At 34.9% G+C, this 72,089-nt stretch overlaps 1 protein-coding gene and 3 long non-coding RNA genes across 6 annotated transcripts; 2 read left to right on the top strand and 2 right to left on the bottom strand.

Annotated features, from left to right (window-relative positions):
• Positions 1 to 22,632: 22,632 nt before the first annotated feature.
• LOC133818779 (eIF-2-alpha kinase GCN2) lies at positions 22,633 to 66,266 on the bottom strand. 3 transcript variants are annotated; one of them, XM_062251826.1, is made up of 29 exons: positions 65,751 to 66,251; positions 65,383 to 65,451; positions 65,238 to 65,297; positions 65,060 to 65,165; positions 64,567 to 64,671; positions 63,276 to 63,674; positions 62,168 to 62,296; positions 61,991 to 62,077; positions 61,796 to 61,882; positions 61,594 to 61,705; positions 60,341 to 60,458; positions 51,728 to 51,782; positions 51,247 to 51,422; positions 50,973 to 51,157; positions 49,425 to 49,573; positions 49,033 to 49,282; positions 38,799 to 39,081; positions 38,596 to 38,689; positions 32,279 to 32,359; positions 32,143 to 32,199; positions 31,575 to 31,706; positions 31,414 to 31,497; positions 29,846 to 29,954; positions 26,281 to 26,417; positions 25,339 to 25,446; positions 24,640 to 24,731; positions 24,422 to 24,524; positions 24,225 to 24,347; positions 22,633 to 23,261 (listed from the first exon to the last, which is right to left on the bottom strand). In XM_062251826.1, exons 1-29 carry the CDS (start codon positions 65,903 to 65,905, stop codon positions 23,151 to 23,153), a joined length of 3,756 nt encoding a protein of 1,251 aa, XP_062107810.1. In that variant the 5' UTR covers positions 65,906 to 66,251; the 3' UTR covers positions 22,633 to 23,150. The 3 variants fall into 3 exon arrangements, 2 of the variants coding, with proteins under 2 accessions (XP_062107810.1, XP_062107811.1); XM_062251827.1 differs by having other exon boundaries at positions 65,562 to 66,249; XR_009886105.1 differs by lacking the exons at positions 22,633 to 23,261; positions 24,225 to 24,347; positions 24,422 to 24,524; positions 26,281 to 26,417 and having other exon boundaries at positions 65,751 to 66,266.
• On the top strand, positions 32,752 to 34,393 carry LOC133818780 (uncharacterized). Its single transcript, XR_009886106.1, has 2 exons — positions 32,752 to 33,887; positions 34,124 to 34,393. It is a non-coding gene; the product is annotated as an uncharacterized LOC133818780 (long non-coding RNA).
• On the top strand, positions 41,575 to 42,014 carry LOC133818781 (uncharacterized). The gene is made up of 2 exons (XR_009886107.1): positions 41,575 to 41,706; positions 41,970 to 42,014. It is a non-coding gene; the product is annotated as an uncharacterized LOC133818781 (long non-coding RNA).
• LOC133818782 (uncharacterized) lies at positions 50,110 to 50,965 on the bottom strand. The gene is made up of 2 exons (XR_009886108.1): positions 50,750 to 50,965; positions 50,110 to 50,562 (listed from the first exon to the last, which is right to left on the bottom strand). It is a non-coding gene; the product is annotated as an uncharacterized LOC133818782 (long non-coding RNA).
• Positions 66,267 to 72,089: the final 5,823 nt, after the last annotated feature.

Below are 72,089 nucleotides of genomic sequence, written 5' to 3'. Positions count from 1 at the left end.
ACATCCACTCTACAACAAGTTGGAATATCAGTTGCTGCAAAAACATTAAATGTTACCTCTTCGTTTTGCACTCGCAACTTCAACTCCCATTTTTGTACATCAATTAGTGCCCTCCCTGTGGCTAAGAATGGTCTTCCCAAAATTATGGGAATGTTTGCATCTTCCTCCATTTCTAGAATAATAAAATCAACAGGGAAGATAAATTTACCAACCTTAATTAAGACATCCTCAATTACTCCACGTGTTGCTTAACAGAGCGTTCTGCCATTTGTAAGGACACAGTAGTGGGGCGAGCATCTCCCAATTTCAGCTTTCAAAAAATAGATAAGGCCATTAAATTTACACAAGGCCCTAAATCACATAAGGCCTTGGTCATAACAGTATCTCCCATTGAGCAAGGAATCGCGAAACTACCCGGATCTTTAAGCTTGGGAGGTAGTTTCTTCTGCAAAATAGCACTGCACTCCTCAGTAAGCGATATTGTCTCATAATCCTCCAACTTATTTTTCTTTGATAATATTTCCCTCATAAACTTCACATAACTTGGCATTTGTTCAAGTACCTCGGCAAAAGGTATGTTAATGTGAAGTTTTCGAAAAATGTCTAGAAACTTTGAAAACTGCTTGTCAAGTGTCTTCTTTTGAAGTCGCTGAGGATATGGAATCTTGATGTGGTGCTCATAACTCACTGGTGACTGCTTCTTCTCAAGGTCTTCAATAATCTCTTCTGCAACCTTACCCTCATTCTCAACATCAACTTTTGCTTCAGGTATAGACTTCTTGACTAACTCTTCTAACTTCTTCCCATTCCTCAAAGAGATTGCATTGCACTGCTCTTTAGGATTCACCTCTGTATTACTTGGAAAATTTCCTCGAGGCCTACTTTGTAACATATTTTCCAACTGACCAACTTGCATCTCAAGATTCCTGATGGATGAGAGAGTTTCTGTCATAAATTGAGATTGAGAGTTGGTCAGAGTCAACAGTGCAGCTTGTAACTCATTTGTCTTATCTTGAGCAACAGGTAGTACCGGTGGTTGTAACGATGCCTGAGGTGGAGTTTGAAGCATAGGCTACTGAATTTGTTGAGGACCCTAATTATTTCTCCATGAAAAATTAGGCTAATTTCTCCACCCTTGATTGAATGGGTTGGAGAATGGATTATTAACTTGCCTATTGAAATTTCCCATCATATTCACCTGGGAATGGATTTGTTCATCTCAACTATCATGCACTGCTCAAATGGGTGAGGACCACCACAATTATGACATACCATTTGGATTTGCATGACTTGAGTGGCCATAGAATTTTGTTGCGATTGCTTTGTCAATGATGCAACATGAGCAGTGAGAGCGGTAATAGCATCCAGCTCATGCACACCAGCTACCTTCTTAGTTCTATCCCATCAACTAGGCGACTGATAGTTATTCAAGGCCATTTCATCAAGCAATTCATAAGCCTCATTAGCACTCTTGCTCATGAAAGCACCACCTACTGTAGCGTCAATAATGGTGCGAGTCCTCCCACACAAATCGTTGTGAAAATTATGGACTAGCATCCATTTTTCAATCCCATCATGAGGACACTTCCTCAAAAGATCCTTAAACCTCTCACATGCATCATAAAGAGACTCTCCATCAAATTGAGAGAATTATTAATTTCCCCTCTTAACTTTGCAGCCTTGGATGGAGCAAAAAATTTAGCAAGAAATTTCAGAGCTAACGCCTCCCATGTAGTGATTGAATTGGCTTGAAGAGAGTTCAACCAACTTTTAGCTCTATCCCACTGTGAGAACTGGAACAATCTTAGTCTAATAGCATCGTCAGTGACCCCATTATATTTAAAAGCTCCACACAGCTCCAAGAAATTGGCTATGTGTGTATTGGGATCCTCAGTAGGGGGTCCACCAAACTGGACAGTAGACTAGACCATTTGCAGAATCGTCGGCTTAATTTCAAAACTATTGGCTTCTACTGTCGACGGTTGGATGCATGATTGTACTCCAGTAATAGCGGGGAGTACATAGTCTCTGAGTGTGCGAACTGCTGCCTCAGCAGCGTCCCCATTCAACACATTGCTCTGATGTTGGGCTGTCTCTGCTAATAGTTTCTGCTTTCTGTTATGTCTGCAAGTCCTCTCAAATTCAGTATTAATGGGCAAAAGATTGTCAGTCCCTTGACGTCACATATACCAATTGGCACCTGAAATTAAGATTCTCAAACACAATAGTTAGAAACAATTTACACAAAAAAACAAATTAAATTAAAATAAAAATTAATTGTATTGATATTAATAAAAATCAATCCTCGGCAACGGCGCCAAAAACTTGTTGCGGATTTTATAGTTATGCAAGTATACGTAATCGTAATTTGTAATAAATCTCGATAAGAACGAGTATCGTCCCGTGAAGACTGATTTATCAATTACCAAATAATTAATTTATAGTTTCTATTTGGCTAATGAAAACTGGATTTGTGAAATTTGAAAACAAGAAAACAGAAATAAATGAAGATTGCAGAAATCAAATAATAACAAGAACACAAGGATTAAATTCAATATGAAACAATTAGTAATCCTAATCTTCTCTACTAACCACTCTATTATTCTTTAATGCAATTACTACTGAAACTCTTCTTACTAAAATGATAGGCATGCAAAAGTGTTAACTATTCGAGTCAAGAAATAGAAAACCCGACCTAATGTGAATTCCCTATATTTCTATGGTCAATTCAAACCAGAGGAAGCAATGAATACAGCCTTAAATCACATAAACCAATTTGATACTCTCGTTCTAAAATGAAATCTATGTCTATTCAATTTTAGCATATTTAAATCTCACTTTTCAGATTTTGATTCAAATTCATAAATCGTATGTAAAAGGTGCGCAGTCAATCACGTACACAATAAACACAAACTGAATAAATTTCAGATGAAGAAGAAATAGATAAATGCATTATCATAATAGAGTTTCAAGAGAGTCAATTAGAAAACCTAAACAGAAATTTAGTTCATAAACATTACTAAATCAAAAATAAACATAGAATTTAACATAGTCTAAATCAAAAGATAAATAAAAAGAACTCTAGGTTTTTGTTTCTTCTCTAGCCTCCTTCTTACTTAATCTGATCTCCTCCATCTTTTCTAAAAATGTCATTAAGGAAGTTTTATAGTCCCTAATTGATCCTGCATGAAAGGACAAAATTTCCCCTAAAAATTCCCCTAAATTCTGTTTCCATACGGACTCTAGTGCTAGGGTGCCACGAGATAGCACCTAGGCTATAGATAAATCGCAAAACATACTCTCTAGAAAGCAGATAGCGCTGGGGCGCTGAAATGTAGGGCCTAGGAGCTACAACCTACATTAATTTCTGCTCTCTTCTGCTCGATATCCCAGGGCGCTATATATTAGCGCTGGGGCACTAATTGTGCAGAATAAAACTGAAATTCGTTTCGAACAGCTTGCAGCGTCAGCTCATCATATTTTAATCATAAATCTCTCGATATAAATCCGAATCAAATGATTCAAAAATATATGGAAAGCTAAGAGAAATATCTACAATTTCTATTTCTATAAGTATTTCTATAAAGTGAAGAAATCACAGTTAAAATGTGGCTTAAAGTTTCAGACTTTCGTTATAGAGCATAAACTACGCGTGTTGAGTATCTTCAATTTTGTATTTTCCACACATAATGTCTTGGAACCTCACAATCAACACTAAATCCATCTTATTCATCATTTTTAACATGTTTCTTCTCATTTCACTCCATATTATGTACTTGACCATTAAAACCTAAAACAAGAGGAAACAAACATAAATCTGCACAAAACAATCCTAAATAACTATAAAAACATAACATAAAATAATATTTGAAACAAACCTAAAATGAACCTAACAGTTATTTTCAATAGTCTTCTCCAAATTATTTGATATGGATTTAGATCTTTTTCTTATAGATTGTACTACATTTTAAAGTCTAAAAGAAATATGATTATATTAAGATAAAAGAATCATATAAACACATATTATTGCAAGTAAATTACTTGTCTCACATGATGTAAGTATTCCAGTAGGATCTAGAGGGATCACTACTAGTATCTCCACCATGAGATTGAACAACAACAGCCATAACTTCATAATTTATAAAAATTATTAAATTAAAAAGACACGAAATATAAAGAAATGTATTTTATTCACATAATAAGAAAAGGTCAAAATACAATTAAAAATCTATGCAAGAATACAAAAACTAATTTGAATTTACAACATCATCAATACTTTCTACATCATTTTTAACAATATTATCATCATAATTGATACTTTCTATTGTTGAGATTGGTTAAATATAATGGTTAAGATGTTTACATGTTGAGGTGCAAAAAACTTAACGGTTTTCACTTAAGTTGAAGTGAAAACGTGAGATTGTGTAGTAGGCATCTAAAAGTGACTTTTATGGATCTAAAGTGATACATTGAGGTATATAAGGATCCCCAAAAATTTGGTAGCATTTGGAGAAATTTTAGGACCATTGGAAGTGTTAAAATTCAAAGAGGGTGGTGATGTGTCGCCTCCTAAGAGGCGTTGCATCGCCATATGCGAAGGGGCTCAAAAGCCCCACTCCAAATGACGAGTTAATTATCTTTATCCTATTGGTTAGACTTAATGACGGTGCCTACACTATAAAAGGGTTCTCATAGAGTTTTGGAAGACTTTTTCACTCTCTCCAATCTCTCTCTAATCACTCTCTCTCTCTCTCTCTCTCTCTCTCTCTCTCTCTCTCTCTCTCTAGCTCTCAAAGTCCAAAGTTTTCTCCAAGAAACTCATCAAGCATTGCTTGACTTGCATGAGTTTTAAGGCTTATTCAATCTTAAATCTCATTCTACTTGGTTAAAGGTTCAACCAATTAGGGAAGGCTTGGAATAGAGATTTTGGATAACAATATTCTTATTGTGTATAAGTCTTAGAAGTTCCTCAAATTTGAAGATTCAAGTTGCTCTAAATAAAATGTTGTATCTATCTAACCCTAACTTTGTTTTGTGTTACTCTATTGTGTTTTCATTGTTAGTATTGATGATTAAATGTCTCTAAGTTAATCTTATCATCATTTAATCACATAGTTACTTATTTTTAAGATTGTCATTCATACCATGAATATGTTTCTTTGATTATCAAGATTTGCATTCATACTTTGAACAAGGTTCCTGATTAGCATCTAGGGTTTCTACTATTGAATTATTCCCATCATTAATTGTTGATTTAGAAAGTGTAAAGCCATATATTCCCAACACCTACATCATCATCAATACTTTTGACATCATCTACATCATCCTCCTCGTCTTCATCCTCATCATCATTAATGAAATTGTCATCACATGTGACAATATCAGTAGACCAGAAGATAATATCTGCAATGATACTAGGCACACCATGTATTTGGAATCTGGGAACTTACAAATCACCTAAGTTTACAGTGAACACAAAATTTGAGGAGTTACTTCATGTATATCATAAATCTCGTTAACATCATCAACACTTGGAAGATCCCAAATTTTGCGATGATTGATATTTTCGACAACTATCCAATTTGATAATTTTGAAGGATCTTCTAAGTGAAAGACTTGCTTTGCTTGAGTAGCAAGAATAAATAGACTATATGTATACCGTTCTAGACTGATGTTGATACTAGTGATATTATTTTCATTGATAATTCACTTCTTACTCGTATCGGTGTTGAACCATTTATATCTAACACAATACAATTAAGTAACCACTTAAATAACACAACTTTATAATCTCTTTTAGCTAACCATAAAATGTAAAGCCATCATTTCAAAGTACTAAAACTCTATTGTTTTGAGTGGTACATTGACTATCACGACTGTGTACCAAAAATTCACACTATTGATGGTGTAAGCAGTGTAAGAATATGCATTAAAATTAGACCCATGTGCTAAAGTAAATAATTCTTCAATACACTCTGGAAACCCTATTTGGAGCAGATGACACATCTATAAACAAAATATTGTGAGAATTTTATAAGTTATGGTTTCTTTTTTAAAAAAAATTGCATTTACCTTCATATAAAACCATGAAAGGAAGTGTTTTTCAAGATTTCTTCTTTGTATTTCATCAAGACAATGACTGTATATTTAGAACTTATTAGACAACAATTATATCAAAGATATTTTACTTACTCCATCTATACTTGCATTTCAAAGAATTGATGGGTTAAGGGATATGAATTTCTTTTTGGTAGTTGGTTAACATTGTGGTTAAAACAAACAATTGTTTATTTTTCGAAATGATTCAATTCATTTCCTAGTAATTCTTAACACAATGCAAGTGAAAATGAGCTAAAATATAGGTAAATGTGGGATCAAAGAGCACCACAATTGAAGAAGGCTTGCCTAGGCCCTCTTTTGGCCACAAATTTTTTCTCTGGGTGCTATTTCAACAGTGTTGCAATGCTAGTTCAAGTGCAAAAGGGTTTCTGGGTGTAAAGACATAATAGTGTTATGAAGTTGTTGGTTTTGGATGTGGCTCAATGTTGGACGCCACAACACGTGAAAATGTAATTACTTTATTGATACAAAAGTAATTACACCAAGACTTGATTACAATTCTTAACCACACACACTAAACACTCTAGCTTACACTCTTAGGAACACTTTTAGATGCACTTTGTGTACTCACTCTTTGACACCCTTCCAAGGGACCTAAGGTCCCTATTTATACTACTCAACTTTAATATGCTAGAGAACTCTAGAAACTACTTGATAGTGGGCTTGGCCCAAAGACTAGAAAAATCTAGCAAATCACCTTTCTTCTAAACACTACAAACTTCTAGAATGTTCTATGACTTTTATGAAACTAAATTATATAATTCTAGATAATTCTATAGTATTAGTAATGATAGAAATTTCTAGAACAGTCTAGAAGCTTAGAAGTGGTGGTGACTTTTCAATACTCCCCCTCAACACCGACTCTTCATATTGAGATGTTCTCTGAGCTTTTGAAATCTTGTTGTGTTGAGTCCTTTAGTAAATAAGTCTGCTATCTAGTCTTCACTCTTTATTTGGTGCATCTCTAACTCTTCTCGTAGAACTTTCTCTCTGAGAAAATGATAATGCACCTCCACATGTTTTGTTCGAGCATGAAACACAGGATTTTCTACTAGACGAATAGCAGACTGATTATCACAATGAAGTAGCACTGCATAGTCTATAAATTGATGTAGATCCTTCATTAGTTGCATCAACCATGTACTTTCCTGAGCTGCCATTGCTGCTGCTCTATATTCTGCTTCAGTGGTTGACAAGGACACCGTTGGTTGCCTTTTGCTACACCAAGATACGACTCCAGATCCAAGCATGAATACATATCCAGTTGTTGAGCGACGAGTATCATGATCTCCAGCATAATCAGCATCGCAATATCCAACTATCTTAATCTCGTCACCTTTCTTATATAAGAGGTCGTAGTTAATGGTATCTTTGACATACCTTAGTATTCGTCGCACTGCTTCCAAATGAGGCTTCTTCGGCTGTTGCATATATCGACTTACTACTCCAACTGCATATGAAATATCTGGTCTAGTTAACGTAAGGTAGATTACCTACAAGTTGCCGATACATTGCTCCATCTTGCAAGTCCTTCCCTTCATGAGCACATAACTTGGCATTAGCTTCCATAGGAGTTGAGATGGGCTTGCATTCGAGCATTCCAAACTTTTGCAACAATTCTTTAACATACATTTACTGACAGAGAAATAAACCTTCCTCAATTCGGTCGACTTCTAATCCAAGAAAGTGTTTCAATTCTCCAAGCTCCTTCATTTGAAAGCGAACTGACAAGTTCTCTTTTGTTTGACGAATCTCTACTTCATCATCACCAGAAATGATGAGATCATCGACATATACTAGGACAACTGCGATCTTTGCATCCCTTACTTTGATGAATAAGCTTGAATCTGCATGTGCCATGGTATAACCGCTCTTTACTAAGAACTCAGCAATCTTGCCATACCATGCTCGTGGAGCTTGCTTCAATCCATAGAGTGCCTTTTTCAGTTTGCAGACATAGTCCGGATGAGCTCTATCTTCGAATCCTTTTGGTTGGACCATGTATATTTCTCAATCTAATTCTCCATGTAGAAAGGCGTTCTTTACATCCATCTACCATAGCCTCCAGTCTTTACTAGCTGCAAGTGCTAGTAGAACCCGTACTGTTGTAATCTTAGCGACTGGGCTAAATGTCTCGTCATAATCTAGCCCATATTTATGAGAGAATCCTCAAGCTACTAACCGAGCCTTGTATCTTTCAATTGAACCGTCAGGACGAGTTTTTACCTTATAGACCCATTTGCACAAAATGGGTTTTTCTTCCTTCGGCTTTGGCACCAGCTCCCAAGTCTGATTCTTCTCTAAAGCAGTTATCTCTTCTTTCATTGCTTCAAGCCACTTGGAGTTCTGGTATGCTTCTTCATATGACTCCGGCTCTCTGAACTTCTCTTCTTCAGCTACAGCAGCATTGGCGTATTTGGGATTTGGCTTCCGCGCTCTTGTTGATCTCTGAAGTTCTGGTTGGCCATTATTTGCATCATCTTCTGTTCTTTGATGCACTCCTGTTTGCCATGGACTCTGTGTTGTGTCTTTGTTGTCTTCTTCTCTTTGTTCTTCTTCATCTATTTCTGGAGTTGAAGGTAACTCAACAATTTGCTCTCCCATCTTCTTCTGCAAATTGTCTTCTATTTCCTTAGAATCTGGTAACTCTTCCTTTTGCAGTGACCACTATGAAGAAGCTTCATCGAACACCACATTTCTCGACGTATAGCATTTTCCTGTTGTTGGGTCACAACATTTCCACCCTTTTCTTTGGCTGTCGTATCCAATGAAGATACACCGTATTGCCTTCTTATCAAATTTGCTACGTAGATGACTTGGCACAAACACGTAGCACACACAGCCAAACACTCGAAAGTGACTTACTGTAGGTTTATAGCCCCACAGTTTCTCAAAGGGTGAGACGAACCCTAACTTTGCTTGAGGAAGTCTATTGATCACATGAGCTGCTGTTTTCATACCTTCTGCCCAAAATCTCCCTGGAACATTCTTTGAATGTATCATGCTTCGACATGTCTCTGCAAGATGGCGATTCTTCCTCTCTGCTACTCCATTATGTTGTGGCGTATTTGCACATGTGAATTGATGGCGTATGTGGCGTTCTCGAAGATACTCAGAAAATTCATCTGAGGTATATTCGCCACCGTTGTCTGTTCGGAGGCATTGGATTTTCTTGCCGACTTCTCCTTCCACTATTTCTTTGAATTCTTTAAATTTTGAAAAAGTTTCAGATTTTTCTTTCATATAGAAAATCCACACATACCTTGAGAAGTCATCAATGAATGTAACCATGTACCGCATGCCGCTGATTGATGATTGTTTGACTCGCCCGAATACATCAGAATGAACTAGCTCCAATGGTGCTTTGGCTTTGAATTTTGAATCTTCATACGGTAATTGATGTGCCTTACCGTATTGGCAGCCGGCACATATTGTCTCTGTTCTGACCTCGAGTTGAGGAAGATCCTTCAGCATAGAATTCTTCATCATTACCTTGAGTTTGTGATAGCTGACATGTCCTAGCCTTGCATGCCATAAATTTTTTGTTTCGTTCTTTTGAGTCTTGTCTACATAAGCCGATTCTGTTGACATTACATAGACAGACTCTAAACGTTGTCCTCTCATCATCGGTTTTCCAGAGATTTCAAGATCTTGGTAGATCTTGACATCTTGAGGACCGAATACGACATGGTGGCCCGACGCCGTAAGTTGTGCTAATGACAATAAATTTTTCTTCATCCCAGGTACATGGTAGACATCTTGGAGTGAAACTTCTTTTGAGCTGAATCTCGGCGTGATTGTTGTTTTACCGATGTGAGCAATCGGTAATCTTGAGTTGTTGGCTGTTACCACTACACGACCACCTTATATACTGTTATGTTCTGCAACTTCTCTTCGTCTCTTGTCATATGATTTGAACAGCCAAAGTTGACTATCCAATCATTATTGTAGTCGATCTTTCCTGGAACAGTAGCTGCTAGAGCTAATTCTTCTTCCTCCACAGCGAAAGATGCTTCTGCGTCCCATTCTTCATCGCTTGTCTTTTCTGCATTTGACGTGGTTGCATTACCTTCTGCAGTTTTCTTCTTGAACCAGCAACTTTTAGCCATGTGGCCATACTTTCCACAGTTGTAGCATTTTCCATCAAATTTATTGTTATTCTTTGACTGGTCACGCCAGTTGTCTTTCTTTTGAGCTCCCCCTGTTTGGGAGCTTCCATGATGACTATCCTTGTCATCATTTTTCTTAAAAATTTTGCTAGCATTTGGTCGAGATCGACCTTTCTTATCACCACTAAAGAGTGCTTCTTCGTCACTCTTTAATGAGATTCCAGATGTTTGCTTAGCTAACGCTTCTTGGTCAGCTAGCAAGTTTTCCAATTCAACAAGAGAAGATTGGGTTGGCCAACCTTGTATTGCAGCAATAAAAGTTCTAAATTCTGGCCTTAATCCATGAATAATAATTCTTCTAATTCTAGCATCTGACATGCCAGCAGCAGAGTCTAATGCAGAGATTTCCCGACAAAGAGATTTTACCTTGGTGAAGTATTGGTTGATCGTCATGTCGCGCTGCCTGATTGAGAGAAGCTCATTCTCCAAAAGTTGCAATCTCGTATCATTCTTCTTGGTGAACAGTGATGCGAAAGTATCCCACACTTCCTTCGGTGTCTTCACCGGCCTGATGTGCTCCAACATTTCATCTTCAACTGTGATCTGAATTGCAAGCATGGCTTTGCCCGCTTTAATCTTCCATTTCTTCAAAGCGGTTGCATTCTCCGGTTGTGTGACTTCATTGCCACCAACGATCTCCCACAAGTCTTGGCCTTGGAGATATGCCTCCATGTGCATCGACCACGTGTTGTAATTTTGGTTGTTAAGTTTCTTAATTCCGTCGACCACTTGAAGGTCACCCATCGTGCAAACTCTGTAGTACTAGACCACACACGATCACTCTAAGAAACTCAACAAAGGACTCTTTCGGTACGACCCCGATCCGGCTCTGATACCACTTGTTGGACGCCACAACACGTGAAAACGTAATTACTTTATTGATACAAAAGTAATTACACCAAGACTTGATTACAATTCTTGACCACACACACTAAACACTCTAGCTTACACTCTTTGGAACACTTTTAGATGCACTTTGTGTACTCACTCTTTGACACCCTTCCAAGGGACCTAAGGTCCCTATTTATACTACTCAACTTTAATATGCTAGAGAACTTTAGAAACTACTTGATAGTGGGCTTGGCCCAAAGACTAGAAAAATCTAGCAAATCACATTTCTTCTAAACACTACAAACTTCTAGAATGTTCTATGTCTTTTATGAAACTTAATTATATAATTCTAGATAATTCTATAGTATTAGTAATGATAGAAATTTCTAGAACAGTTTAGAAGCTTAGAGGTGGTGGTGACTTTTCACTCAATTGATAACTTGTGGAAAACATTGCATTTTTTATGTTGGTTTTAATTATTGAATCCATATTTATTCAATTCAAGTCGTGTATCCAAGTTTCCTTCTTTCTAGTCTAATTTTCTTGATTCTTGATGTTGATTTTATTTAATCTTTGTTTTAGTTATAATAGTGTAAACTTCATTAGGTATAAGAAGGATTTTAAAATCCTAGACATTATTGTTTACAATTGATGATGACTATTATTTTCAACTTCCTTTAATTCCAATTGATTATGTTCTTATAATATAATTGTCATAATTATTTTTTTTATTTTTTTTGGATAGTCACTAAATATAATTTAACAATGATTTGCAACCATTTTCGGGTTCTTATTCCAAAAAAATTTGAATTCTAATTAGTCATGTTAATTTGTGACTATCGATTATAGTAAGTTTTTTTTTAATGAATTGCAATAAAAAAAAACATAATCTAGATTGAATGTGTCAGTTTTAATGAAGTTTTTTAATACGTTTTTGCTAAGTTGACACTATTAAGTTATTTAGCATGAAGAGTGTAAATAAGAATGCATGCCTACCAATTCCATTTCAGGTTCTCTCTTTCTTTCTCTCATAAAAATCATATGATTATTTATTTGATTCTACGTTTTATTAGTTTGGGTGCTTACCCCTGGTTGTTATAAAATCTTTTATACTTATTACATGTTGATCATCTTAATTAAATATATATAACTATATAGGGATTCGTTCTTTAGTTTATATATTCTCTTGAATATGATGATGATATGATTGTTGTTTTTTAACAGTTTTTAATAGTTACTACTGTTTGGCCTTTTTCTTGATATGATGACAAACAAGGTTTTGTTTACTATAAATTTATCAAAAAACAATATCTATATTCCCTTTAAGCAATTTGTTAATTTCTGGTTTGAGGCAAAGATGGTAGTGCTTTCATTCCATGGAAAAAGGAAAGTGGTGGGGAAATTAATGCTTGTAAAATTCATCATTGTGAACAAGTGGCAAGATTCTTAGTTTTGATCAGTGATATAAAAATAAAAGTAAAAGTAGAATGCGTAACAAGAATAAGCAAAACTTGTTGCAGAGAAAGTTTTGGAACAAACAATTACAACATTTAAAGTGTATTGAGGGCACCCTCCCTCTTTTTCCTCATCATCCAATTTGTTCAACTCCCAGTGTTAGTATTTTGTTTTGTTAAATTTTGTTGTATGGAGTGGATGAAAATTGAGCAAACTTTAAAGGATTCAAACTACAATAAACAAAATAAGTATATTTTTTTTCATCTCATTGAATTATAGAGATGTAATTTTCCAATTTAGTTTATTTAGTGTATGATTTTTTATTTGATGATAATTTTTATTGTTGCGTTGTTTTGTTAGAAATTTATAATCATGGTTGATGATTAATGATGCTATATTTTTTGGAAAAGTTTTTTAGTTATCTTCTTCAAGTTTTTTATTTAATTTATTAAAATTTTATTCCAATCCATATTTGATTCAGTTTTTTTTGTTTTATTTTATTTATTTATTTTTGGAAGGAATATCTATTTCAGTTTTTTAGATAACTGATAATTTGGTTTTAAAAAACTGCTAACTATTTTTAATTTAATATATTATACTTTTACTAATTATTATATTATATTTTTTAGAATGGGAATATATTATATTATATTTTAACTAATTATTTTTTAAAAACTCGTTATTTATTAAACTTTTTGTTTTCAATATACATTATTTTTTTCCTCAAAATACATATGCTTAATAATATTTTATTTTTTTATTTTGTAAGTTGTCTCTAAACAAATTTAATGATAGTGGATCTATCTATTTTTAACATTTAACTTCTTATATGATGCCTTTGTCTTTCCTTTGATGATTTTTAAGTTTGATGTCCAATTTTCCAAGAATGTCCATAAACTATGTTTTTCATAGTTGCGTGCACATATTTTGGATGGATAGAAAACTTATTTAGTTTGAGGAAATTTCTTTTTCCTCGTTGATGTATTGTACATTATATATTTTTTTTCAATAAATTGTTTATTGTTAAAAAAAAATGCCTTTAATGACAGATTAGTGCAACAAAGCGTATTGTCTAGTCAGTAAATTATTAGGAAATTGAAGATAACATATTTCATTAGTAATGTTTGAGTAATTAGCGGCAAAACCCCATATCTTTACTTTCTTATACACTTAACCCCCACTTCTTTAATTTCGTCGCTAAACCTTCCAAACCCACGTTCCGTTACCATATTTACTATTTACGTCGACTCCCCCCATTATCTCCCCAAACCCTCCTACGTGGCCTGTTGAAACCTGTCCAGCTCACCCATAGGTACCCACGTAGATAATTAAATTAGAAAAATAAATAAAAAAACCCAAAAATGAAAAACAAAATAAATTAAATTAGAACAAAAAAAAGGCAAATGGGTTTAAATGCAACTGTCGAGTATAGGCCATGGTTCAAAAAGTAAACAGGTAGCAAGAATTTTTTTTATGTACTGCGACGAGGAAGAAGAAGCAGAGAAGAACAAATGAAAAAAAGAGGAAGCAGAAGCAGAAGACGTGAAGAAATAGCATTTCAGAAATGCGGTGAAGAGGAGGCTCCTCCTGACTATGGTAAGCACCCTAACCTTCTTCCTTGAGTTCTTGCTTAAGATTTTTAGGGTTTCAGAAGATAATGGTTGTACTACAATGCTTGCTGGTTCGATGGGTTAAATGGGTCAAAAAGCTTTAAGGGTAGGTTTTATAGGGTCAAAGTCGATTTGAATAAAGTGCTAAAAATAAAGGGTTCACTGGTTGTAGGGAATCTAGTTGCCATTTTCAGTGGGGTACAATTGCATGTGGGTTTGGATTTTTTTTTTATGTCTGTTCAGTGGGGTACGGTTGCACATGTTTATTTTTTGTCTGTTTGTTTGTTGTGGGGGTGAAATGCTAATGGGGTTTTGCCATCCCTTTGTTAGAAGGTGAAGGGTTTGTCCCAATTTTTGGTCTTGTACTGTTCATTCAAACATAATTCCACTTTGCAGGAACTGAAGCTGACCTATATACTATTGGGGGTATTTGGTTTACTCCTTTTGGAAACAGGAGATATGAAGGAGGGTATGTTGCTTATTTTGACAATATCATCTAAATCCTTCTTAAGAAGTTTATTTTCCTCAAACTATCATTAAATTTGACAATTTTTGGTCTTGTACTGTTCATTCAAACATGATGGTTTACTTCTTAAGAAGGATTTAGATGATATGGGTCAAGAAGTTTAAGAAGAAGGATTTAGATGATATGGGTCAAGGGTTAGGTTACAAATTGCCCTTTGGTTTTTGGTTCAAGCCCTATGGGAACCACCTTAATATGGGGATAATGGTTGTTGGGGAGAAGGAGGTTAGACTATTTTTGGATGACATGAAAGACCGAAGTTATAGGAAGGTTCAAATATACATGGTGTTACCAGATGTTGTATTTGTTGTGGAGTGGAAAAATGATGACACGGCTATAAGACATATCCCCGAAGCAGGTCCTAAAAAATTGAATTTGAGTTGCTGCCTCGAGGAAGTGGAATATGATCTCTCTGCTGATGTTGTTATCAATCTACTTGGACAAATGAACTAAGATGATTATGTTTACAACTTGTTTGTAAAATGGGGTGATTTTCTTGCTCAAGTGGATGATGAAGAAGTTTATTCTTCTGAAGAAGACTCTATGGATTACTCTGAGGAAGAAATAATTGAAATTAGTGATGATGAGCTAGAAACAACCAATGAAGGCCCAACAAATGTCCCATAAAGCACAGAATTTGAGGGTTCAGTGGCTGAGGTAATTTATCGACCAATTTAGATATTTCTTAACATGCTTAGCTTATGCATTTTGGTTTTAATCTCATGCCATTTTTTATTGCAGGATGTCCCAACTGGACATCAATCTCCTGAGGTAGTTGTAGGTGGAGATGAACCAACAATTGCTGAGGAAACTCCAAGGAGTAGAAGACTGAGACTAAGAAGGCATCAAAGTTAATACCTTATTGGACACAGACAATTGTGGATTAGTACTGAATAATAGGCACATTGATGCACAGTGGCTTGCAAAGCACTTTATCGACCAATTTAGATTGTATCCCAACATGGATTACTCTACTTTTAGGGAGATGACTCAGAACACAAAGTACTCCATGGTTTCAGCTTCTCAATTCTACAGAGCTCGCATCACTGCTAAAGAACAACTTGAGGGTTCAGTGGTACAAAAATTTGCAATACTGAAGGATTACTGCAAACATATTTTAAATACCAACCCTGGAAGCACAACTAAGACACAAACTGAGTTGAGGAATGAGAAAAGGATATTTAAGAGGGTCTACATATGTCTAAATGCCTGTAAGGATGGCTTCTTACAAGGTTGCAGGCCACTGATAGGTTTAGATGGTTGTTTTTTTAAGGGGTACTGCAAAGGAATATTGTTGGCTGCAATTGGGATAAATGGGACCAATTCAATCTTCCCAATAGCATATGCAGTAGTTGAGAAAGAGACTACTAAAACTGGACTTCATTTTTGGAGCAGTTGAGAGATGATTTAATCCCCACAGATCCAGCCACATTCAATGTGATTAATGACAGACAGAAGCATCTACAAAATGCAATAGAGGTTGTTTTCCAAGGAGCAGATAGTCGATTTTGTGTCAAACACATGCATGGTAATTTCAAAAAGGACTTCCCTAGCCTTCTCCTTAAACAATTGCTTTGGGCAGTAGCAAGGGCAACCACAGCTGCTGAATTTGATCAGAAAATAAAAGACTTAAAGGATGTCAATGGAAGGGCTTACAACTGACTAGCTACTAAAGAGCCTTCTGAGTGGAGTAAGGCTTATTTTAAAGAAGGGGTGAAATGTGACATGTTGCTGAATAATGTCTGTGAAAGCTTCAACCACCCACTAATGGTCATTTTCAAAATCATTTGTAAGGATTAAAGATCCTTATTTGGTTTTAAACTCATTCAAGAAATTCATATGCAAAAATTTGAGACTAAACCCTAAGTCTCTGGGAGACCTATCCTATGGTCTCGATACCTAGGCTCAGATATCGCAATAGTACTTCCTATAATCTGCTAAAAATCTTATTCTTTAAAAATTCTGCTATTAACTCGTACTATTAATAAGTCGGATAAATATATAAAAAAATTTAGCCAATACTATATCCAAAAAATACTAATTCAATTCCTCAATTATTTTTCAAGAAAATAATCTCTTAATTTTCCTTTTATTTTTCTTAAGGTTTTAATCTCTAAAAATTGTTTTAAGAAAATAGCCTAATTTTAACTTAATTAGGAAAACCGTTAATAATTACTTATCTTGACTAGTTAATTCTTTGAAGTCAATTAATCAAGTTTACTTACTAAAAATAATTTACTCAATTATTTTCTCAAAATATAGGGTTTTAAACCCTCTTTTAAATTATTAAATTTATTAATAAATTAATTCTTTTATTTTTAGAAAGAATAAAAATAATTCTCACTAAGTGTGAGAACCTCATTTTTTACATTTTTAACTACATACTTTGTTAGGTCATAATTTGAAATTTACTTATCCAATTGTTACCAAATCTTCCAATTCAACCTTTGGTATTCTATTTAGGTCTCTGTAAAATCTTAGGTCAAAAGGAGCTTTTTTTATAGGTGAAAACATTTTCCAAACATTGAGGTAAAAATGATCTTATTTTCAAGTCCTTATTTTTTTCAAAACTTTGGCACTTAATAACTCTCAAACCATTCAGTATTTTATTACCAAATTTTACAAAGGAATACTAGGGTATGCTAAGAACATCTCCACCAAAGTTTAGAAAAAATTGGGTTCACTTGCTCTATACAGTCGTCCCGAAATTAAGAAACGAAAAAATAGTTTTTTTACCTAACCTTTGAAATAGCATAACTCACTCATTTTTAAACATTTTTTTAGTGTTTCAAAAGCTCAAATTAATGTACTCCATCTCAACAACATCACACTATAATTTATTTTTACAAAATCAGTTATATAGTGAATGCTTGACCCCTTGGAAGTCAAGGCTCAAAACCTTCCTTTTTTTTTGGTTTTAAGGTTTTCAACAAAACCCTTAAGGGATTTTGGGTCCCTATTTTCACAATCAACATTCAAGCATCATAAAGATTATCAAGCAACTACCATAGCCTTATTACAACACCAATAAGAAACTTTAAGCATTAAATACACAAAATAATGCTTAAAAATAAAACCAAACAAAAACAAACATAAAAAGTAAACTTTTTACCTCTTGTTGTTCTTGCTTTAGGTTTTGATGTTTCTACTAGCTTTAGAACCTTCAAAACTCTTTAAAAACCTTAAACAAACTCTCCCAACAACATATATAGTTAGTTATTGAAAGATCTATGGTTAAAAACTTTATAAAAGTCAAAATTTTGAAACTTTTACCTTAGGAAAACTCTTCCAAGATCAAGACTTAAGCTTCGAAGGTTTCTTAGTGTTTTTGGTAATTGAAAATGATGAGAAAACTTGAGAGAAATTTTTTGAACAAGATGAGAGTGAGGGAAGAGGAGAGAAGGGGGTTCGGTTTTGGAGGTTGGAAGAACATAGACAACTCTAAAAAAATATCCAAAACACTTGAGTGTTTGTACTTGATGTCATTAACATTAATTAGATGTGATTAAAAGCTTAAATTAATTTATATAACCTTTTTCACTCTTATAAAGTTTAAAAAAACAAAAATTAACACATAATAATTAAATTAAATGTCTCTCACATTTAATCTAATTAATCACACAATATAATTTAACCTAAGGTCTATTTATGGAATAAAATTCCACAATTAGGAAAAAAATTTAAGCATTTAACACAAAATGCCCTAAAATTTCCATTCCTCTTAGGTTTGATTATTTTTTGACCAAACTTTAATTTTTATGAATGTATTTTATGCCAAAAATATATTTTCCACAGTGTATAATTTTATTTTCTAAGATTTGTACCTGATTAGAGTTTTTGTGTCGGTCCAAGACCGAAAGTCTTATCTTGACTTTTAAGCACACAATTCATAATTTGGCTAGCAATAACTCATGGAAATAAATTACAAACAAATATAATATTATTTAAAATAATATTCTTAACTCAGAGAAAAAAATTTATGACCCAAGTCGTTTAAAGGTACCTGAAACGCAGGGCGTTACAATATGAGGGTATATTCTTAAGTGTTATCACAAAGCAGCATTCCAAGAAGCTTATGCAGGCTCAGTGGAGCATATGTCGGGCCCTAAAAATTGGCCAAAAATTAGTCTCAATCTAGTCTTTCCTCCAGGTGACAACAACCTACCAGGAAGGCCTAGAAAAAAACGAACGAGAGATGTGCATGAGCCACCCCCTCCTACAGCCTCTAAGACAAAGAAAACATGTCATGTTGTCCATTGTAGCAATTGCAAGCAACCAGGACACTTCATGACAACATGCACAAATGCAGCAGCCCCTGAGGTATTGCATAATTCATTTTAGTGCCAAAATAAATTGAGAAAACTTATTGTTTGCAATTGACACTTAACATAATTCATTTTGCTTTTTTTAGGTGTGGAAGAAAAAAGGAGGTCGCCCACCAAGCAAGAACCCTACTCAAGAAACATTGAAGAGGAGGAAAAGAAAGGAGAAACAATAAGCAAGGGAAGTTGCAAATGCACCAAGTGCTGCAGGGGCAAGTTGTAACGACCCACTAATCTAGACTAATTGGACCATTATCGAAACTATACATAAAACTTACATTTTTACGAAAATACCATAATTTATTGAGTAACTTGCAAAATAAGAGTTATTTACAAATAAACAAAATACTAAGGAGGATTATGGGATCCCATTGTCTTTAAAAACAAAAGATGATTTAAAATAAAAGACATTACATAATAATGCGGAAAATACTTGTAAAACCATTAAAAACATAAGAAGTGAGACTACATCCTCGAATCGAATAACGCTCGGCCCCTTGACTCCATTCATCATCGATACACATCCTCCAAGCGTCACGAATCTTACCGCCTCTAAACTTATTTTCCTGCACATAAACAGAAAGAAGTGAGCCTAATGCCCAGCAAGGAAAACCTAACACATAGTCATATACATAATTTCATAAGAAAACATAAAGACATATCATAACACATAATTCACTTATTATAATGGCCATTATTACTTGGGGTCCCATAGACTAAACAAGCTTATGCCCATGAGATTAGTGGGGTCCTACCAGCTAAATAGGCTTATGCCCACAATCTTTTTGGGGTCTTGTTAGTCAAATAGGGCATAAGCCCAAGCCTACAACATACACATCAATAACATATTCATAACAAAACATAACACATTAATAACATAAAACATATAGATAACATAAGCACATAACATATTAATTCTAGCCTATTTTCCTTACCAAAGTTACCGAGATTATGGACTGAGTTGGGATTGTTGGAACACTCCTAAAACCATAAGAAAGAGTAAGTCTAAAGAAAGGAGATGAAATAAAAGAGATGGAAAGACTAAACCATAGAAAACATACTTACCGACTTATATGCTTAAAAGCTTGGATTCCCTAACCAAAATAAGAATAAGGTTAGGGGACTGAGTAGAAGGTTTTGAGAAAGGAAATAACATAAAATACAGAAAGGAACTAGAGTTTTGGGTTTACCTCAAAGATTGCAAGATCAATCTAACATCCACCGAAATACTATAGCACTCACTTCCCAAAGTGTTTGATAAGCTTATGATGTTTAAGCTTATAGTTTTTCCCCAAACCAAGTGTTTACACTCTCACACTCACTTAACACTAGCAGCCTCTGAACTTAGAGCAAATGGTGAATAATGGCTGGGTACTAGGTCCTATTTATAGAGTTTGGGAATGAAAATATCTTGATTTTACTTGAATAAAAATAATGGCTTTTTAAGTGAAAATCATTTGAATAATCGTTCAGTAGAGGCTGAAGACTCGTTCAAAAGATGCTGGACTGTTGAAGGAGTTTGAATGGCTGAAGGGAAAAGAATTCAAAAGTATTTGAATTCATGCTGGTGGAGGCGATATATCGCCCCCTATAGGCGATATATCGCCTGGACCTTTGTTCCCGAGGCGACCGTGCATCGATTCGTGCTTTCCGTATCTACGTGCTGCGACATATCGCCCCCTATAGCTGCGATATATCGGCATACGCTGAATATTTAAACACGAATTTACACATTTTTAGCTAAGTTTGAATGGATTAAACAGCCTTGACTAAGCCCTCAACGTACTCAAGGCTGCTGACTGACCCTATAACATTCAAATTTTACCCTTATTTAATTTAATCCTCAAAAATACTTAATCATTAATTACCATTCATAACATGTGCTTAAAATCCTATTGGTTGATGTCTAAACCTTATAATATAATAATATAATCCTTAATATCAGTCACATTAATCAAACCTTAGGTTATACTTAATATTCTTAAACTATAGATTAAACTTAGAAAATCTATAAGTACTACTATGAGTGTCCAAATAATTCCCGGTCTGAACCAAAAATCCATAGTAACAAAGATAACACTAAACATACTATAATACTACTAACAATTAGCTAAGTAAAGTTCTTGGACTCTACACAAGTGCATCAAGTGCTGTAGGAGCAAGTGCACCAAGTGTTGTAGGGTCTAGTGCTTAGGATTACTACCGAATTTTACAAGCTTTTATATTTTGATGTAAATGCTTAGACTTTTTTTTGGGGGGGGGGGGGGGGGGGGGGTGGGCACCTGTGTATATGTTGGACATATAGGCAAATACTTTTTTGTTTGGGAACAAAGGGCAACTAGGTATATGTTAGAATTGTTGCATTGTTATGAACAAATGACAATTACTATGTATTTATCATTTCACTGATTCTAGAAATGAAACTTACTTAAATGAAAGACGATGATTTCATTCACTACTTTATACACACAAATTAATTGAAAGTTAAACTGTTTCATTCAAAATAATTGCTAGTTTTCATTCATAGTTGAATTTGATACATAATCCAACAATTACAACCTAAACACTATTTCAATACTTCAGCTACAACAACACAAAGAAAAATACAACACAAATCAGAAGAGGATTTTGCAAGCTTTGTTTGAATTTGTTCTCAGAAACTGCAATTTTTGGGCTGCACTCACCATAGCTCTCCATATCAGATTGATTTATTTCCATAGACTTTGACTTGCTAAGCATCACTGATTGTTTTTTGTCCATTAAATATGGGGCTTCATCAACTTCGGATAAGGAAGAAACTTCACTCTCCAATTCTTGAATCAAACTAAGCAGCTTGGGTATCACAATTGTCGAACGCTGGCACATTTTTGGGTCCAACCAACGCCAATAATTACAGCATCCCAACTCCTTCATAGACCGACCCCCATTAAACATCATAAAGAACTAGTGCAAAAAAATGAAAGAAAAGAGAAAATAAACTCACGGAATGCTTGCAACAGGTTAGGAACCTTCATGGGTTTGTATTCGTCCAAGACGTCTTCACCACTACTAGTTTTGGTGGCCGCCAACAACATTTCACTTGTCGCAATGCTTCCTTCTTCGTGAAACTAGGGCTTTGACAACCAAAGCTTCGACAATTGCATTCAAGCCCATTTGCCCCCATTTTTTGTTCTAATTAAATTTATTTTCTTTTCCATTTCTAAGTTATTTTTATATTTTCTAATTTAATTATTTACATGGGCACCTGGGTGAGTTTGACAAGATTCAACGAACCACGTAGGAGGGTTTGTGGAGATAACGAGGGGAATCGATGTAAACAGTATATATAGTAACATAACATGATTTTAAGAAGTTTAACCGTAAAGTGGAAGTTAAGTGTATAAGAAAGTAAAGATATGAAGGTTTTGCCGCTAATTACTCTTAATGTTTAGAGGAATATCTAGTGATGGAGAATGAAACTTGATTTTTCCTACATTTATTTCAATTACTATTTTTATTAAATTTTATAAATAATTCTATTTTTGTTTAATTCTTAAAATTTTGATGATATCTTTCAAATAACTAATTAAGTTACTCGAACTTTGCTACTACTGTACTTGAAATAAGGAAATAATTTGTAAATTTAATACGATATCAATACTAGCACAAAGTAGTCAACAAAAAGAATAATATGGCTACATGATGAGAACTCATAAAAATGACAAATCCACGAGAGAAATACATGAAAGCTATACAGATATTGTAACAATGAGACTATTGAACCTGTCACAAAATTTTATATTTACAAGTCTACCCACTAGAATTGAAAAAAAAAAGTGCAAAATTTTCCAATCTTTCTCCCTTGTAGAAGGATTACTTTCCCCACTAACAGTTTAGCCAGCGGTTTTAAAAACTTGAGGCAATGTACTGACTCTTTGATCAGGGGACAGGCAGTATTTCCCGCAATCGATTTTATACTGTGCAGCTAGGAACGACCAGGGGTTTCGTGCAATACAAAAAATAAAACAATGCTATTATCATTTAGCACAATCGTCCTCTTTTACCCGAGTAAATATGAAAATAAGTCTCCAAACATCTTGATACATCCACCGACAGAGAGTGTTGCCATGAGGAGACAAGTCTAAGTCCAGATTGAAGGAACCCGGAACTGTACAGCCATTGCGTCGCTTAGGAACTTCACAAGGTCTTCTCTTTCTACTTCCTTCTCCTTTTTGATCTCCAAGTGGCGGACCTAGAGATAAATTCCATCATTTTTTTTCAGTGTTGTACATGAGCTGTTAATAATTAATAAACAAATAGTCCTCCACAAATACAAACCTTGGAGAGACAGCAGCAAAACGAGCCCAAATTCAACATAGTTTTATGGTTTCTTAACATCATACTGTATTGAGTGAGATGAATTTTATGCTTAATTTTTCTTGTTTCCAAATTATGAAAAAATACCATTCAATTTACATTATATAATAATTAGCATTGTCACATATTAATTGATCAAATTTCTCAATATTAAGAAGCTTCAAAGTTACTATTTATGGTACCAGATAATCTAAGTACTGACAATCCCAAAACTAATGAGAAATCCCAAAACAATACATAATAACAATGAATAAAAAAATAATAACACCCAATAATAAAACAAAACAAAAATAATTTAAATATATATATATAAAAAAAAACACTTTGCAATTACAATAGAAAGATCTGATACCATTGAACTATTTGCAGCTACTTTTTACATGAATGCAAAAAAAACACTATTATTCTTCAAAACTAACAAATCAATAAAGCTTTTCAGAAGAAAAATAAAAGTACAAATGCAAATCATACAAGTGAAGACAAGCAGTCCAAAAACTCAAGGAAACTGCAAAACAGCCAGCCTATCCCTTAAGAAATCCTCAAAAACATAAAGAATTTTGAATTCTGAAACATCTTTTAGCCAAGCTACAACCCAGAATTTGATTTTATTTTAAACAATACTATCTTCAATATTTTCAGAAGTTACACCTCCTTTCTAACCAATAGCCCATAGATTTTCCATAAGATACTCCCTTTTTTATTCATGTCAAACCCATAAATACCACCCTATAAGTGAACACATCTTCCAAGGAACATCCATAAACTAATAATCTTACTACAATTTCAACCAACCCGATACTGTACCAACAATAGTTAACTGAATTGAGACAACAATTACCTTAACAGAACCTTTATGAGACCCGCCAGTGTCTCTTATGATGACAAGACATTTTATATCATGCTCACTCGCATACTCATATTGTTCTGTAAGGCTTGGATCTGGTTTTGGAACAAACTCAGCCTACAAAACAATGAACACCAGTTAGCATGCTAAAACTTATTGTAACTAAGTTCGAATATATTTCCATTTCAAACCTTAAAATTCTCCTCCCAAAGCTCAGCAACTAATTCCATGCGTTCTTCCAAAAGACCTCCACCTCCTCTTGAGCAAACAAGAATACCGATGCTATCTTCATTTCTGCAACAGAGAGAATATGTAAGTGTAATAATCATCATGGTAAAAGGGCAGAAAAAGCCTCAAGGATTCAGTGGTAACTTGAGGAATAAAGTGATAAGGATAAGTTAATGCATACCTGATAGGTTTCAGATCTACAGGAGAAGGAGAATGTTGAATTATAGTCTCCAAGGCAAGGCTGGTCCCTACGGCTCCAGGAGCATTTGATTTCTGTTGTCAAGAAAGAATGTAGTTACAGAAATATTACTTTGAGAAAAGAATAGCCAAAATGTTTTTTGAATAAATAAATAAAATTTTAAAAATGAATTCTGAGAAAAATAGAAATTAGAAACAACTTCATGATATAACTGATACAATACTGATGACATTCAATTTTTCAAAGCACTTTAATTGCTGATAACAAAGGAACAACAATTATTAAGCTGCATGCCAGCATATAGAATTATCACATATAAAAGAGACCATAGTGAAGCGTTTAGATAAGAAAATACACATAAAAAAATTCCAAAATAAAAGGTGGACCCTTGAAATTCTTGGAAGATGAAACCCTTCATGAATCCAAATTTAAGTCTCTCTTGAAGAAAAGGCAAACAATCTTTACGGTATCCAATTACTTTAAGCATAATAGTTGTTTACATATTATAAGCAGTTAGAAAATGCAAAACCAAATTATCAACAGATTCTTTGTCCTTTTACACAACATATATCAAGATGGAAACAAAACACCAAATTATATTTTTGGAGATGAGAGATCTTTTTGTTGCTATTTTCAGAAAATTAATAAAATATGTAAATGAATTTGGAAATCAGAACTTACATATTCTTGATTCCACATCTGATGCACCAAATAGTCATAACGGCCGCCAATAGCAAGCAATACACCATCAATAAGTGACCCAGAATTGTTTTCCTTCATCAGGTACACCTATGCACAGTCAGGATTGACCTTAAATTAAATAACGAAATGAATTTTTAATTTTAACAATTCATGGTGAGAAATGGTTTATTGGTAACTCTAATATTGCTTTGCTTTAATCAGGAAGACAAGCAGTTTTTACAACTTTCAGAAAAGTTTCAAGCAGGTATGTATGCTCTTATTAAACTGGGGATTATTCTTTTCCATTTGCGCATTACTACAATGATAATCCCATCATACATGCAAACTTAGCAAAAATGCTACCTGTATAGTCACATGCAAGATACTTTCCACTGGAAATCAATTAATAATGACCTCCATGATTAATATTGGACTAGTAATGCAACTTAGTTCTAGGTCAGACAACGTTTCTTCACATAATGTTGTAAGATACATGTATAGTCACGCAATTAATAATAGTCACGAAAAAAGATACTCTCTGCAGGAAACCAATTAATAATGACCTTCTTGTCATGCAACTTAGTTCCCAGTCATACAGCATTCCTACACGTATTTGAACTCTGAATATAATGTTCTTATAGCAGTTTTATATTTCTCTTTCTTTTTTCTAAGAAAAACAGCAAAATTGCATAATTAAGAGGACAAGATACCTTACATCATTAGCCCTTGCATCAGCACAGGATTCCATGTTTAAAAAATAGTTACAGCCTTTTTAAAATATAAAGTAAATTTTTTATAATAAAATAAATGAGTGGGCTACAATGGGCTTACCATTGTTGCAAGATAGGCAGGCTCACAGGTCTGAGCCATTCTTGCATCTCAAAATAACTGACAATTTGGAAAAGAGAAAAGGTACATCGAAAAGGAAACAATTCTAAATACCTGAAAGAACAAATCCCTGTGGTATATTTCAGTTGGTGACATAAGCGGATCTATATAAACATGAGAGTCTATCCTCCACACTCTCAAGTAGCTTGTGAGATCTGAAAGCTCATCAAGTGCCTTGCGTGTAGCCTTATCTATAGAGATTTTATAAAAAAGAAAACAAACAATGAAAAAAAACTCTTCTTAAATGTAGCTTAATATTCAATAATATCAACGTATTTCCATGCATTGATTAATATTGAGAGTCCCATTTTTGAGCAATTACACTTATCAGGAAATCTAGCACCTTATAGAAAAGAAGGGTTGTCTGGGTTTTCATTAAAAGAATACATTAAAAAAAAGAGTAATTTGTAAAAATTACCTCTTTTTTGAAGTCAATTTGCACTATGGCTTAGTTTTGATAATTTTTTACAAAATGATCTCTATCTAAAATTTCGATCAACTGTCTAAAAATTTTGACCAACTCTTTAGAGTGTCAAAGACCATTTTACAAAAAATTATCAAAACTAGGTCAGAGTGCAAAATGACTACCAAAAATAGGTCATTTTTCCAGAGAACCCTAAAAAAATATAAAATTTATTAAAAGAGACAATTACAAAAATGAGACTATAAGGTATGCTCCATAAGATAATAAAATTCACAAAAACAACTAAAAAGGCTAGTAGGTGGATACTAAGGGCCTTTTTATCATTGTTTTCTATTTTTTATTTTCAAAATTGCGTTTTCAGAAATAAGAACAGAAAACAGTTTTTGTAGTTTTAAAAAACAACAAGTGTTTGGTTAATGTTTTCTAAAAATAATTTTTTAGTTTTATTTTTTTTAAAAAAAAAAAACTTAAATAAAAAATTAATAAATATATTTACAAAAAGAAAAAGCTTTTAAAAGTTTGTAATAAATAATAAGATAAAGTAATATGAAAGAAAAACTTATGAAAAATAAGAAGAGAGAAAGTAACGAGAGAAATTTTGAGGAAGAAAAATTAAGGAGAGAAATTAATGCAAGAAAAAAAATGAGAGAAAATGGCGAGAGAGAAAAAATGAGGAGAGAAAATGAGGATATAGGAAGTGATGAGAGAGAAAATAATGAGATAATAACTGCTGAGAGAGAGTGATGTTAGAGAAAGTAAGAAGAGAAAAGATGATGAGAGATAAATTAAGAGAGGAGGTGATGTGAGATAATAATAATTAAAAATGTTATTTGAAAAAAAAATTGACCAAAAAAAAATTGAGAACTAAAAACAACTTTTTGTTATTCTCAAAATTTTCAGTTTTTTGCAACTTTGTTTTTAAAAAAGGTTTCCTAAAAACAATGTCAAACACCCCTCCTTGTTTTCATAATACTATTTTTAGGTTTTAAAAACAAAAATCAGTTTTTTAATTAAAGAGCCAAACACCGGCTAAGTCTTCCAGCTAAGAACCATCAAATAAATAGCAAATCCTCAAGCTCATTAAATCCTCCCAAAGAAAAGTTAGAAACTTCTACCACTCTCACAAAGAACCCAAATCAATTTCCTCGTAAAAAATTCTGCCATTCTTCTCCAACTAAATTAACCACACCCAGCATATTGGTAGCATATTGGTATTACCACACAATTACATAGAAGAATAGTACTAGTAATTAGAGCAAAGGAAGACTTCACAAAGCTGTTTCCTTCGTTGTACATGATGGTGTGGGTATTCAAAGAAAAGATAAAAGGCTCGTCATTGGTTGAAAAGCTCATCTTTACCAATATACTACAAGTCAATGTTTAAAGCATCTACAAGTGTTGTGGAGAGCCTAGAAAGATTTACGTGAGACTTTTTATGGGAAGGAGGGGAGGTAAGTTTGTGCCTAAGGCCAAAGGAGAGTTGGGAATAAGAGATTTGAAGATGAGAAACAAAGTGTTGCTTATGAAGTAGCTATGAAGATTCTCATTGGAAACAAACTCAATTAGGTATAAAGTCATTAAAAGTAAATATGGTCTTAGTGATACTCAATGGGACTCGAGAAAAGGGGAGAGATTTACCTGTAGAAGTTTGTGGAGAGGTATTGATTCTCTTCATGAAGAATATTTGCCACTAGTCAGGTTTAAAGTGGGAAATGGGACAAGAATCTCGGAAGATGTATGGATTGAAAATGCTTCAATGAGAAATATTTTCTCTAATTTAGCAAGAATATCTCTCAAGAAGAATGGCAAGATTAGTGATTTTACAGATACTTGTGCAGCTGCGTTTGAAAGTATTGGGGCATGGAACCTACATTTCATGAGAAATCTGGATGACCGGGAGGTGCTGCAGTTGATTGAGCTACTGTCATATTGGGGAAAGTAGAAATTTCTATCTCATTGAGGATAGCTGTATATGGCTGGGGGACAATTCAGAGGCTTTTTCTTGTAAATCAGTCATTAACAGTTTAGTTCAGGGAATTTCTAAGGTCAATATAGTCTAGAAAAGTTCAGTATCTTTAAAGGTAAAAATCTTTGTATGATACTATGGCGGAATCAACTCAGTGTACATGAAGCGCTTTAGAGAAACAGGCATTTCCAATTTTTGTCATCCGGGTAGTGTGTATTATGTAGAAATCAGAGTAAATCAGTACACCACTTGTTTCTGCAATATTCCTTTTCGCAAAAAATATGAGTGAGGCTATTACAAAATTTTAATTTGCAATGGGTTCTGCCACATTCCTGTTCAAAACTGTTGGCATTTCTGGATCCAGGAAGCCAGAGGAGACAGATACAGTGAAACGTGGCAATTATGGAAGGTTGCTAGGTTATTTGACTGGAGCAGAGTAGAAGGATATTTGAAGATGTAGAAGAGTTAGTGGAGATTATATGGGGTAAAAATTAAATACTGGACTGTCATTCGGTTTTTTTTTTAATTTTATTTTAACTAGCTCCCCCGCCTAACCCTACAATGATTGGGGAGCAATTGCTATGTAGGTACCTATAGGAGCAAACCACATGCCAGACCATTTGGGCTACTCCTATTGGGTCTGCCATCTGGTTATATAATGTTAACGACTTTAAAAGAAAATTGTTTTCTGATTCAGTTAGGGAGTGGGGTTTTAATTTTCAAAAGTAACCATTTTTGCATAAATCCCCTGACCCTGATTTAGTGTGTTTTTTCACACTTTTACTGTATTATTATCTTATTAATACAAGATGTGTTTCTATTCAAAAAGAAAAGCCCATTGAAGTTGGCTATGAGAAGATGGAAACTTTAATATGGAACTGCGTGATACTGGCAGTTTTTTCAAGTAATTAGGATGGAAAATCATAGTCGTATCTTTTAATAGAGAGGCACAATGTGTTATCTCTATGGAAGACAAATTTGAGATATCGCAATCATCAGCTGAGAGAAGGATTTACCTTTTCACTTTTTGTTCTTACTTCTTTGTTGGAAAGATATATGGATTGTCACTTTAACCAATCCATTTATTGAAGTTTTGCTTTGCTTTGTTATTTTGATTTTGTTCTATATTCTATAGAGGATTCCTTATCCCTTGAGAAATATTAACTTTTCCTTTTCATTAACAAAATTTCATTTCTTAGAAAAATAAAATAAAAAAATAACAAAGGTACCAGATGGTAATGCTCCCCTCAATCTAGGAAGTGCCTGATCTGCTGCCCCACAGAACCTTAAACCAACAGTCTGCAACCTATTTACAACAGCTTCTGGTAAATGAAGTTCCTGGAACAAATAGAATTTATAAGCTTACACTTCATGAAAGGTCTCCACACAATCACTCCACAATTGCTCCGATAGGGTGTAACTTGTGCTAGTTTACTAGCATACATCAAATTCAACCAAATTCCACTGTAACAAGAACTTGGAAAAAATAAAAGCTTACAGCCTGTTTGGCATTGTTTTCTGTTTTTTTATTTCAAAGTTGTGTTTTCAGAAATGAGAACAGAAAACAACTTTTGTAGTTTTCAAAAAAACAAGTGGTGTTTGGTTAATGTTTTCTAAAAACAATTTTTTAGTTTGTATTTTTTTTAAAAAAATCTTAAAGAAAAAATTAATAAACATATTTACAAAGAAAAAAATCTTTTCAAAGTTTGTAATAAATGATGAAATAAAGTAATGTGAAAGAAAAATAGATGAAAAATAAGGAGTGAGAAAGTAAATATAGAAAATTTGAGGCAAAAAGAAAGTGATGACAAGAGAAATTGATACGAGAAAAAATGAAATAGAAAATTATGAGAAAAAAAGTGAAAACAGAGAAGTGAGGATGTTATGCTCGGACTATCTGCAATATATTAGAATCCAATAGAACAGAATACACACAAGGAAACAAAGCTGAAACTGGAGAGAGATGTTATTGAAAAGGAAATGAGCAAAATCACAAAGTACAGTCTCCACAGGATTTCGAGAGCCTGGGACCTCCTGATGCAAGAGACTATTCTCAAGTTCAAGCATACCTCTCTCTCTCTCTCACTACACGTACTCTATATCAGCCAAAAACAACTAACTCATAAATTACAAAATTACCCCTCCTTGCCCCAAACAGCAGCTACTGCACTAAACTTGACTCTCACCTCTCTGTCTTCCTCTCCTAGCATACGTGAATCTTATCTCATGCCTATCAGAGGAGAGAGTGATGAGAAAGAAAATGACAGGAGAAAAAATAATGAGGTAGAAAGTGATGAGAGAGAGAATGAAAAGAGAAAAAATAGCAAGAGAGAAAGTGATGAGAGAAGAAATAAAGAGAGAAAAGGTGATGTGAGATAAAATAAGGAGAGAGAAAGTGATGTGAGAATAAATGATGTCAGATAATAATAATTAAAAAAAAAGTGATGTGAAGAAAAAAAAGATGGACTACTTGTTTTCAAAAAAACAGTTTTTTGTTTTTAAAATTAAAAAACTGCTTTTTATTTAAGGAACCAAACACCTTCTAAGATTCTTACCCCAAAACATATAAATAAATTATATTAAACAAAAAAAAAAAGACTTGAGAAAAATGGAATTACAAGAAAATAAAGGGAGACATACCAAGCAAAACAAAAGTACTATGGTTTTTGAAATTCTAAATCTAGACATAAACAAACTAGTTACATTACTTAATAATTTAATATAAGATCTTAATGTTGCTCATTAGCAAGAAATATATATATATTAATACATAAACATAGTTTCTAGTTTTACTTGCCTGTAAAAGCTGACGCCTTATGACAGCCCATTTTGATTTTCGTTCAGTGGATTGAGGACGCAAGGAGCCCATCATGGATAGAAGCTTAACTCAGAAATGAAATGAGTGTTAGTTCATACTCCACATTTTATTGACATATGTTATAGAGTATAATGATGTACCTCCGCTACTTTTTGTCTATACTCCGCCTTAACTCCAATCCAAGACCATATTGCATTCAATAGGTTCCCATGATTTAAATGAACATCACAGCAATGTGAATGGAAAATTCGAGTTAAAATGTCCATGATCACCTGTAAATCACAAAAAAATATACATATAAAATATAATAAATAAATAAAATATATAAAAGCCATAAAGGCAATATACGTATAAAATATATAAAAGCCGTAAATGCATAGAGACTCATCACTATTATCTTTGCAGGAACAAAAAATCAAAGCTAGTGATTGCATCCCAAATATTAGCACTTTGCAAGATAATAAAATTTGGCAATACCCCTTCCCTCCCTCCCTCCCAAACAAACACAAAATGAAACCATACAACAACATGGTCAACTTAAAACGTTGATTTACTACCACTTACACCAAGAATAGACCATTATTCCCCTATAAAACTATACCTAGTTCTGCAACCATCAGTTCTAGTCAGTTGAAATAAAGAATATCCAAAAACACAACTGACTGCTGTAGCCAACAGAAGACTAGAATGAACAGAAGCATACAGTACCTTGATAACCTCTGCCTCTGTCAGCACAGATGCACCTCCAATAATATCAAAATCACCCTGTTATGAAGAATAAGTTTCAAATCAGAGGACATATAGTTTCAAGCAAACAGAATTCTTAATGATTTATAACATATACCTGAAGGTAGCGATTTGGTGGTGAATGTCCAATTGCTCTTCTATACACACACGAAATTTCATATCTTTTGAATGAAAATTTCTACAATATAGAAAGTGAATGTGTAGCCAAGTTAAACAGCATACTAACTTTCAGACTATTGAGAAAAAAGCATCTACACTAGGGGAAACAAAAAATTGAACACGAAAAATAAGCAGAATGTCAAAAGCAGTAACTCTGAAATGAGAGATTAGCAGCAAAGGTATTGGTGATAAAATAACACCTTCTCACATCCCCAATAAGCTGCAGAAGCATCAGCATTAGTAAATGGTTCCTATTTCAAGTTTACTTCTACGTGTGTTGAGTTTTAACTGAGACACACATCATGTTACCTGGGACTTCAACATCTTTGTAACATTAACAGTATGGAATCTTGATACATATAAAATGGGTAAAACACATCTACCCAAAATAATTTCTTTATTTTCTACTTATGCTTATAATTGATGAACCTTTATTTCTTATGTGTACAGATATTTATGTATTTTGTATACATAAGTTTTGGTGAAATAAAAAATCGATACTCTCTTTCTTGTGCGGGTAAGTCTATTTTATTTTAACTCATTTTGTATGTTAGGCCTCCAAGTCATCTAATTTAACTAATTGCACACTTACTGGGCAATAAAAGCTGTTGACAGTTAGGGAAATCAAAAGGGTGTGATTTTTCAATTCCCTAATTTATTGGGATTGTTTAGTATTCTATAATTAATGTTGTATAGCCTATATAATCTAGCCCTAGGGTAAAAACGATTATCAGAAAACAATATACAGAAATAAAATACAAATATTTCTCCCCTATTTTATATGGTATCAGAGTTGTAAGCCTCGATCTCCTCTCTCTTCCGACCACCCTCTGTTTTTTCCTTCATTTTTTACAGCGGTCGTTCCTTAGCTCTCAGGCGACATTCAAGATGTTCTAGGCAAAGTCGTCTCTCTCCAGCACCACTCAAGTCGTCCCTCCTTCCCAATCCCATCTCTCTGCCTTCTCCAATCGTCCCTGTCCAACAATTTTTTTAGGGCTCTGGCGATATCTGCGACTTCAAGCGTCTTCTGCAGCTCCAGCGACATCCTTGGCAATCCTCTAGTCCAACGTGCCTTCAGTCCAGACTTCCTCTCTGCCACTACTCACACCAGTGCAGCTCTCCGTTTGGTCCAGCCCTCGGTTCGTTGCTCCCATCCATCGTCCTTCTCAGTCGCAATCAACTCGGCTGTAACTCTCAATTGCTGACAACACAGTCGCACCCTCGAGCCCTTGTTTTTCAAATCGTATCCACTTGAAGCCCTCAACACTTTGAAAGTTCTATTGCCACCTACTAACCCTAGACACGTGTCAGCATGTCAAGCAATGAAGAAATTTCATCCCAAATCAGTGGGCCTACACAATCTCAGGCCCATAATCAATCCACCACTAACTCTATCAAGTCTAGGCCCACAATCCCTAATCCATCTTCCTTATTAACCAAGTTTGTTCCCGACTCTCATAGTACCTCAACTACACACTCTGGTAATATTTCTTCTACTTTCCAAACACCATGGATAATCGATTCCGATGCAACTGATCACATGACAGGTTTACCTCACTTGTTTGATTCTTATTATCTGTGTTCCACTAAAGCTAGTGTCAAAATCACAAATGGCTCTTACTCTCCTATTGTAGGAATTGACACCATTACATTTTCTGCTGATTTACATCTTAAATTAGTTCTTTAGGTACCCTACTTGGAATGCAATTTGATCTCTATCCATAAGTTAATTGTTGATAATCACTGCCTTACTAAATTTGAGTCAAATTTTTGTCACTTTCAGGATCTATCATCGGGGAGCACAATTGGCAGTGCTAGGATTCGTGACGGACTTTATTTCTTTCAGCACCTGAACAAAGAGCAGTCTTCTAGGCACTGTTTAACTTCAAGTTCTATTTCTAACACTTTTTTATTCAACTTCTCAAAAAATTATGTTGTGGCACTATCGACTTGGACATCCAAGTTTTTTATATTAAAAGCTTTTGTTTCCTACTTTGTTTATCAATAAAAAAGTTGCTGATTTTCAATGTGATATTTGCCAACTTGCTAAACATACTCGAGTTTCATTTCCTCACAAACTTTACACACCCTCTAGCCCTTTCTCTCTTGTTCATAGTGATGTATGGGGACGATCCAAGGTCACTACCTCTTCTGGTAAGCATTGATTTATCACATTCATTGATGACTATACACAAATTACTTGGGTTTATCTCCTTAGGCACAAATCTGAAGTCGGTCAGGTCTTCCTAAACTTCCATAAAATGATCCAAACACAGTACCAGATATCTATTCAGACACTTTGTACCGATAACAGTACTGAATACTTCAATACTGCTCTCGATCCCTATCTTCTACAGAATGGGATTGTTCACCAAAGCTCGTGTGTGGATACTCCGAAACAGAATGAAGTAGCTCATGCCATTATGTTCAACATGCATGTTCCAAAATATTTTTGGGGTGATGTTGTACTCACTGCTACTTATCTAATCAATCGCCTTCCCAGTCGGCCTCTTCAGTTCAAGACACCATACTCTATTCTTCAGTCTCTCTATCCTCACATTTCCACAAATACTCTGCCAATCAAAGTCTTTGGCTACACCCCCTTTGTCCACGTGCACTCCCAACACCGGAGTAAACTTGATCCTAGAGCCATAAAAACAGCTTTTCTAGGATATTCTCCTACACAGAAAGGCTATCGTTGTTATTATCCCCTCATCAAGAAATTCTACATTTCTAGGGATGTCACTTTTTTCGAAAATTCTCCATACTTCACTCCCACCTCACTTCAGGGGGAGCACATCCATCACAAGCAAGAATCTCAGTGGTCATGGGGTTTAGAATTATCCCTAGACATGTCCTTTCCTCCAGATCCAGAGCACATTCCTGAACCAGAAAATTATCCATCCTCTCCTCCATCTTCTCACCCACCTCCTCTTCCCAACCAGAAAATCATCCATCCTCTCCTCCATCTTTTCATCCACCTTCTCTATCTCAAGATCAAAACATAGAAAAAGAAATTCGGGTGTATACCAAAAGAGAAAGAAATAACCAAGTAACAAATTCTCATCACAATCAAGAGGTCGATCCGGTGACAGAACCACCTCTCCCAAAAGATTCAGTTACTCTGCCCTCTAAACCTCCATCTGATCTAGATATTCATTCAGATCTAGATATTCCTGTTGCATTGAGAAAGGGAACAAGATCTTGAACTCAACACCCTATTTGACAATTTAATTCTTATTCAAAATTGCCATTACCATTTAAAGCTTTTGCCTCTAGTGTGTCAAGTATTGCGACCCCCAAGAATATCAATGAAGCATTTGGTACTCCTCGATGGAAAACAGCAGTCCTTGAAGAGATGAAAGCACTTGAACAGAATGGAACTTGGGAATTAGTGAAATTGCCACCAGGAAAGAAGGTGATAGTGAGCAAATGGGTGTTTATCGTCAAATACAATGCTAATGGATCTATTGAGATGTATAAAGCTTGATTAGTTGCTAAGGGTTTTTCCCAAACCTACGAAATTGATTACACAGAAACTTTCGCCCCAGTCAACACTGTCGGAGTATTACTCTCGCTTGCGGTGAACCTGGATTGGGAGTTGCATCGGCTTGATGTGAAGAATGCATTCTTGAATGGTGATTTAGAATAAGTGTACATGAGTCAGCCCATGGGTTTTGAAAATCCTCCTGATACAACTAAAGTCTGCAAGCTAAACAAGTCTTTATATGGCTTGAAACAATCTCCTCGAGCATGATTCAACCGTTTTTTGAAATTAGTCAAGAGACTTGGATATACGCAAGATCAGACTGATCATACTCTGTTTATTAAACACTCCAGGATGGGAGTCAGTGTTAATTGTATATGTTGATCACATAATTGTCACTGGTAACAAAACTCAAGAAATGAATTCGATCAAAGAAATGTTGGCAAAAGAGTTCGAAGTCAAGAATCTCGGTACACTCAGGTATTTTCTAGGGATAGAATTTGCTAGAAGCAAGAAAGTATTTCTGTGTCCCAAAGAAAATACTCTTGATCTTCTAAAAGAAACAGGTATGCTTGGAAGCAAGCCAAGCAAAACTCCAATTGAGCTCGAAGACAAAAAGAGAATGTTTGAAGGAAATTCAGTTGATAAAAGTATCAACAGCTAGTAGGAAAGCTAATCTACCTCACACACCACACCAGATATTGCATTCACAGTAACTCTTGTCAGTCAATAAATGCATGATCTGTGTCAAGGACATCTCAATGCAAGATATAGAATTTTGAGGTATCTTAAGCAAACCCCAACCCCAGGGAAATGTCTTTTCTTCCAAAAGACAACTGAAAGGAAAGTTGAAGTGTTCACAAATGCAGACTGGGCTGGCTCAATTGATGATAGAAAGTTTACATTTGGATATTGTACAATGATATGGGGGAATGTGGTAACATGGCGAAGTAAGAAGCAAACGGTGATTGCTAGAAGCAGAATATAGGGTCATGGCCCATGGAGTGTGTGAAGCAATATGGATCAAACGCCTATTAGAGGAGTTGAAGATTGAGTATAAAACTCCTATTTAGCTTTACTGTGATCACCAGTCTACCATCAGCAAGGCTTAAAAAAGCGTTTTTAAGTCTCAAGGTATTTTCTTTTAGTGAGGCGAAACGTAAGCCTTGAGGCACATTGAGGCGTAAGCCTCAAATTTCTAATAGAAATTATATTTATATACATAAAAATATCATGATAATAACCCAAAGATAAAATCAAACATGCAATGTCTCATAAAACTCAAACATAGCATAAAATGTCAAATAAAACTCAAACATAAAATTATCTAAAATTATAATTTAAAGATAAAAGTTTTGTTTCTAGAACTAGACTCCTAGATTCTAGTTATCCTATAACAAACTTGAGTAGAAGATGGTGAAAGTGATTTAGATATCATCTTCCAACTCAATAAATTCATCCTTAACTTCATCAGATACTTCCCTACGTGGTGCAACATTCTTCCTAGTATGTGCAAGGTGATCTTTCAATCTCTTAACACCTCTCTTGATAATCTTTTTGCAATATTCATAGTCAAGATAAACATAATTTTTCTTATTTCCTTCTACTCCCACATCAACCTCAGTACCATACTTCCAAGTAGGGTTTTTTCTATTTGAGTGACTCCCTCCACTAGTATTACCACCACTACTATTAACTCATCCAACAACACTTTTATTTGAGCTTCTAACCATTTTACCATCTACAAATAACAAAATAAATAAACATCTAAGTTCTAACCACTAAATAATAAAAAGACTAATAAGTTTTATTAAGGAAAAAAAAAAGAGTTCAAAATATCTAACAAGGGAGGTTCGTCAGGCTGGGATTGCTGGTTCTTTCTTTGTTGTCTTGGCCGAAGAAGAAGAAGACGACGAAGAAGAGAAGTGGTCGGGCTAAACTAAAGTGTTAGGGTTTTAAGTTTTATTTGAATCACTATATTGGGCTTCTTTTTTTTCAAGTGAATTGAGCCTTATTTGTTTTTGTATTTATTAAGTGATTAAGCCCTTTAAAAATTGGCCTAAACTGATCAAATAAAAATTCTTAATTTTGGGCTTTAAAAATTGTGCAAAAGAGCCCAAAATTCATTTAACAAACAAAGGCATAAACCTCACTAATTTCCCTAAGGCGTACCAAAAACCACCGCCTCTATGAAAGAGGTGTACGCCTCTTTCCCTCCTGCCAGAGCTTAAGCCCTGAAACTTTTTTTGACCGCTTCAGAAACGCTTTTTTAAACATTGACCATCAATATTGCCCATAATCCTATACATCATAACAAAACTAAACACGTTGAAGTAGATTGTCACTTTATCAAGGAGAAGATTGATGGAGGAATTATCAACATTAAATATGTCCAACCATATCATCAGCTAGCTGATATTCTCACAAAAGGGTTATTTGAAAGGGTATTTGATTTCCTAGTAAACAAGTTTGGACTCATTAATATCTATAGTCCAGCTTGAGAGGGAGTGTTGTCAGTTAGGAAAATCAAAGGGGTGTGATTTTTCAGTTCCCTAATTTATTGGGATTGTTTAGTATTCTGTAACTAATGTTGTATAGCCTATATAATCTAGCCCTAGGTTGTAAACTATTATCCGAAAACAATATACAGAAATAAAATACAAATATTTCACCCCTGTTTTATAAAAGCACTAGACAAAAATTGATAGCAAAGAAGAAAAATTTCACAAAAAGATAAGTTCCAGACTTAATTTAAGCTTGTACAACACCTGGTTGGAGATGATCCAGCTAACAAAAGGCAAACGCAGCTCATGGCAAAGTTCAAGCATGTCTCCTCCATGGCTCAAGAGTTTCACAGTGTTCCTAATCACCATAAATAAACACATTATGATAGAAATAGCATTTAGATATTAAAGATTATGGGAAACAAATATTTGAACATGATGACAAAGTAATTTATGAAGTACTGAACCTATTGATCTGTGGGCAATCATCCAACAAGCGCATGGGAATGATTTCCAAATGTTTTGCACAATGTTTTCTAAAGAATTCCTTCGAGATTTCAGTGACATAGTCACGGACCTCAGTATCTAAATCAGCATACTGGATGGAAGGACCAACACCTCCTGATAACCTAAATCTACCATTTTGATGATGCGGGTCTTTCATGCTTAATGTGTCTTCATCAAAAATAGCATTCACAACTTTATCATATATACTTGTGTCCTCTGAAGTTTGCATTGTACGTAGAATATCTAATAACATAAAAAATAAATAAATAAATCACCTTTATTGACACAGTTATTGAAAATTAAATAATTCAAGCAGATCACTCATCACAACTTGTGCCAAGTTTTCAATCTGTACTAAGCATGCAGACTCACCACGGTCATAATCAACCAGCTACCACATAATTTTTTATTTTTTAAACAAAGCATATCGTTTGTAATATTAATATAGTGCAATACAAGGAGTAGTCTTGCTATCACATAATTTGGGATACAAAACATCTTTAAAAGGCCAGTAATTAAGGGATCAGTGAAAATTAACTGCCACCATGATAAGCTTTTCTTGGTAATCAATCCTCTCTATACTTTTATTAAGATGAAAGAAATCAAATACAATACACAGGCTTTCGAGAGATTTGTTCTCTCCTATTCCAAACGTTCAAGAGGTTTGGGCTCTCCACAAAAGTCAATTCTCACTTTATTTTCTGCCTACCCTCCAAAACCACTACTAACTCTATTTATTTAGTGACACAATTTACAATTAAAACTATACACCTCAGTACATTAAACATATGACACCTCAACACCTAGACATGACACAATTTACAATTAAAACTAGACACCTCAGCCCATTAAACATACCTAAACATGACACATGTACAATTTTACTTTTTCTTTCTTCTAAAATATGTAAACCTGACTTGGGGCTTATCATTACCCCCCTCAAAACCCTCACCTTGTCCTCGAGGTGAAATGCTGGAAGTTGCCGCTGGATGGTGGAGAAATTTTCCTATGTAGCCTCGAATGGCAGTGACTTCCATTTTATCAGAACTTCAGATTTTCCTACTCGGCCTTCCTGCTTTGATCTTAGCTTCAGCACTTTTTCTGGTTCATCTCTTAGTGCAAACTCAGTGGTGAGCTGTGCTGGTCCCTCGTTAGTTACCAACTGGTGGGGTTGAACTATGAACCCATCTTTGTCAGCTTGTAGAGTCTGAGTCTTTATCATTGTCTATAGTGAAATCAATGTTCTACCAAGAGACGGGTCACCTTGTAACATTACTCGCTACTTTCCCGCCTGGAATTCCATGGTTTGAAGTTTCCAATCTACGTGAGTCATTCCCAAAGTGGTGAGCCATTGTAACCCCAAAATTACGTTCGCACTTCCCAATTTCAGGGGCAAAAAATCATCCCAGATCTCTACCCCTTGGAAAGGAATGTTTAATTTTTTACAAACCCCCTCATTCTTCAAGGAATCTCCATTTCCCATCATCACTCCATACTCGCTGGCCTTGGTGACAAGAAGGTTCAGTTTGGTCACAATATCTTGAGAAATAAAATTATGAGTAGCCCCTGAATTGATTAAAATCACCACCTCACAAGAGCCGCCCTTGAGTTTCATGGCCTTGTTAGAGGTCAAACCAGCCACCGAATGTAGGGACACTTCTATAGAATTTCCAACTACTGTGGAGTCTAACTCCACTGCCTCTTCCGTTGTATCTTCTTAACCTTGCTCTGAGAGTGCATCATCAATTTCTTCAGGAACCATCAAAATGTTCCTCTCTTTTTGTTTACAGCGATGTCCAGGAGACCATTTATCATCACATCGGAAACATAGGCCCTTCTCTCTTTTGTATTGAATCTGGTTTTCAGTCAATATTCTAACCTCTCCCATCAGTTTGTTGTAGTTGGTCTAGGTTGGGGTGCTCCCTTGTATGGCGCTTGAAAATTGCACTGTGGTGCTATTGAAATCGGATGTTTTCTGTCGAAATTGGGCAGCTGCCTTCAACTTGTATTCCAACACCGTTCCTTCTTATTTCACACCCAAGAATTGGTCATACAAAGATCTCGTGTGGGTATCACGAAAGTGGCGTAAAACTAATCTCTTCATTTCTTCCCAACTCAAAATGGCTCATACCACAAGAGTGCATCTCCCGAAAATGAGATGAAGGTTGCTTCTAATTTCTCCCCTTCATCATAGTTATGGCACGCAAAGTACCTCTCGGCCGGCATAATCCACTCATCTGGGTTCTCTCCATCAAAAGTAGGCATCTTCAACTTCTTCAGTCGTTGCTCGTGACAGTAAGGGGCTCCAAAAGGGTTTGCTGCCGGAGTCTCTCCCATGTGTCTGCTTCCCTTGGAGTCGCCTGTTGTTGCCATTGTTAGCTGGGGTTGTCCTCATGGGTTCTGGGTCTACTAGGCTCTTTGCTACACTTTCTTGAGGTTCTTGCTGCTTTCTTGATTTCTCTTGGGCTTAACGGAAGAGTTGTAGTTGTTGTTGGAATTGTTGTTGCAACTGTCGCCCCATTTCTTGGATAGTCTTTAACAGTCGTCACTTCCGCCTTCAAAGCTTCCATTTCTTCTTCCATGGAGGCAGATAATTATCCCTTGTCCTCGACCTCTTTGGTCCAATGCTCGCAGCTCACCGCACCAAATTTTTTTTTGAAAAGATGAGTTAGAGGTCAGAAAGACCTCCTCTCAAAATCAATTATAACCCTCACTTTTGGCGGAGGAATACCATGGAAACAAAAATAAGACAAAAACAAGGCCCTAGAAAAAGAACCAGAACAAAAAGATTAAGACCACAAATACATCCACTCCCTACAAAGATCCAAAAAGAAAACATCCTCAAATCCTTTCGACCTATAAACCCAGGTAGCCACCCAGAATCTAATTTTATCACAAAGAGAATCAACAGAACAAGAGGACTCATTGATAACTCTAGGATTTAGAGTTATTTTTATGATCTTTGAGCTTGTTTTTTAAGTTGAAAAGAGTAATGAAAGTGTGATTACTGTGAATTTGTTTAATTTTTACCCTTTTTGTTCTAGGTAGCGAGTCCATATTAAGAGTCGGTAATTTGATGAATTATTTGTAAATATTTTATGTAAATTTCTGTTCTGTGTTGTTTACGAAAGGAAACTTAAAAATGCCAAAGGGAATTAAAGGGAGCAGAAGGAAAACGGGGACAAAAAGGGAGCATTGCTGCTCGGATGCTGTAAGCCAGACTCGTAGCAATTCTGGGAAAATGAAGACTGACGTGGACAAAAGCCAGCTGCATTTATTTACTGATCTCAGCGCCTATGTGGCACCCATTTTAATGAATGAAGTCAGCTGGCTGAGGTGGCAAGAGAGGGACCAAAGATGGAAATGGGCTGTCTAATTAGGGTAAGGGAAAGTACCCTAGAAAAAGGACCCAGCCGAAATAGAAGGGGAGTACCATTTTTGAGATTTCTAATTCTTACCATCACCATCAGAGAAAGAAAAGTACAGAGAAAAAAGAGGAAAAACAGGGAGGATACACAGAAGAGGAAGGTCAACAAGGCTCACGGCTAGGAGGATTTAGCACAACAAAAATCCTTCTAACTCTTTCTTCTACTCTCCTCATTTTGTAGTGTATCTTCTTATTATCTAATTTGTGAACTGAGTATTATGGATGATTTCATTTCAGTTGGTTTTGTAATCTTGATTTCAGACATGAACTAATTTCCTTAAGATTTGGGTGGCTATGAACCCTATATGATGAAGTATTGATTCAATGCATGAGTTTAGTAATTTTTCCATTGTTCATTTAAGTGTAATTAATGCTCAATGATTGTTGTTTACTGGCCATAACTAACAATTAACTAGCTAGATCTGATTTTGGAAAGAATTTGTTTAGCTGAATGCACTTAAATGATGCAAGAGAAATGCCATGTTTAGGTGGTTCTTAGTCGTGAAATAGGAATATTTTGATACCTTGTATAACCTGAGATTTGGTGATTAAATGCATGTTGTACAACCTGATTTAATATAGCAATGTGTTGAATTAAGTTGTGGAATTATATCAGTGGGTTTTGGAAAAAGCTTACTGGTCTCTTGTGAAATCGGTTAACTCTGTGCTTGATTGCTGAACCATTGCTGAGCCGTTGCTATAACAACTGGGCAATTTATACAGGGGAAATAGCCATCCAGATTTAATTGTTCACATAGATCTTCTCTGAATTAAATTTTTCTGAATTCTTCATTTTATTTTAATTGAAATTACGTATACCCATTAAATTTCAGATTCATATTCCAATCATGTTCTTAATTTTGTTATCTTATTTTTAAATTGTTCTTTAGTTTATTTTGTAATTATTTAGTTTAAAATCCCTGTGGAGACGATACTCATTTACTACTATATTACTCGTTGCCGACTGTGTATACTTGCACATTTTAATTGCTTAAATTTACACAACACTCATCAAAGATCTTGCTATTTCTTTCCAGCCAAATAACCCAAAAGTTGCCATGACTGTACTTTGCCAAAGACGAGCCATTCTTTTCTCTCCCTCTAGTTGACACAAGAACAGTTGCGAACACGAAGAAGGCATACACCAAGATAACCCAAACTCTTTTAACACTTTACTCCACAAAGCCGTGGAGAAAGAGCATTCAAGGAAAAGATGGGTAATTGATTCACCATTGTTTTTACAGCAAACACACCAACTTGGTGACAAATATTGAAAAGGTCTTCTTTTCTGCAAAATGTCGAAGACACTTCATTTATTTGAAAATAACAGCCAGTCAAACACTTTCACTTTGTAAGGGACCACACTCTTCCATATCCTCTTAGCCCAAGGTAACTCTGGACCTAAATTAGCACAGGACAAAGATTGAAATGTAGTCTTGCAATTGAAAACTCCACTAGTATCTGGAATCCAAATCCTCTTATCCTCCAAAATCAGGGGTAAATCTACAAACTTAACCAAATTAAACAACTCAACCAAACTTGGAATCTCCCAGTCAAAAAGATTCCTTCTGAATCTAAAGTCCAAGCAACGGCCTTCCGAACTGTTGATCTCCTCCCCCACTAACACGTCCTTAATCAAATAATTCTTGGCCTCCGATACCCTGAACAAATCTGGGTATTTCAGTTTGAAAGATGAATCACCAATCCAAACATCCTCCCAAAAACAAATTCTGTCTCCCCTTCCTACTTTAAAATAAACCAAGCTTCTATACTCCTCATACAAAGACGAGATGTCTTTCCAAGGGCCACGAGTCGAAAATCTTCCTCCAACATTAGTGTCCCAATGGCCCCCATCACTCCTATATCTGCTTCTGACCACCCTATGCCACAAAGAAGTACTCTCCATAGGAAACCGCCACAACCACTTGAAAAGAAAAGCCTTGTTCCGCAGCGCTAAATTTCCAATACCCAAGCCCCCGTGACTACGTGATTTGCAAACTTCATTCCAAGATACCAAGTGGTCAGCCCCTGAATGTTCTACCCCTTCCCACAAGAAATCCCGCATCAGCTTTTCTATAATCCCCACCACACTCTTAGGGATACAGAACAAAGACAAATAATAAACGGGGATTGAAGACAAAACTGATTGAATAAGAGTCAATCTGCCACCTCTAGACAAAAAAGCGCTCTTCCAAGAATCCAAACGATTAGCACATTTCGAAATAACAGGCTCCCAAAAACCCTTGGAACGAGGAGAATCCCCCAAAGGAAGACCCAAATACTGAATTGGCCATTGACCTACCTCACAACCTATCTCTTTAGCTTGCCGTTCCACGATCTCCTTATTCAAATTAATTCCCAACAATTGACATTTCTGCAGATTGATAGATAATCCAGACACCACACTGAACACCTTGAGAATATCCAAAAGTACAACCAAAAGACTCCTCATCGTTCACAAAAAATATCGTATCATCGGCAAACTGAAGATGACTAACATCCACTTTATCCTTTCCTACTGAAAAACCTCTAAAAGCTGAATTACTTTTAGCCGTATCAATCATTCTTCCCAGAACATCTGCTACCAGAGTGAACAAGAACGGGGATAAGGAATCCCCTTGCCGCAGACCCCGTGAACCTTTGAACTTACCCCTTGGACGACCATTTAAAAATATTGAAAAAGAAGTGGAGGAGAGACAACCACGAATCCACCTTCTCCAAAGATCGCCAAACCCTTTCTTTCTCATAACTAAATCCAGGAATCCCCAATCCACGCAATCATAAGCCTTAGTGAAATCCATTTTGAAAACCCAACCCTTCCTACCCTTGCTCCTCTACTCCTTTACTGCCTCATTTGCTATCAAAACTGTATCCAGAATTTGCCTACCTTCTACAAAAGCTCCTTGCGATTCCGCAATTGTGTCCGAAAGAACCCCCCCCAAGTCTATAAGCCAACACCTTAGATATTACTTTGTAAAGACTAGTCACCAGGCTAATAGGCCTATAATCCCTCACGCGGCAGCTATTTAATTTCTTAGGAATAAGACAAATGAACGTTTCTTTAGTCCTTCCATGAATGATTCCGTCGTTGAAAAAATCTTGAAAGACTGCAAGAAGATCATTTTTGACAACATCCCAATTATTCTGATACAATCCTTATGAAAGAAAAATATGAAACAACCGCCATTTTTCAATCCATTCATTCCATGATCTCTACTCAATTTCATAACAACATCCATGTTCTTAAAACAGATAATGCCAAGGATTATTTTAATTCCATTATTGGTTCTTATTTTTCGAAGCATGGTATCATTCACGTAAGTTCTTATTTTAATACTCCTCAACAAAATGGCATTGTTGAGCGAAAGAATAGACATTTACTTAAGGTAGCCCATGTCATAATGTTCTCTAATCAAGTTCCTAAGCATTTTTGGGGGGAGGCCATACTCACAGCCACATATTTCATCAATAGGATGCCTAGTCGAATCTTGAAATTCCAAACACTTCGTCATGTTCTCATAAAATCCTATCCACATATCCGCTCTTTTTCCTCTGACTTGCCATTGAAGGTTTTTGGTTGCTCTTCCTTTGTTCACATCCACCAACAACATCGCACCAAACTTGATCCCAAGTCTCTCAAATGCATCTTTCTCGGTTACTCTAATAAAAAAGGATACCAGTGTTACTCTCCAATCACTAGGAAAGTATACAACACCATGGATATCACCTTTTTCGAGAACTAATCTTACTTTCCCAAATCTGAAATTCAGGGAGAGAACGCGAGGGAATATCATATTTGTGGTCTTCTCCAAGACACTCGGGCCATTTTTCCATCAGCTACTCCACCTTCAACATCCCCAAACACTTCCACTCAACCAACTCCTCTTGAGGAATCAAACTCTGCCACTGAAACTGTCTCTGCTAATGAAACAACTCCAATTGTCCCTATTCCACCTCAACTTGACAATAATAATCATTAACTTCGTGTCTATACCAGAAGGAGAAGACCAACAGAGCATGTAAAGGACACTATGTAGCAATGTGACAGTCAAGAGCTGGATCCAAGTCCTTCTGCATCTGATGATCACAATGGTATGGATTCCTTATCTCATGACTCTTGTGCCATTAGTTGATGATTGTAATCAACCAATTTCAGTCAGGAAAGGTGTCCAAAGGTGCATTGAGCATCCTATCAAAAGATATGTAGCTTCCGGGAAGTTGATACCATCTTACAAGGCTATTGTGTCCAATATTGATAGTGTGCAGGTCCCCAACCCTATCCAAGAGGCTGTAAAGTATCCAGCATGGAAACAAGCAGTTGAGGAAGATTTTCGGGCTCTAGAAAGTAATGACACATGGACCCTTACATCATTACCTCATGGAAAAAATCCTGTAGGCTACAAATGGTTATTCACGATCAAATACAAAGCAGATTGCAGTGTCGAAAGATTCAAATCCAAACTTGTAGCAAAGGGTTTCACTCAGTCATATGGGAAAGACTACCAAGAAACTTTTGCACCCGTTGCCAAGCTTAATATTGTTCGAGTTCTTCTCTCTTGTAGTGAATCAAGATTGGCCTCTATACCAACTTGATGTCAAATATGCACTCTTGAATGGGACCTTGATGAAGAAGTCTACATGACTACCTCCGGGCTTTGAAAATAGTTCAAACAACAAGTTGGTTTGTAAGTTAAAAAAATCACTGTATGGCTTGAAACAATCTCCTCGTGCTTGAGTTGACAAGTTTGCCAAAACAGTGATTTCAAATGGATACCATCAATGTCAAGCTGGTCATACATTGTTTATTAATCCAATTCTAGAGGCGAGGTTGTTATTCTCATAGCATATATAGACGATATCATCTTGATAGGTGATGATTCAGACGAAATTATCAGGAAAAAAAAAGATACTTGCAACACAGTTTGTAATCAAGGATCTCGGGACTCTCAGATACTTTTTGAGAATGGAGGTGGCTCGGGCTAAGGATGGAATTGTCATATCCCAAAGAAAGAACATCTTAGACTTGTTAAGCGAGACTGGTTTTCTTGGGGGTACGCCTACTAACACACCCATGGATCCTAACAAAAGGCTAAACAAAAATGAAGAAAGTATTCCAGTTGACAAGGGAAAATGTAAGAGACTTGTGGGCAAACTAATCAACCTATCACACACAAGACCTGATATTGCCTACTCAGTGTAGTGAGACAGCACATGAATATGATAGAAACTAAAGTTCTTCCCAAACTAGAGAGAACAAAGAATAAACGAATTTTATTGAAAAGAACCAAATCTTGTACAAAGTCTAGGTTAATTCGAGAAAACCTAGCAAAAACTCCCAAAGTGGAAATTCTAAAGTCTAAACCCTAACCAAATTCTTCTATATATCCCTTCCAAGTATTCTCTTAGACTATTTATAGGCTAAGACTAACAATAACACCTACTAGCCAACCAATAGAACTTCAGTAAATTCACAACTCAACACACTAATCCTATATAGCTCTATTCAATATTTGATGCCTGTCAGAATAGTCCGAGTGAGGATCATTTGGAAGTAGTAAACAAAATTTTGAGATATTTGAAGATGACTCCTAGACATAGTTTGCTCTTCAAAAGATCTGAGAACCGTGAGGGTGAGATATACACGGATGCTAGCTAGGCAGGAGAGTTAACTGAGAGGAGATCAACCACGGGTTACTGTTCATACATATGGGGAAATCTCTTCAATTGGAGATGCAAAAGGCAAGTTGTTGTCTCTTGGAGTAGTGCGGAATCAGAACACCGTGCTCTTGCACTAGGGATATGTGAAGGAATGTGGCTTCAAAGAGAGCTTCAGATTGAGACAAAGGACACAATCAAGATGTTTAGTGACAGTCAAGCAGCTATTAGCATAGCTAAAAATCTTGTGCATCATATCGAAACAAAACACATTGAGATTGATCGACACTTCATCTCAGAGAAGGTCAACAATGGAATAGTGAAACTAAACTATGTTCCAACAAGACTTCAGATTGCTACATTCTCACCAAAGCTCTACCAAGGATCAACTTTGATGAATTGAATTCCGCTTGATTTGTATACTTCAGGGGAGTGTAGAAAGTTATGAAGTTATTTATTGTCTTTAATTAGATTTCAGTTTTATTTATTGTTGTCTTTCTGTTTCCCTATATTTAGAGGAATTCCTAGGGATTCTATCTTTTCCTCTTCTGTAACCACCTGCTGTGTATATATATTAGGTTGTAAATCATCTTTTTCTTAAGAAATTTCAGTATTCTTCTCTTCATTTTCTTCAACAAGTTTAAGGGAAATTGTAAAGCACAAAATGGCCTTGTGGTTGCATGGTGATAAGAACTTTGTACATATTCCTTTCTCAGCATGGTTACAAGATTAGAGTTTCCTTTTGTAATTTTTATACTTCCGATACCCTTTTCAATATTAACTTTTTGTTTTGGTCTGTTCTGATGGAATTTGCCATCTTTCCTTGTATTTTTCCCAAGTAATAATACAAGTAGTTTTGTTTCAAAATATATATATCAAGTCAAGCACCTTTCCTAGGTTTTATAGCCTTAGTTTATTGCACATTTTGATCCTTCGCTATTTTTTTTGGAGGAAATTTAGTATAATGTTTCTCATATCCCAAAAAAAATACGCAGCTTTTGGAATACATTATAGTACTCTATCTTGTGTACTGTCAAATATTCTTCCATTGACCTTATTTACTTCAATGAAACACATAAATGACTTGGAAAACAAAAATTATATTTACTTACTGTCTAACAACTCGGATTCCATTCGTGGAGGGAATGCATGATGTAGGAGTTCTGTAGCAGAAGGACGGCCAGACGGACTTAAAGACATTAAGCGTTGCAACAAAGATGCCTGTTCTGGAAATTCAGCAACCCATGAAGATGGAAGTTCTCCTTTCTGTTTCAAATCGGATAGGACAACGTGTCTTTCCATTGCAGTTCCAAATGGGTGCCAAAGCTCAAAGAACACTATTCCCAAGCTGTACATATCAGCCTGCAATTTGAAATTATTCAAACACTAGTGAAGTACACTTCTGAATAAACAACTTATACAACATTCAAATATGGAGCAAAAGAAACACATGTCAAATGAGTGACGTTGAGAAAAATATATATATATCAAGACAAACATTCACCTTTTCATCAATCTTTGGCCATCCTTGCTCAATTTCCGGTGCAGTGTAAAAATAGGTACCAACTTGACCAGTACCATCGACAGACACTCCAGTTGTATCTGGAGGACAACTCAGATCTTGATCCAACTGTTCGAACTTCAAAAATTTGGCTAAAAGGAGAAAATTAAATAGTTTTTAGCTTACAGCCAATATACGTGCTCCATAAATTTTACAGCAAGTGAAGTACTAGTGGAAGGCCACATACACGTAAATACATAAAAGGGGAATATTAGACATTTGCATCTGTAGGTTTTTGGGATTAATTCTTCTAATCTGATTTTATTGAAGAATAGAAAGACCAATATATAGGCAAATTACAATGTACAAGATAGCTAAAAAAGGAAAGAAATAAATATTACAACCTATGCTTAGCTGTACAGCACCCCGTAGATATTTACACATATGATATCACTATTTCTACAGCATCCTACTAATCTTAAGCTTTTAAATAATCCATAAGCTAAGATAGCAATATGACAGATAGACTCCACTCGGCTATTCCTATAATTGCTCTTCCCACTTTGTACCTATGAATTGGTCCCTAAAATGTTTCTTATTTGGCCTCTGGTAAAAAAATTAATAGCCAAAAGTAAATTCAGTAGCATGTAATGGGTTAAGTTGTTTTAATAACAATAATAATAACAACAACAACAAATGAGACTTGTATTAATAATCAAAATAAGAAAATTATGAGAATTGAGGGACTAAGAAACCGTCGAAGACAGAAAATCATAATATACAACCTCAAAACAAAAGGAAAGAACAATATTCAAAATAAACACCGCTAAACAAAGTGGTTTAATCACCAAGGGTAATTAAAAAGGCCCAATATCCTTAGTTTTACTTCGCTACTGACCCCCAAAGAGAAGCTATGGCTGTTTCCTTCAAGCCAAATGACCCAAAGAATTGTCATCACCACAAATTTCCTCATTACAATCACCAATTCAGTCTTACAAAACTGATAGGCTTCTCAATCATTAAAGCCTTACACCTTCCAGGTAACAATCCAACCCAAGCAAACTATGCCTAGGGCAACAATTTATACCATAAACCTCTGCTCACATACAATGCAAAAATCAAATGTCCAGCTTCTTATTGCCTTCCTTGCACATCACACACCATAAGTGAGAAATATCAAGGTGAGGCCATTTTCTTTTTCTTTACACTGTTAACAAGTATTAATCTATCAAAGATAAATCAGTCGAGAAACATTTTGACTGTGGATAGAAGATTTCCAAATGAACTTATTCTATAAGTGAGAGTTCCAAAAGCATAGGTCTGTGTACCTTGATGAAGTTCTGAAAAACACGATTGGCTGGACCAAATGTTGTAATTTAGGGGTTTCAAGTAATGATTGTATAGCAAAATTTGAAGATTGAGACATATACATATTTTCATACATGCTGATCCATTGTATTGGTCTATACAGACCCAATGATGATGCCATACCACTGAAACTCAAGCTCAATGAAGAAAACAATGTCAAATTATAGTGAACATAAATCTTACCAAGACCAAAATCCCCAATTTTAATATCATTGCGAGCATCAAAGAAGATATTATTTGGTGTCAAATCTCGATGAATGATTCCTTGCCCGTGTATGTGTGCCAATCCTTCAACAATTTGACGTACCAAATGCCATGCTAACTCTTTGTCAAAATGACTATATGAATTTAAAACCTCTCGTAGAGTCCTTCAATAATGACAGAAACATTAGAGAAAGCTTTACCTGATTATCCAAAGAAAAATCGAATTTAATTAAAAAAAAAAAGCAGCTTTTACCGTGGACAATATTCCATCTGTATATAGAGATATGTTGATTCAAGCTTGGTGCTGGTGTCCTGTCCAAGGGCGTCTGCTGAACTTGTCCTAGTGAAGCTGAAACTAGAGCTTGCTGCCGTTCTTGACCCCAAAGTGGCGTCACCATAAGAACCAACAATCCCTGTTTCAAACCATGCCTAGAAGTTCTTACCAGTATTAGAACCATCATGAACAACATTCACGACAGTAAACTTTGCATTAAATCAAGCTACTCAAAATTTGAGGAAAATAACGCAACATATTAGATCAGTGCAAATTATGACAAAGATATGGATGTGAATGTAAAACAACAAAATAAGCAACAAAAGAAAGAAAGTTGAAAACGAATGAAATTTCTACTACAAAACTTTACCCTCTTAAAAAGATGTATGTTTCAATTCAGAAAAACAAAAAAAAATGATATACAGAAGCAAAGCAATGAAAGAACCAAGAAACCACATACTTGATAGTACCGAACCACATGTTGATGCTGCAAACGTGAAAGTGTAGCTACTTCCCTACACAGTACATACCTCACCAAAGTTAACCAGAAAAGTTTAAAAGAGAGAAAAGACAAGAAATCAATCTATTCCAAATTCCAAAGTCGGTAAATTATGGCATGAAACAAGTTCAAAGCAGGAAAGACTAGTACGAGCCAAGGGGGAAGGGGCAAAAGAAAGAAATTAATTCTTGTAAAAGAAAATAATAAGAAACAAGACTAGAATACTATTGTATGATAAGGCCTCCCCAACAATTTGCATGTTTTGAACTCATTCTCACTAGCCTCCCCAAGTATTGGATGGTAGAATTGTAAATTTTAGCTCCTATTGTCTTGGTTGGACAATGGTGTTAATTAGGTTGTGTCTGATTCGTAACATGCTCACATCCATGATTGTGTTCATGCCCTTTAGGGCGTGTTTGGAAGTCAAAGCGTGATTACTAGTGTAATGATTAAACAACCTAGCAATTAGAATCTATTTTAAATATGCAAGGTGTGTTTGGATGACAAGTGGTAATTACATATGAATTTCTATTGTCATGTTTGGCAAGATAATTAGTAACTACACAATAAAATAATAGTATGTCATAATTACTATGTAAAATTGATAGTATTTAATAATTACACAGTATAACGAGAATTTGAGAGTGTAATTAGGACATTTCAATTACCTCAAATTACATAATTACTGTGTAATTACTTAGTTAAACAAACGTGTCAAATCAAGTAATTACCTTGAATTACGCTCAATTCCAATTACAAGGTGGCTTTCCAAATACACATTTATTGTATTTGTAATATAATTGTATTTGCCTTTTGTATATCAGGTCTAATTATACTTGTTTTATATATTATGCTATGTTTTGCCAATTTTAAATACATATACAAGATAAGTTGATGTAGTTTTCTTTGAAAAAGTTTTTGATATGAGAGGAAGTTCGAATTTTTCACATAACCCCACTGGTTTTGTGAAGCAAAATATCCATTTCCCCACTGGAATTGGACGTAAAAATGTTTCCGTTCTTGATAATTCCAGTAACACCCCTCATCGTTATTGGAGTTTCAGAACAGAGCACAAGGTATTCATGGTCACTTTGACCAACGACGGTGAGGCAGTCCGATTGTGTGAAAGAACAAGGTTATCTGGATTCGAGATTAGGCTGTCCTTAGAAGGCGCTAGGTGGTTGGTTGATGAGATATGGCGTTTATCGGACTCGAAGGATGCCAATAGAAGAGGTTTCAGAAGCGTTTTCAGGGACAACAACCAGAGGGTGACAATTGAATGTTTCAGAAATATCAGAGGAGTTTTTCTCAAAGTTTCAACCTTTATTCATAGTGCTGTCAGATGCGTCATTATCCCGGGTGAAGGTTGGGATTCTTGCTGGAGAGAACTGAACAATTGTCTTCTGGGTTCGGTTGGGAGACAAGCAGGATTCAATCAGAAGGAGCTTCATCAAACAGTGAGCCTATCTAAGAAGTCGTGGGCCTCTGTGGTAGCAGGGAAGGAAGAGAAGGAGATTGATGATAAGCTTAGAAGTCGAGCCAGTCAATTCTTTTCGGGCAAAAAGGGTCATACAGTATTGGTGTTTCGCAGCAAAAGCCAGCATCAGTGGGAGAAAATTTTGGACGGTTTACAGGAAGTTTTAGGAGTCAAGGTGGATTCAACTTTTGTGTCTGATGATAGAATGATTATTTGGTGCCCTCTTGAAGGGTTACAACAGGAACTATTACGTAGAAGGGAGATCACTATTGCAGACATGCAGGTTTTTTTTCAACCTTGGAATTGGAATAATCAAGTGGCAAACAGGAAAGTCAGTTGTTTCCATAATTGGATTGGGATCGAAGGCATCCCTCTCAATATCTGGAATACCCACGTGTTCAAGGTGATTGGGACTCTTTGTGGTGGTTTAATGGCAGTGGACAAAGGCTCTTTAGAGATGAGAGATATCTCTTTTGCGCGGCTGAGAATGTTTGGAGATTCCAATGGCTTCATTCTGGGTTCTATCTCCCCGCCGTATGAAGGAAGCAACATAGTTCTAAAGTTGTTCAACTTGGATGTTCAGCCTTTACAGACCAAAGTTGGTGACCGAAGTTTGGGGGTTAACAATGTGGTTGTCGACAGAGGAGTACGGTTTGAGGAAAATCAAGGAAAATCAAAGGAGAACCAAAGATCCAGGAGGAAAGTCTGGGTTAGAAAAACTACCCAGGATCCATTGGCTGTTTCTGACTTTCCGTCGGCGCAGACAGAGGTTCAGAAGGAGGGAGGACCTGTGGTGGTGGCGCCGGGGTCACGAGTTGCAGAGGTTGAGGTGTTGCCGGAGATCAACAAGAGCGTTTCCAAGTCGATAGGGGCATTTAATTCGGATCCGGATTTCCAGGAATTCCAGGAGTCAGATCGCGAGAAACCAGGGGGGGTTTTGCTGAATTCTTGCTATTCTTTAAAGTCAATTTTCAAAAGACTATATTCAGACCTATCCATCTCAGAAAATAAAGGAGAGGACACGTGTCTAAGCTATGTTTTTTCTGTTCCCACGTGTCCAAAAAGAGTTTTTAAAATGGCCTTTTCGGTGGGTCATTTGGGCTGGGCCTTGTCTTTGGAAAACAGGGCCTTCTCTTTTAAAATAATTTTATCACATGTTAGGACTCTCTTCAATCCAAATGTCTTGGGTGTGGGCTGCCAGCCATGGAGGGATTTTAAGACTAATAGGAACAGGCCCATTCGAAAATTAAGAAGCCCCAAACCTTGTAAGGCCTTTGGCAAGGGAAAAGTTACTCTTTGGACAGATCTGACAGTAAAGGCACGGCGCAGTGGGGCTGGTTCTCTTCAACTTTCAGAAAAGGAAGAGACTAGCTCTGAGTTTTCAACTAAAAATCTCAAAGTGTATCATCGTAAGCCAAAAGGTGCTTTTCTAGTGAGTAATTCTCTTGTAGAAGAACAGTTAGAGACAACGATGGGGACAGAACAAGAGTTGGCAGAGGATGGTTTCTTTATTCCGGTGGAAGATGGTCCTTCGGATATTTGTAGTTCAGAGGAGGAGGATTTAGACTTGGATTCTGATGTTGACAAGGAGGATATGGAAGATATCGTAGTCCAAGCTAGAAGGTTGTAGTGCGAAGAAGAGGAAGGGATAAGTTCTGAGTTATTACAGGCTCCTGATTGTGAGGAAGAGGGCGTGGGTTTAGAGGCATGTCCAGTGGAAAAGGCGGACAGCCCTCAAGATCTTTCAAGGCTTGTTCCGGTGATGGAGTCTTATGGAATCTCTTTACTACCTAGTTATCTTGGGGAGGAAGAGATAGGAAGCCCTTCATCTTTTCCTAAGAAGAGTGCACGTGAACTCAAGATACTAGAGTTTAATGTGAATTATGAGAATAGGAGAATGTTTGGGGGTCGTAAGTTCTCATGAAGATTTTATCTTGGAATGTTAGGGGAAGTGGTAATAAAGAGAAGCGGAGGGCAATAAAAGAATCTATTTGCAAGGTCAATCCTGACCTTATTGTGTTGCAAGAGATTAAAAAGGTTAAAATAGACAGGAGGTTCATAGGTAGTATTTGGAGGTCCAGATTTAAAGCTTGGATTTATCAGGAGCCTTTGGGTAGGTCAAGCGGGACATTAATTGTTTGGGATACTCGTAGTGTTTCTGTTTCGGATTCCTTGGTTGGGGAGTTCACCATTTCCATTCGTATTGAAGCTGAGGGTAAGTACCCTTGGTGGTTTACCGGTGTTTATGGGCCCGTGATTTATGGTAGAAGGGAGAGTTTTTGGGATGAGTTGGCTGGTTTACAAGTCATTTGTGGCAGTCATTGGTGCTTAGGGGGAGATTTTAATGTGGTTAGGAGAGCAAATGAAAAACTGAATAGCATGTCCATCACTAGAAGTATGAAGAATTTTGATGCGTTGATTAGAGAGATGAACTTGGTGGATCCTAAGCTCCAAAATGGCCGTTACACTTGGTCTAACTTCAGACAGAGGCCTATTTGCAGCAGGCTCGATAGATTTTTATTTTCGCCCTCGTGGACTAAGTTCTATCCTTTCATTCGTCAGGAAGTATTGGTTCGCATTGTCTCAAATCATTGTCCGGTTGTGTTGGATTCAAACCCTCCTTCTTGGGGTCCCAGCCCTTTCAGATTTGATAATTCCTGGCTAGAGCATAAGGATTTCAAGGTGTTTTGTCAGAAGTGGTGGAATTCGTCTAAGATGATGGGGTGGCCGGGATATGGGTTCATAGAAAAGCTTTCATTGGTTAAAGACAAAGTTAAGGGGTGGAGTAAGGAGGTTTTTAGTTCAAGATGTTTGCTTAAACATTCATCGGAAAGAAGGATGTTCGAGTTGGATAGGTTAGAGGAAGGTGGACAGTGGAATGATCAACTTCTTTCGGAGCGAAGGAAGATTAAGGAAGAATGGCACCAAGTTGTATTTGAAGAGGAGAGAGGAGTTTGGTTTAAGTCGAAATGTCAATGGGCCAAACAAGGAGATTCAAATTCCAAGCTCTTTCATAGTATCCTCAGCGCTCGTAAAGCTAGAAATTTCATCTCTCGAATTAAGCAAGATGATGGGACTATTCTTGACAAAGATGCTGATATAGAAAAGACAATTGCTGATTTTTACTCCTCGTTGTATTCTTCGGTCCCTAGGAGGTGGATTGGTGTCGAAGGAATTTCTTGGGAGCCTATTCCCTCTTTCTTGTCCTCTCTCCTTGAGAGGCCGTTCTCGGAAGAGGAAATTCGTCGTTCAGTTTTCGATTGTGATGGGTCTAAGGCTCCAGGTCCCGATGGATTCTCTTTAGCTTTCTATCAAGATAACTGGGACACGGTTAAGAGTGATCTCCAAGCAGTGTTCGACGGTTTCTTTAAGGATGGGGTTATTCATCGAAGGACCAACGAAACTTACATTTGCCTAATTCCGAAGAAGCTGGATAGTTGTCGTGTGCGAGACTACAGGCCAATTAGTTTGGTCACTAGCCTCTACAAGATTATTTCTAAGGTCCTGGCCGGTCGCCTTAGAGGGGTTCTCTCTGATACAATAGCTGAGACTCAAGGAGCTTTTGTAGAGGGCAGGCAAATCTTGGATACAGTGTTGGTGGCTAATGAGGCAGTGGAGGAGTATCGAAGTAAAGGCAAGAAGGGTTGGGTTTTCAAAATTGATTTTGCTAAGGCCTATGATTGTGTCGACTAGGATTTCCTGGGATTCGTTCTGGATAAGAAAGGTTTTGGTATAGTTTGGAGAAAGTGGATTCTGGGGTGTTTGTCTACTACTTCTTTCTTCGTGTTTTTAAATGGGAGACCGAGAGGGAAATTCAAGGGTTCTAGAGGTCTTCGCCAAGGTGACTCCCTCTCACCTTTCTTGTTTACCTTGGTGGTTGATGTTTTGGGCAGGATGGTGGATAAGGCCAAGAGCGTCTCCGCCTTGCGAGGTTTCAAAGTAGGGAAAGATTTGGTGGAAGTCAGCCATCTTCAGTTCGCAGACGACACGATTTTTTTTGTGGACGATAATGATTCCTTGTCGACCCTGTTGGATATTCTAAAATTTTTTAGCGAAGTTTCTGGTCTTTCTATTAACTTGCAGAAGTGCCAGTTATTGGGGATTAACTTGGAGGAGGAGATAGTGAAGCATCGTGCTAGGGAGATTGGGTGTGAGGCGGGTCAGTGGCCTATGAAGTATTTGGGTCTTCCTTTGGGGGATTCACCCCGCAACAAAGGTTTTTGGGAGCCCGTGGTTTCTAGTTGTGCTAAGAGGTTGGATAGGTGGAAGTGTGCCTTCCTTTCTAGGGGAGGCAGATTGACACTTATCCAATCGGTTCTTTCTTCTATTCCGGTGTATTATTTGTCGCTATTTCGTATCCCTAAAGGGGTCGTGGATGTGTTGGAAAAGCCGATGCGGGACTTTCTTTGGGAAGGGGCTGATCATTCTAAGTCGGATCATCTGGTCTCGTGGAAAGAAGTTTGTAAATCTCGGGATCACGGGGGTCTTGGGATTGGCAATTTAGATGCAAGAAATAAGGCTTTTCTTATGAAGTGGTTGTGGCGTTTTCCGTTGGAAAGGAACACCTTGTGGCATAGAGTGGTGCTGAGTAGGTATGGTGGGGATGGAGGATTTTGAGACACTGGTAGAGGGAGGAGGTTGTCTGTTCGGGGCCCGTGGAAAGATATTTCCTCCCTTTATGAGGAATATCTTCAGTTTGTTAGTTTCAGGGTGGGGAAGGGGGATCGAATCCGCTTTTGGGAAGATATTTGGATTAACGGTGTTCCCTTAAAGGATCATTTCCCAGATTTATTTTTGATTTCGTTGGCCAGAAATGTTTTGATAAGGGACATGATGGTTTTAGGAAGGGATTCGGGCCTCCAAAGTCAGGTTTGGGATTTGCGTTTTAGAAGGAATCTGTTCGATTGGGAGGTCACCAGCCTCTCTCAGTTATTTCTTTTGTTAGAAAGGGTGGCGTTACTAGTAGTTTTAGAAGATCGAAGGGCATGGTTACCCGACGGTAATGAAGTTTTCTCTTGCAAATCGGCCTTTTGGAGGTTAAGCTACGCTCAGTTGGGTTCAGTTCGGGAGTGGGGGAAGTCTTTGTGGAAAAGTGTCTCTCCTTCAAGAGTTAAAGTGTTTGGTTGGCTGGTTTTCAATGATAAACTTAATGTTCAAGACAACTTGCAAAGAAGAAGACCCTATCACTGTTTGTCCCCTGCTTGGTGCGTTTGTTGTAAGCAGGCAGGGGAGTCCACTAGCCATTTATTCTTGGAGTGTCATTTCTCAAGAGAAGTGTGGGGAAAAGTCTTAGCTGAGTTTGGTATTCTTTGGTGTATGCCCTCTAACTATACTCAATTGTTTCTCACTAAGTTAGGGGGCGGCAAGCGAGTTTCACATCTTTGGCAAACTACTGTGTTGGCAACTTTTTGGGCCTTATGGCTAGAGAGAAATAATAGACTATTTGAAAATATATCTAATTCTGTAGACACTATTTGGGATAAGATAAAATTTTGGGTGGCTACTTGGGTATATAGAAACAAATATTTTGAGGGGGTTCTCTTTTCTGACCTAATTAGAGATTGGGCCAACTTCTGGATTTAAGTTTAGTTGTTTTGGGGTTAGTGGTGTTTTTTTTGGGCTGTTTTGTTGTTTTATTTGTAACCACGGTTTTCCTCCGCCACAAGTAAGGGTTTTTATTAATTTGAGTTGAGGTCAGTCTCTGACCTCTGTCTCTTTTTCAAAAAAAGTTGATGTAGTTTTCTAATTAAATTAACTCATAAAAAAATGAAATAGAAAAATATCATTTTATAAATTTTATTCTATAAATAGAATTATTTATAACAAATTTAGAAAGTGCAGCATTTTACTTGAAACTTGAACAAGTTAAATATATTATTTTATAATTTCAGTTTAATATAGTAGTATAATTATAATAATATTTTCTTAAAATGATAATGACAAAAAATGTGGCAATGCAAGAGTAAAAGATTTATTTATAATCATGCTTATGCGGTAATATAAGGGCTAAGTAGTTGTTCGATTGAAATACAAAATATATATTTACACATATTTCTAATTAAAACGTAACAATTTTTAAGAAGTTGTTTGAAAATATCATTTCATGAAAATGTTATTGTACAATAACTTTATTTTGAAGAAATATAGGAAACAACATATATTTTCTTTGATATCTGTAGAAAAATAAAAAATTTACATATTATCAAATCTTATATTTTTAATAACATTTTTTCTAAAATAGTATATTTTAAATATTATTTTCAACAATTGGTAGTTTTTTTATTTAAAAGTTATCATTGTTTTTGTAATTTCGTTATAAAAATAACATTGTTCGAGTAATTTTGAGAAAACATTGAAAAACTCACCAACACATCCGTGTTTCAAATTACAAATCGTGCTCACATATAGAATCCAACAAGTCCCCTTCTTGATACTGTCCTTTTTTGTTTTATCATGAAAAGTAGCAGACATGCATAATGATCATTTTATGAAAATGTTATTGTGGGTCTCTATATGGCTAAAGAGTGAAGTTTTAGCCTTGTTTTCCTGTTCTGATTTGTTCAGGGATTGGAATTGCTTGATGTAATTTTATCTTTTTTTAAGTTTTTACTGTTGTGTCGGTTCTTCGGGTTTTGTGAGTTTAGCTGTTGGTGCTTTGCCTATGCTGGTCTCATGTAGCTGTAATTATTCCTTACTTTTAACACACTAGTGTCATCATTTCTTATCCAAGAAAAAATTATCTGGATTTTTACTCCACTTTTGTTTGTATTTTTCTAGTAGTAATAAAAGCTGAGGTTTTGTTTCAAAAAAAAAAAAAAATCTTCAAAGTTTTCCCTAAATCTTGAAACCTGTTCTTTGCCAAGCAAGGAATTAATAGCTAATCCTAAACTTTTTGCATAACACATTATGTCATAACGACAGCAGCATGGACCATTTTATTCAACTATGGTATTAAACTTTTATTGCATATCTTGCAGCCTTAACAAATTATGACTTCAAAACAAGAACATAATCTCGTACAATATCTTAAAGCATCCATTCTTTGTAGGCTAAGGACCCCTAAGTTTCACTATAGGTTGCAGCAAAACAAACCAAACCTTAGTATCCGATCATTAAGAGGCACGCTTTTGTCTTTGAGCTGAATTTTCTTAACTGCATACTGTCTTCCATCTATTTTATTTTTACACAGCACCACATGGCCAAAACCACCATGACCTATTAAGAAGACATTGAAGAAGACATAAGATAGATGCCAATGTACAAAATTAGGAAGAGTTAAACTAATGGATTCCTATGTCTTGAATAAAATTTAAAATAGTATCAGATTGTATAAAATATCTAAACCAAAAGAACAAATAGAAGAAATATATATTTAAAAAAAATTAAAGCACAAAGGGCTACTATGAGTATCAAGCCTAACAAAAGCTAAGTAATAAAATAAATAAAGTGCACACACAGTAGTAAACTTCTTAGAGTGTGTTTGGCAAGCAACCTGTAATTGGAATTAGGTGAAATTCGAAGTAATTACTCGATTTGGCGTGTTTGTGTGACAATGTAATTAATTATATAATTTGAAGTAATTGAGGAGTCTCAACTACACTATCCAATTCTCATAGCCTCCCATGAGAATTGGGTGTAATTACACTGTGTACACTAATTACTATCAATTTTAAATAGTATTTATTACATAATATTATTTTTATGTGTAATTAGTAACTATTTTGCCAAACATGACAATAGGAATTCATAAGTAATTAACACTTAACATCCAAAAGCACCTTGTATTTTAAAATATAGTGTAACTACTCAAATATGTTATTACTGTCCCTAGTAATTATACAACCTAATAATTACACAATTGTTTCCAAACACACCCTTAGGTTCAATCAGTCTTCAATAAAACCAGTAAAGAAATGAAGAAACATTACCCGCAGGAATACAAATAATAACAAAGAGCCAGCTTATACATATTGCATAGGTAACCCACTGGCACCAATAACATAACCAGTATGTAACACAATGTAGTTTTCAGTTAGCTTTATAACAATATATGCACACTTCTTTTTCTAGTCCCCAAAACTTGTAGTGTTAGGAGAGGAGCCTACTTTATAAATATATATATATATATATATATGCAACTTCTAATAATCAATTAGCTTTGTGTAGGATGTGCGTGCATGCTATCTTTGTTTGTGAGTGTACGAGGATGTTCAGATAAATATAATATAGGTCTTTAAATACATGTACATACAGAGAGAGGGAAACCATAATTGGAACTATGTTGGAAAGAGCTCCCAAAGAAAGAAAACCAGACGACAAAATGTCAAGAAAAATCGGTGATTTTCTTTACCTAGGGACTGTAATTCCTCAAAGTCATTGAGATATCGAGAGTTTGGAAGAGATGTATTCAGCCCTTCAATATCAGAAGTGTATTTCCAGAATTGAGATAATTTTGATGAAACCTACATATAATTAATTAAAATGTATAGCAATGTGTGTAAGAAATTAGAAGCCAAATTAAGCAACTAAACATTAAGTAATAGGAAAACTACCATATATTGCTGGAATGCATGATCAAATGTTTTGTTAAAAAGTGTAGATGGTTCAGAAGCCAACTCCTTACCCTGTTCTGAGAGAATCTGTTGATCAAATTCAAAGATCAGCATCAAGGAGAACATGGGGAAGTTAGACGTGATAGCTTTCTATTAGGGGAAAGATACGGGAACAATGAATTTGAAATTTCATACCCCTAGATTGTACAATTCTGTTGATATTTGTTGCAGTGAACTAGACAGCGGCCCATTAGAAGAGCAAGCAAGTCGAAGCAAATGAACCTACATAAAGGGAAAAAAAATACCAAAATATATATACATATGTATAACAAACTTTTAAATGTATAAAAGAACAAGAGAAATAGAATTTACCATAATCAAATCCCTTTTAGAAGTTTGAGATACTTGTTCGTGAATCATTGGCCTAGAGGATGGTGAGTTCGAACTTTCACTTCCCTGCTGCCAATCATCCTCCTCTATATGCTCCGTGAGAGCAAAATCCTACAAGCAGAGACTAGTTAGCTACAGTATGAAATGCTTTCTGCCGTTATTTAGCATTTTTCAGATGGAAACTGGCCCGGAAAACAAAAATGGCACTGCATGTCAATGAGTAGGAATTGTAGAAAATGTAAATGTCATTCAGGTCACTTTGTAGTTGAAAAGAGTTGCATCCTGTATACATAAAAGTTTTGCTTCTTATTTTTTGGATAAGAAACAGAGACTGATATTATTGATGTGAGAACAAAAGTAAAAGTGTAATAAAATACGATGATAGCTTACAACCAGATACACCAATCCCAAACTAAATCACAAAATGATGATTTTAATAAATTTGGAATTAAACACCGAAAATGCTACGTAATATTGTAACATCAAATAAAGACTATTCCCCAAATAAATCTTCAAAAACTATCATCTATTTCCAATCCCACAAAGACCTACGCATAGCCATGATAGTCACATTCCACAAGTGTTGGTCACGTTGTTATCTTTCCAATAACATTGTTGAATAATTCATCAAATTGCTGTGAAATTATTTTAATTACACACATACATGCACATATTCATAACTGCTATAGTATTCCCAATCCCAGGAAAATTTATGAGAAACTTAATAATGCATGCCCAATCATCAATATGAAGCCATTTTTTTTCTTTTTAACAAGGACCTAGGTTAGTTTTATTAAGACTAAAAACAATTAATAATAATAAATAAGTAAAATAAAATTTACAACCAAGTGGTCGATTTATTCAAAAACACCCCATTACAAGCCAAAACAATTGAAAATTCTTACGAAACTTCAAAACTGAATGAATCCAAAAAAAAAAACAATAAGCTAAAGCGAACCTTCCCATTCTCTCAACAGATCAGAAAAAGGAAAGGAATTAGACTATTTCACTTTCTTTTACAGGCAAACATCAATACAAAATGAACATAAATACAGTTTTCAAACATTAAGACTGCATCCAAATTACTTACCTCCTGTTCGCTTGTTCCACTGGTTTCAACAAAATTCTCCTCTGAAGATGTACTGGAATCTGTGGAAGATATATTTCTATTACCTTCTTCACTCTCTTCTTCAAGAGTGTGTAATATGGCCGTAGGGGTATGTAAAGAATCTTTTTTTTCCTCCAATTCCAATGGTCTGACATACTTCTCCTGGACCTCAGTTGCAATTTTTGAGACATTCAAAGTATGTGGCAGCACTGAGGAGTTTATTCCACTGTTCTCATCCAATCCAAAACCCCAATTCCAGGACTCCCCTGAGCCACTGAAAAGGTCAATAAAACCATAAACAAAAGGCCCCCCCAGATTACTTGAAACTGCAATATCCCGACGAAACAATTGACTACTGCTATCCAAACTCGAACATAAAACCTTCCAAGAGAAAAGGAGATGAGAAAACAACCTTTTTTCATAAAATAATGTTATACAAAAAAAAAAAGCACAAGAAAGTTCAATATAAATAGAAGACAAGCTGCCCTCAAAAGTGATAAGATAACTACCATTAACCAAATAGCAAGCTCAAGAATTTTAAAAGAAAACACTACCTATGCTCAAAATTGTAACATTTAGATCCATATCAAAGCAGTACTAGATTGTATCATAAGAAACAAAAATTTAATAGCAAAACACTACATTACAATTGTATGATTGTCATTATCAACTTGAAAATGGTCGCCAATGTTATTACTTAAAGAAGCTAAATCCAGAATTTAAAATTTAAACAAAAGGCAACAAAAAGAAAATAGACAAAAAAAAAAAACAAGGGTGGGTGGGGAACACTGAAGAGAGTAGAAACTTAGGATAGGCAAAACTAAAGATACACCAGAACAAACAAAGATGCAGAGTGTAGGGATTTCTACCTAGGAGGACTGAGCTTTTTAGAGTAAGGATGTTCTCTTTTTCATTAAGTTCTTAAATAGGAATCTGTATAACAGAATTTTGTTCACTCATTCTTTGTAAGTTATAGTTTCTCAACAATATTTTGTATCTTATTAAAGAAAAAAGTTTGTTTTAAAAAGGTCAAACCATAAAATACTATAGCAGTTCAAAGATAACAACTTGGTATAAAAGCAACTAACAACTAGCTGTGACTTGTGAGAGAAGTTTCAATCATACGTTTTGCATTGACAAGGAATTTCTTTACTTTCAAGTGCAAAAGTATTCCTCAATCAGCAATTTCTCTCTTGCCAGTAGGCAAAAAATAATACATCCAGATTGCTTGAATAAATTAACGATTTGAAGCCTTGTGTAGGAAAAAACTTACAGAATTGTGTGATTGGCCCACTGGCACAATTTCAGAGAGAAATTCTTGAGCAGCCTCTACCAAATTGAAAATCATTACCCGTCCTTCTCGAGCATTAAAATTTGCCTAAAAGATAAAAAAAATGTTGAAATAACCAATATAATGCACGTTGCAGTTGAAAAAATTGAGAGCAGTTGTTAGTTACATTCATGATCAAAATCTATCTATTTCCTCTCCTTCTTAAAAAACTAAGACCAGTTTTAGCATCTGTGAACTAACATTTACATATTCATTTTGTATAATCAAGAAAATCCATCATGCCTTACTTTTCCTTTTCTTTTTCTATACAATTTATATTGATGCATTACTTGTTACTTTAAGATGTTTGTGACTCCTAGCTCCCTAATCACATAATTACCCCGAAATAATATTTAGTAAGAGTGTAAGGCAAGGTAATAATGACCCATTCATAATTTCCATCACTAAATAGATTTTTTGTAAGACTACAATCTACCTGATCATGAAGAAGAGACAAAAGCTTTTCAGCATCATGATTTGTTAAACCTTTTTCTTGAGTAATCTGCAACTTTGGAGACTTGAAAGGATACCCTGGCAAGCACCTGTTAAATAAATAACATAACAACAGTTACCACGAAAGTACATAAATAAAAATAAAGAAAACTTTCACCAACCTAACAAGAAGAACTGCAGAAACATCCAAATCCTCGAAACCCATATCCTTTGAATAGGGCCTGTTCACATGTGAGGGAATTTCAATAAAGAAGAGCATATACATCATGATGAGGTCTAATCCAACTTTAAAAACAAAACTCCAACCTTATCTTGATGGAAATTTGAGAAGGTTGTCCAGGAACAATTTTGCAGTCTTCTTGAAAGATTGCGCATCTACGATTGAAGAGAGTAAACATGAGAGAGATGAAAAACTTCTGATACATTCTTGTGTATTTCATTATTCTAATAAGATGATATGGAAAACATTCAGAAGTGTAAAGTACCAAAACTTGATAATGCCAAACTCTAAAAGTTGAATAGATTAGACTATCTTCTCATCGTTCGAATAGCCGAACCATCGTCATGTCATGTATGTGGTGGTCCTCGTTGCGTTTGATCACTCAATAATATCAAATATGAAAGATAATAATGCCATCATATTCCCTAAATCAATAATATTTAATAAAACTTACAAGGCAGTGATTTCCTCAGAAAGAAGTTCATTATCAGAATCGGTGTTATGATGAGTGCCGCCATGACCGTGATCCTTGGAAGGCGTCCTTCCTTTGCTCCTTTTCCCGCTCCCTCCTCCTCCTCCACGCTTCTTCTTCTTCGAACCATACCCCATCACGCTCTGCTACCCAGAGAGACCGAAACCCCAACGACTAGAAATTGCTATTGCTACTGCTACTGCTACTGCTATTGGATGAGGAATTCAATCAAATCAAATGCAAATAAATATAATTGCTAATTGCTATGGATGACATTCGAGAAACTTGTATTGCATCACTTCTTTTTTTTCCTCTTTTTTTTCATACGATAATCAAAAAGTTGAATACAGGGCCGTCGATGGAGTGGTGTGGTGGTGGCGCTGAACTGGGTTTATAACAAACAGGAGAGGATGGTAATGCTGACTTGGGTTTGGGTTGGGATACCTTCTGATTGGATTACAAATTCAGGCGCCTTTCGTGAGCCGTGACTCGTGAGTTGGACAGAATTATTGCTTATTTATTGCATTCTTCTCTCAAAGTTGGATTAGGAATGTGTATTAAATGTTAGGATTTGAACTCTGTCCAAAATGAAAAAAAAAAAATCACACATTAAATTGGATAAATGTTATATAAATTGTTCTATTGTGTCCAAAAAAGAATGCTATATTTTATATAAATTATCAATACTATACTTTACTTCTTAAAAAAAAAAAAAGCAATTTTTTCTCATCAGTTTCTTTACATTTTTCTCATTTAAACCTGGGGTTGAGCATAAAATCTGAAAAACCGAAAAAATCGTATACACCGACCTTCCGAACACCGAAAAAATCGAAACCGATTAAACCGAACACCGAAAAAACCGCCAACGGCGCAAACCGCCACTGTTCGGTCGATTTGAAAATTTTGTCCGGACCGACCGGCGGAACCGAAACCGACCGAACAATATAATATATATAATAATATAATATTATATAATCATTAATTATTAAAATTATTAAATAAAAATAAAAAATATATGAAATTATGTTCTATATATTTATGTTTTAAAAATGCACAAAAATGGATTCCAACAATCCAAAAAATTTAGTTTTTTAACTAAAACTTTCAAAAAAAAAATTTACAAAATAAGAAATTTGGTTTGGTCGGTTTAACCGACCAAACCGCGGTCCAAAACGGTCAGTTTTTTCTTTTAACTGGTTTGGTCGGTCGGTTTTTGGATTGCACCAATCCGGACCGAAAACCGAATTCTGGATTTTATATTATGAAAAAATCGTCCAAACCGACCGATGCTCACCCATATTTAAACCTTTTTCAATATTATCGGCTGAAATAATCATTCTTAAGTATGTTTTCAATCACTTTAAAAATAAAAGGGAAATTTACAAATATGGAAAAATATTCCAATATTTATACATGAGATTTTAGGACGTGTTTAGAAACAACCGTGTAATTAATAGGCCTTATAATTACAAATTTGAATACAATGTGCGCTTGAATGTCAAATGGTAATTCTTATTGTCATGTTTGACAATTCAGTTAATAATTACATATAAAAATAATATTGCGTAATAAATACATTTAAAATTGATAGTGAGTAGTATTTACATAATGTAGTTATACTCAATTCTCACAGGAGAATAAAAATTGGATATTATAATTGGGATTCTTCTTCCAATTACATAATTACTGTGTAATTATATCCTCAGAAAAACATGCAAAATTGAGTCTGAATTACACTCAATTCCAATTACAAAGTTACTTTCCAAATGCACCCTTAATTTTTGTCACAAAATATGAGAATTTGACACAAAATTAAACTTTGATATGAGATTTTTTACACCATATATAATCATTAAAAGAAACATATTCCAATAACAATGACACAAAAAAAGGAAAAAGAGGAAATTACATTTTATATGAGATTTTTATTAGAGTGTGGAAAATATGGCTTTTTAAAAAAAAAGTTAATCTATGATTTTTTTTAAGAATTTTCACTTTTATGGGTTTATTTTCCCATATTTTTTTATAAAAGTTGGTTTATGTCATAGTTTTACTCTTAATCAAATTTTATTAATTTAAAAGAGTATGTTTGAAATTTGAGTATTATTTTTTTAGCTTATTTGTTTTTTTATTATTTTTATATTAAATTTTTCTTTGGTTGTTTTGCAAATTTTTTTTTTTGTAATATGAATTGTTTTTAAAATTATTTTTATTTATTATAAACACGTTTTTTTTAGATTGTACGTTTTTTTTCAAATCCTGGGTAAAGTAAGTTACTTTATTGATCTTTAACAATTATGTAAAAAAAATCTTAGAGCTAGGTTAAATAACATGCACCAGGAGGGGTAACCAGGGGTAACTAGTTATTATAAGATGAGTAACTTTCTGTCATAAGAGGGGTAACTAGTTACCTAAGAGGGGTGACGAGTTACTCATATTAAATATGAAAAGAAACATCAAATTTGAAGGAAAAAGTGGAAGAACACTTCATTAAAAAAAGAATAAGAAGTAACTATGATTTTAGTAACATAGGTAACCAGTTACAATAAAGAAACCATAAATATACACACATCAGAATGTGAAGGTAACCAGTTACCTCCAGAAATATACACACAAAGAACGTGAAGGTAACCAGTTACCCATTCACGTTTTCATATTTTTATTAGTTTTCTTTCCAAATTTTGGTATTCCTATAAGTGTTACAGTAAAAACAAAATGCTGAAAAAAATTGATTTGAATTTTTTTTACATATAGTGGAAAAAACTATAAAAAAAATTACAATGATAAAAAATAGTAAAATAATTATATAATGTTAAAATATATGTGTGAAAAAAATGAAAAAAAAAATGAAATGGAACGAGAAAATAATACATACAAAAATGAAAAAAAAACAAAAGAAATGATGAATGAAGAAAAATAGATGAATAAATAAGAATGAAAAAGAAGAAGAAGAAAAATAATAGAAAATGTAAAGAAAAAAAAATATGAATGAAAAAATTGGTAGAAAAAATTTAAAAAAAAAAGAAGAAGAAAAAAAAGAAAGAAAAAAAGCTCATATGTGTGAAAAAAGAAAAAAAAATGGAAGGAGAAAATAATAAATACAAAATGAAGAAAAAATTGAATGAAAAAAAAAACTGAAAAAATATGAACAAAAAAACAAAATAATACAAATGAAAGAAAAAAAATAGATAAATGAATAAAAATGAAAAGAATAATGGAAAAATTGAAAGAAAAAATGATGAAGGAAAAAATTGGTAGAAAAAAAAATGAAAAATGAAAAATGAAAAAATGGAAGAAAAAATAAGTAAGGAAAAAAAATAACTGAAAAAATAATAAAAAAATGAAAGAAAAAATTAAAAATTAAAAATTAAAAAAATAAAATAAAATTACCTTCAAAATCAAAGAAAACATAATTATGATAAAAAAATGTGGCATTTCTATATTTTAGTTAGCTACTAATTGTATTTTTCATACTTTAACTTTTTCTTTAATAATTTTTCTCTTACAAATTAAGAAAAGTATAATTCTCATATTTTTGTACATTGTTGGTATAGAAATCCTATTTTTTTTAAATTCCCAAGAAATAACTATGCAAAACTTCCAAAAAAAAAAAAAAGTAATCCATGCACCAAAAATTCTTCTATCTCGGCAAAATCTCTTCTCCTTTTTCTGGTGACCTTTCAGTTAATAAATAAAGGACAAGTCTGATCAACTCAAGAACCAACTACATTTCTCGGCTAAGCTTCGTTTTTACGTACCGATCATATCAAGAACCAACTACATTTTTCAGCATCATCATCTTCTTTGATTAGAGTTTGGTTTATAGTTACCGATTGTGGTTGACGTTCTCTGATTATCATCTCTGGGAATAATTAATACTTGGAACAAAGATTTTAATCTGATGACAATCAACACAATTCAACATATCAAAAATTGAATCAATTAATTCAATTATAATAGAGTAACTTGAAACAGCGATCAAAACAACAATTCAAGAGGAGAGAAAAAAGGCAAACACAATGATTCATTCTATTTTAAATTTGTAAAACATGAAAATTTAAATTTCTTATAATACATAACAAAGTAATATAGTAACATGTTACTACTAATGGGGCGTTTGGTACGAATAGTTCAAAATAATCTGATTAGTTGTGCATGAGAATATTAAGTTAGATTCATGTCAATTAAATCACAATAGTTGGTTAAATATAGGAATCTTATACATTATTTTGAAAAATTAATATTAAATTAATAATATATAGAATCCAGTATATTATGATTGATGGGAATGTTTAGAATCTACATTTTTTTAAAGGATTTAAGATTATCCTCTCATTAAGTAATTTTATTTCCACAATAATAATTTTCCCATGCTTAAAAAAAAATCTCATATATATTGAAGAATGTTATTCCCATTAATAGATTACACCATACCAAACATCCCTAAATGAACTATACATTAGTAACATATTACCTTATATATCAAATTAGATTGTAGATTAACTACTAGCATTGATTTTATGTAGAATTTCATTGAAACATCAAATATGGAAATAAAATGGATTGCAAATTATTATTTCGTAATAAATTGTTACCTAATGCTACTGTTAGTTAGAGGATAACCCTCCTCCAATTTGTACTTTTTATCTTCTTCATTATAAATAATAATAAAGTTATTCTTGACAAAAAAACACTACTATTTAAAAACTTCATGATTTTATATGTATATTTTACTGACTCCTTTATAAATATGAAAAACATGTAACTAATTACCAATTCATTCATCTTTCCACATAAGAGAGTATGAACATTAGAGTTATTATATTTGAAATTACTTACTTAACAATTTTAGTTTAGTTCAAATGTGTTGTGAAAAATTAAAAAGAAAACCAACATAAAACAATATGAATATTATTGTTGTTATATTTGAAATTACCTACTTAACAACTTGGTTAGTTCAAATGTGTTGTGAAAAATTAAAAAGAAAAAAAATGCAACTAGTTATACTATACTTCATTTCAACACTGGCAATTGGTTACATGTTAAACTAGAAAATATGAATTTTAATCATTCATTGTGATAGTTGTAGATATGGAATCTGTTGCATCTATGATCTAGTTTAGGCAAAAATGGAACGACGACATATATGTTAACTACACAATGTCTAGATTACTAGTTTCACCGAATTGTTCTCTTAAAATTTGGTGCAAATAATAAAAAATGAAATACACAATGATATTGGCAACAATGAAGTTTGTTACTAACTATTACTAGAAACATTGCCAATGAAGCTACTGACAAACAACTTAGTGTTGTTCTACATGTAGTTGAAGAAAAAAACACAATGTAGTAACTGAGTTACCACTCTGCATCACCATAATTGATGAAACATCAACCCAACACACATGTCTAACCTGTAGAAAAACTATCGTTTATCAAATAGTAACAATTAGGTCCAATAGCTAAATTATCATTTAATTTTGAACGGAAACAAGTTTGATAAAATGAACAAATTTATTTTTGAATTTAAAATGCAATAAAAAAATAATTAATTTTAAAATATTTTAAATAATAAAAAACTAAATAAAATACTTTTAATGATAAAAAAAAAACAAGCTTTCTCTTTGATCCTTTCCTGTTCTTCTCGACAGAGACCCATGTGTGTATTTTGGAGGTGTTGGGCGGGCGGGCGACAGCTTGGCTGAGAGAAGATGAGGCGTTGGACAACGAGGCTAGGGACAAGAAGAAGGTTCTAGTGGGAGATCTGGGCTGGGTTTTTTGCAAGGGTAGGATCGAGGTGATCGCCAGACGGTGCTGGGTTTGTGGGCTCTAGACTCCGACAGTGGGCTCCGATAGTTGTTAGAATTGGTTAAATACATAGTAAAATTAGTCATGCTCAAAGATGTGCAAAATCCTTAACGATTTCGCTAAAGTCAACATGAGTGGATTGACTTTTGTTGTAGGCATTTAAAAATGATCTTTTTGGGTCCAAATTGGTTCTTTGGAGTATACAAGAGTGCCCAAAAGTTTGGAGGCATTTGGAGGTGTTTTGAGTCGATGTACGGGGTGAAAATTCAGTGGTAGTGGGAGGCTAGGAATAGAGATCTCCAAGATCTTCATCAAGAAAGCTTGACTTATTTGAAGACCAAGGCTTGTAAATCTCAATCTAATTCCACCTTATAGTAGCTTCAAACAATCTCTTATGGGAGGCTAGGAATAGAGATTTTTGAAAAACAATTCTATTCGTGTCAAGTCTTTTGTCATCTCCATTGATTTATATAAGATCATAATCTATTATGATTTTATGTAACTAGGGTTTCT

The sequence above is a fragment of the Humulus lupulus genome, chromosome 2 (genome assembly GCF_963169125.1).
Source record: "Humulus lupulus chromosome 2, drHumLupu1.1, whole genome shotgun sequence".
Lineage (NCBI taxonomy): Eukaryota > Viridiplantae > Streptophyta > Magnoliopsida > Rosales > Cannabaceae > Humulus > Humulus lupulus.
The sequence above is the reverse complement of the archived record's forward strand: the minus strand, read 5'-3'. Positions and strand labels throughout refer to the sequence as shown.

Bases quoted from the DNA above. Each gene is read 5' to 3' on its own strand.
- LOC133818779 (XM_062251826.1), bottom strand. From the start codon at position 65,905: ATGGGGTATGGTTCGAAGAAGAAGAAGCGTGGAGGAGGAGGAGGGAGC. The intron at 51,783-60,340 runs GTTTGGTTTGTT...TGTACTGTGTAG, and splicing joins CTTAATGATCGGATACTAAG to GGAAGTAGCTACACTTTCAC. The intron at 31,498-31,574 runs GTACATCATTAT...TTCTGAGTTAAG, and splicing joins ATAGACAAAAAGTAGCGGAG to CTTCTATCCATGATGGGCTC.